Below are 72,089 nucleotides of genomic sequence, written 5' to 3' on the forward strand. Positions count from 1 at the left end.
TGTAGCAATAAGAGGCCTCCACAGTGCACGTTTTTTATTCCTCAAGCTAATGATAATTCTCCCCTCAAAACTAAGGGTTTTGACTTTAAAAGTTAAGGGGGCTTTCCCACGGCCATCCGGCCTCTTACAAGGGTGTAGACTTAGAAAAGTAGAGAGGGTATTGTCTAATTACATCACGGTTACAACTCATCCTAGGCTGAATTACATGGCTTTCTTAAAAAAAATAGAGTGTTTACAGGGTTTGATGTGCATATGCTTGTATATGCCTGTATCCACCAAACATTCCCCCCTTCCTATTCATTGCACGTCCTCATGCAAGCTGTCTTTGAACGAGTCTATTGCCTTCTTTTGAGCGTTGCAGTGAGATTTCTAAATTTCTGAGCTCTTGCTTCAATCTCGACTTTGGTGGCCAGCTCTCTGAAGGGATTATTACTGAGGGTACTTTGGTAGGCAATGTGGCGGGCTGGCAGATCTTTTGTCATTGGATTGAATATGGAAGAGTCCACTTCGAAGAAGCCTGTCATGAAAGCCTCTTCAAAGGTCTGCATGTAATGAGAGGGCAGAAACACGACTCTTGCATACAATCCCGTGATAACATTCCTGCTTGGGATTTTTGTCTCCATATTCCAGCAAATGCCCCACGTACCTTCGACAAAAACTTGCCAGGGGTGCTTTGCTGCCTCGATATCACAGAAAGTTGTAATGCATGTGAAAGTTGTAATGCATGTGATGAGCGTTTTGGAAATCGTTACAAGCATCTGACATGCAAGATCTGGGATCTCCTTCATCATGTTTATTACTCCTTTTAGAGTTTGAACCATGTACTGCTCGGATGGTGGATTGTTATTGAGAGGTTTTGTAATTACCGGGTAGTTTAGCATTGCTGCTCTTTTGCTTTGCCAAATATAAAAACTATCCCAAGATTGTCATCTATTCATGAAACAGTAAGTGGGGTCGATCCTGAGATACTAGGGAGCGTTCCTGTAATAGGTTTCATCGGTTGGTCGCTGATCAAACCATTTTTTACGCCAGAGGGGTTGATTGTTTATGATGGTCTAAATCTGAAGGGCCGTAACAGGAACCTCTTTGTAGTCCCTGCTGCTGTTTGGTACAAGTTTGGAGAGCATCTTTTGCTGCCATAATTGAACTTCTTGCCGCATCAATGGTAGTGCGATTATCTCGTGCCCATGATTCTTTAATACCTCATTTGGAGTGATCATGAGAAGGGTAGCCGATTCTAGCACCTTAAGTTCATATTGCATATAAGCTTTGTGTGAAGGGTTCTTAACGTCTATGATCCAATGCTGGATTTCATCCCTCGTCGACTCCGAAGTGGATGTCGTGGCCGGATCTGTAGATTCCTGTGCTCCTTTTCCAGTGCTAGTAGTGGGCACCTCTGTTTGATGAGCTTCAAACATTGATTGTTTGAATCCTCCTCCTTGCTCAAAGTCCCTTGGGGCCTGCTAATATTTTGTCTGATCTACTCTCAGAGTTGCTAAATCCCCTCTTGCCTCAACCAATTGCCTTTTTAAATCTTTGATTTCTTCATCTTTGGCCTGTTGTAGGGCCCTATGACCAGCCATCATGATATGTCTGTCATATTTCTCTTTATTCAGGGCTTCTTTCAACTCTTTGATTTCTTGACTCAAAGAGGTAGATCTTGCAATCGTCGTTGAGGAGGAGGGGGTCTCTTGTATGGCCAACAGCTGAGCCAGAGATCTGCTAACTACCACATACGAGCCTTATAGCTTCTCATTTTTTTCTCTTTCTCTGGTTAGCTTCTCCTCAAGACGTTGCTGCTTGACCTGCAATGTGGAGTTTTCCTTGTTGAATTGTTGCACTTCCTTGTAATAGTAGGCTACATTCTCCTTTTCTCTTTGCAACTACGATTGTGCCTGGCGTTGTGCCTTCTCTAGTGCTTCTATTTGTTGCTTTAGTTGGAAGGACTCTGCTGCTGTTTTAGATGCTTCCTTCTTGGTATCTTCTAACTCCAGCTCTCGAAGATTGTAAAGAGCCCTTTGACATTGAAATTGTAGCTTTATCTGCTCTAAGTGAGCGTCAATGTCAAAGGATTAGACTATCTCCACTCCTTCCTCCATGGCCGCTTGTGAGCATGGCGATCTTGGCCTACGCTGACCTTTTTGGCCCTAATCCGATTGTTCAGCTGCCTCAGCTTGCTTTTCTCTTTGTTTCGAATTTTTTAGAGCAGCAAAGGTTGTGGAGGGCTTTGTTTGTGTGGACTCCATTTCTTGATTCATTTTGTGTTCCGTCTGCTTTTCCTCCGCTCCTTGTTCTGGCAAGCCTGCAATTTTTCCTTCCTCTCTTTCCGAAGTCTCTGGAAGTGTCTCAGCGTCCTTGGGAGAACCAAGGTCTTGACCTTGTTGGTCGTGTGTATCGTGTTGTTCCTCTCGTTCCGAATGACTTTCCTCTTTTTTGCTTCGATTAGATTCGTCAGATGATTTGAGATCATCGACGCGTGGCTTCTTTAATTCTTCTTTTTGCCTTTGCTCCATCTTTCGCTTGAGTTCATTGTGAATGCGCTGCCACATGGCGCTGGCAATCTCCCATTTTTCTTCAGCTTCCTACCTCTTCTGTTGCTTGATCCTTTCTAAAGTTGATGTTTGCCTGCGTAGCAACGGAATATTTTCAGCTTCATCCTCTTCTTTCTCATCATCCACTTCTATTTCTTGGGTTCGTTTCTGATCTTGCTTTTGTGGGTGGAGCCTTTCCCTCAATGCCTGAGCTTCTTCCATTGTTCTCCTTGCATGTGTAATAGGAATAGCCTCTGCCACATGCACAGCTTTCTTTCGCAAGCGTGTATATCCAAGTGTGTATGGGCTATCCTGCTCCTCCTCCGAAGACTGGTACTTTGAAGGAGTGTCTCTTGGGTGGGACCCTTCTTCCTGGCTACTCCGAGCATCTGACTCGGTCTTTTTGCTGTTAGAATCCTTTAACGGTGCGCTTTGCCTCGTCTGTTTGACTTCTGGTTTTGGCCTTGTAGAAGGTCCTGCCACTATTCTTACAGCTCTTTTAGATCTGTGGATTAGATCTATTTGCGCTTCTGCAGGTGGTAGATCCTCGATCATCCCCAGTGCTGCCTAATAGGCTATACATGTGAGCATTGGTCCCCCGTTCATGTAAGATTTAATTCTTTGACTCCCCTTCAGATTTGCTTCCACAATAGTGTCAAGAAGATAGTTGCCAAAGTAGCAACTGACCACCCTACCTTCAGCCAAGCCCATTGCCATTACCACGGACATGTGCAACAAAGGTTCGATATATCTAGGCGGCTTCTGCACCTTGAAATGTTGCGATATAAGGTGCAATGATAGTTCATTTTCTGAGTAGATAAGTCTTGATACGTCAGCTTGTGGCCTCGTTGCTTCAAAAAGGCTTTATCATTGTCTATTGCCTTCGTCTTTTGCAACAAATTGTGCGTCCCTTGCGGTAGGTGGAGGGCTTCATTGATAATTTTTGTTGTGATCTTTACCTTGACGACTGCCCCATCCTTGTCTGTCAAATTTGCTTCCCCATTGTACTGGATTGAACTTATGAGCTCGTGAGCTCATCTAAAGTCCGTACCCCAAGGAGGCAGTCGTAAGAAGTTGTCTAGCTGTAGGCACCTGCCCCCTGCTTGCACTTCTGGCTTTTGGTGCAAAATCCGCATTTCCTGTGGAAAGATTGTGGCCTTTACAATTTCTCCTTCATCTGCTTGAAACCTTCCAATGAAGATGTTCACCGGTATTTGATGTGAGCTTTCTCATTGGATGAGATATCGGTTATCTCAGAGGGTGCCGCATTCCACTCCCTGTGTGCTTTCCTTCGAGGCATCCTATTGTTAATTATACCATTGAAAATAGGTTTTAGCCAATGATCAGAACTGTCAGAAAGTGCAAACTTGACCATAAAATGAAAAATGAGCATAACTTTGTCAAAACTACTCCAAATTTGACCAGTGCATCTAGGATTACTATATGCACAAGAATGTAATGTAGCAGATGAATTTTGGTAAAAAGGAACATGGATCATGATCCATGTTGGGATGCATTTTGAAATTCTAACTTTGGGAAGTTATTCCTGGGCATATGGGGATGCTACTAAGCAATTTTCTCTAGATTTAGGGTTGAAGGTACATGGATCGTGATCCATGTTGGGCAACATTTTGGAAATCTGATGATACCATCTGGTAGGGTTCACATAGATTATGCCTTGGTCCAAATTTTTTGGGATTTGGATCAATGGTTTGACACTTGGGATAAATTTTAGAAACCTTTTGCAGACTTAGAGGTTTTTGGCATTTTGAAGTGGATTTTGGGATTCAAATGGCTTGAAACTCCATGGCTTGGCTTTCTTGAACATATTGAATCATATGACATGGTTTTTACTTATATTGGGCAAAAAGGTACATGGATCGCGATCCATGTTGGACAAAATTTTGATATAGTTCTTATGCATAGTTGTTCCTATAGGTTTTCCTAGTACACTGATGAAATATTTTCAACTTTGGACATGTTTTTCCTTAGTTTTCCTCCTTTTCCAGTTTATGGCCATGTTTTTTCCTTTTTGACCATATTTGTTTTTGGCAACCATTTTTGGACTCATGTTTTGCCTAAGATCTATCATTGTTTTGATTTTTGATGATTTCGGTCTGTAGTTTATAGTTTTGCCTGGCTCCTTAGCAAATTCTACCAGACATTGAATCCTTTTGAGAAGGCACATTGAATCCTGCAATTTTCACCATTTTGCAAGTAAACCTTTTCTTAGTTTTGATTCTACCACCATCCTTAGGTTACATTTGCTTGTTGATAGACTGCGAGGAGAGTGTGAAGTCTCCAATTGACTTTAGCATTAATTTGAAAACTTGTCAGTACTTTGTCTTTAGCCTTTCTTTATGGGTCTTGCTGGCATCCCAACATTTGACCCATGAGTTTTTCTTTGGGATCCCACCTTTTTTTCCTGTGAAAATGACCAAAAGCCCATTTGCAGACTGAAAGTAGCAATCCTAGAGGATTTGATGATCTTAAGAGCACTTCTTGTGATCATTTTGCAACAATAGTACTATTTGTACATTGTCCAGCTAGTGAGCCACTTTTACCTTGATTTTGGCAAAAAGGAACATGAATCGCGATCCATGTTGGGGTGCATTTGAAAAACCAGTCATAGGATTTTGTTCCTTCCCAACTGTGGGTTCTCCTGAACAATTTTCTTTGATTTTAGGGTTTGGGGAACATGGATCGCGATCCATGTTCCACCACTTTTCTTTGCTGTTTCTACCCTGTCTGATTTTGTCAGCTAATTCGGGTCTACTAGTGAAATATTTTTGGTTTTTGATGGGTTTTGGACTTCCTCAATGGCCTTGTTAGTTTGCAGATTTTGTGAATTTGTCTAGCTCTGATCTGTTGTTTTGGCATTGTTGATGTAGTATGGGACATATGCACATGCTCTTACAAGGTTAACGATCATACATGTCAAATCTGGTGTAGTAAGATCCACCGAGGTGGTCGCAGCGGGTAGAAACAACTTTGAAAACTCTATGCTCCTCTCTCTCTCTCTCTCTCTCTCTCTCTCTCTCTCTCTCTCTCTCTCTCTCTCTCTCTCTGATCTTATGTTGCCCAGAATGCCCCATTTGTACTTACCTTCATTGATCATATCTTGTTGTTTATATCACCTGCGGTTCGAACCGTTCGTCATTCTGACACTCGGTTTACAAATGGCATTCGATCTGTAGTTTTGATACTTCAGAAGTTGGCTCAAAATTCATCTTGTGTAAAATCTTTCCATATTTGCCATGTTCAAAGTCCTTGCTTTGAAGTTTTGGTGTTTGCTTTCAAAAGTCAATTCCGACTTTCTGGCATACTCTTATTTTGGTATTAGATGAAAGAAAGTTTTGAAAACACCAAAACAGCAGAAGCAAACACCAAAACCTCCTGTCTATACATACTCTTATTTTGGTATTAGATGGTGACGGTATGGCTTATGATTATGCCAACTCGAGTTTGTCAAGCTCTGAAAAACTTGTTTTTTAAAGAAAAAGAAAGGAAAGGAAACAAAAAGAAGTAAGTTGATAATAATAATATATACAAATGATAATCTTGCCGCATTTTCCCCCCTTCCTAGAGTGAGTCGTCCCCGATGTGTCAGAGTGCTTGGGAACAAAGTGCGTGTCTATGCATAGCCGTATAGTGTGGCTCTATGACGCTGATGGAGGATATGTATGGGGAAACAAAATGATGTGCAAGAGAGAGGTGTATAACAATATGTTCAGTGGCTGTTGGTGGCGAGGGTGCCTTGAAGCTGCGTGGGCCAAACAATAGTAATTGGAGAAGACGCGCGCTGTGTTTGACTGTGACCTGCAAAAGTTTTGATACCGATGGTTGGGTTGCTTTTTGGCTTTGTTTTGGTCGCCACTGAAATTGCTTGGGTTTGGAGTTGCTAGAAGTGCATGGTGCTGGCGAGTTTGTTTTTGTTGCCATACCCACTTGACAGTGTTTTGTTGTTGAAGATAGTGGTCCATTGGCTTAGATCCTGTGACAACAGCGGTGGGCAATTTGTAGAGGTTTAATTTCTGTGTAGGCAATGTAAGTTGATGTGTATTGGTTTGTGGTTTTGATATTCACAATTGCCTAGGCTTGGTTTCCATGATTGATTTTTTAACCCATATTGTCTTGACCATGGTTGTGGAGTATCGCTGAGCCGGTGCATGTGGCGATGGTAGAGGTTCCCATATATGGTCCGTTTGTACGAATGGCGTGGCAAAAGATTGGCCCTCGTGTTCGAGGAGTAAGGTATTGTCTTGCCAGTTTGACATGGCTTGACAAGTGCGCATGCAAGGCACTCCTAGAATAACTGCTTCGTTAAGATGTTGATCTTAGACCACATGAAATTGATGCGGATAAACTGTTCCAGCACTGGTGATGGTAAATTTATATGGCCCAGATTGTCCATAGTGCCTTTGTTTGCTACTTTGAACCCCATTATGTTGGGCATTAGAGGTTCCCGCGTGATTTTTCTGAAAGTGGAGTAGTTAACCACATTAGCTCTGGCCCCTGTGTCCACTAAGGCTCTTTCGGTGGTGCCGTCTGCAAGTTGTAAATGAATGCGTAGATCCATTCCTCCTACCCATGTAGCTGTCGTTTATATGGATGCTATCGGAGCAGTCTCAATAGCAACATTCTGTTGTACTTTCCTCTGGAAGTTTGCTTGCTCTTTGCGCTTTAATATTTTGAGTTTGGCTTCCTGTTGTGCTTATTCCCGAATGTCCTGTCCTCGACATCGGCGCAGAGCTGGTGCATGTAGTGTTGTAAGTTCTTTTGGTGTTAGCAGAAAAAGATATTTCTTTAATCTGCAGCCACTCGTCCAATTAGGCATCTCCTCTCATGCTAATGTTGCAAGCTTGATGGCGCCACTTTGCGATATATCATGTATTACAACAGGCCCCATTCCTCGTTTTTTGAGTTTTTGGAGTGTTGTTTGAGGGTATACATGAGAACGTAATCCCCTTTTTGGAACTCCTTTCCAATCACGTGTTGATCATGAAAAGCTTTCATTTGTTTTTTCTGAGCATATATCCCAGCTATCGCTCTAAGTCTGGTTTCATCTAATTGTTCCACGGTGTCTAATTTTTCTGATAGCTCATGGTTCGTCCATCCTAATTGCGTTTCCACTCTTAGGGTTTTGATTAGGAATTCCAGTGGTAGGATCGCATTAATCCCAAATACCAGGTTAAAGGGAGTCGTTCCAATGGAAGTTTTAAAAGCTACTCTGTAAGCCCATAAGGCTGTGTGTAGGTTTTGATCCAATCATTTCTTGAGTTGCTGACTATTTTGGTGAGTACGGTGCATAAGATTTTGTTTGTACTCTCTGCCTGCCCATTAGCTTGCGGATGATAGAGTGCCGATTTGTGATGGACCACCATGAATTCGTCAAGGAGCCTTTCAATAACGTCATTTAAAAAGCGTGTTCCCCTATCACTCACTATTTTGATTGGTAGTCCATATCTTGTAAATACGTTTTTGAAAAGGAACTGAGTTGTAGTTCTTGCATCGTTTTTTGGGGTTGCTTTTGCTTCCGCCCATTTCGTCATGTAGTATGTTGCTACGATGATGTATTGTGCGTGAGTCCTGTATCCTGGAGGTATGATGGGACCAATGAAGTGAATGCCCCATTTGGCAAAAGCACGAATGCCCATCATGGGCCTCAGTGGCATTTCATCTCTCCTTTGGGGTGGTTTTGTGCGTTGACATTCATCACAGCGTTGGACATATGTCTCTGCATCCATAAACAGGGTTGGCCACCATATGCCTGAGTGTAGCACGAGCCTTGCCCTTTTATCAGCCAAGAAATGGCCCCCTCGCTGTCCTGAGTGTGCTTGATCTAGGATAACGTAATATTCACTTTTTATAGCACACAGCCGTAGTTGTTTGTCCTTTCCCTGCTTATATAGTTGGTTGGCAATGAGCAGATATTGTTTGGCCTCTTCTGCTATAGTTTTCATTCTTGCTTTGCCCCATTCCTCTGGAAAGGTCTCGTTTTTTAAGTACTCAACTAACTGAGCACTCCATTAGGTGCTTGTACTACTCGAAACAGGGTGGCATGTTCCACTGGTGGTTGTTTTGTACAACTACCGTAGGATTTTACATATATATGGACATTGTGTTCCATGTTTGGCCAGTAGATGCCCAATCTCTATAGCCGTTGGCCTGTCTGTGTTTCAATCCCGTATTTTGTATATGAGCCTGTTTGAGGTAGTAGGTGGTATCTTCAGGCTGTACACATAGTCGCAATATCTCATCCTTACCGTGTCTGTACAGTCATCCTCCTAAAATCTGGAGATTTCGTGTTTGATGGATAATTGACGGTTGTCTTTCTATCTACAATGAGCCAATTGTGAATAGAGGAATGACCTCTTTGCTCCATCTCGGCACCATTTCGATGTTAAATAGATATGAATCAGGAAGGTCATCATCGACACCCTCAGGTGCTTCTCCATGAAATAGTCGTGAAAGATGATCTGCTCTTTGGTGTGTGGTCCCCTTTTTTACGACCATCGTGAAGTCAAACTCAAGCAGTAGTATAAACCAATGAACAATTCTTCCAGTGTTGCAAAGTTTGTTTACTAGATATAGTAGTGCTTGATGATCCACGAAGAAGACAAACTCGTTTACTAATTTCTTGACAACATAGATCATTGCCATACCTTCTCTTTCCGTAGTGATATAATTTCTCTCTGTGTTGTTTAGTTTTAGTTGCCGACTAGAGTAGCAAATGGAAAAATCCATTTTCTTCTCTCTTGGCTGGGCTAATATGCACCCGATGGCATAGGCTGATGCATCCACATGGACATGAAAGATTTTTCTTCAGTCAGGGGCTTGTAAAATTGGAGCTGAAATTAATTGCTGCTTCAATTTTTGGAAAGCCAGCTCACATTCCTCCGTCCATTTGAACTTAGCAATGAGGGCATACAATGGCTTAGCTATTATCGCGTACATATATATGAAACGCCTGTAGTACCCGCAATGCCCCATAAATGCTTGTACTTATTTCATCTTCGTTGCTCTCGGAAGTGCAGCAATTATTTGTACTTTTTCTTGATCAGTTGAAATGTCGTTTTTGGACACAATGTGGCCCAAATTCTACCTTGTCTTACCATGAAGACGCATTTTTCGGGTTTAAGCAAATACGATACGTTCTGCATTTTTCAAAGACTTTCCCCATATGAGTGATGTGGTCACTTCGTTGATGAGAATGAACACAAAGATCATCCATGTAGATCTCCAGAAATTGTCTGAGATATTCTTTGAATGCATGGCTCATTATTCTTTGAAATGTAGTCGGGGCATTGGTCAAGCCAAAAAGGTATTCCCCCGTAGGCAAATATACCCCACTCTGTTGCAAAAGGTGTCTTATGTTGATCATCTGCTTTAATCGTAAACTGGTTGTAGCCTGAGAATCCATCCAAGCAACTATAGGCCTCTTTCCCTGCTACCCTCTCAATAACATGATTTGTTATTGGCAGTGGATAGTTATCCCTGATGGTGGCTCCATTTACCTATTTGAGGTTTACATACAGACACAGTTTTTCGTTCTTTTTGGGTACCACCACAATTGGGGACACCCAATTGGTGTGTTCAATCTCGTAGATAAATTCGGTGTCCTTCAGTTTGTCTATCTCCTCCTTAATTTTCTTGGCAAAAGTTTCATTGTACGTGTAAGGACGTTGTCTGCGTGGTCTGGCATCACTCTTAAGGGGAATCATGTGCTTACAGATCTCAGGATCTATCCCCTTTAGATCTTTATATGACCATGCAAAGACATCTTTATACCGTCTGAGCGTATCGGCTAGAAGTTGCTCTTTCTCGTTAGTAAGGTCTGTGGCAATGTATGCCGGTTTAAGCTCCTCACCTAGTTTTGCTAAGTCGATGCATTTTACATTTCAGGCCTATCATATGAAATTCCTGGTTTCTTTGGGATCTCGTTTGCGTTTTTGCACCACGATTTCCTATCCTGGATGGTATACTTCTTATAGTGGGAAGGTGCATCGAATTTATCATCATTTGATTCCTCATCAGTTTCCATTTTTGTTGTCCAAACTTCCTTCAAGGCTCGCTTCAATTCATTGTATTTGTTTTTGCGCTCCATTTTGGACAACTGAATCGATTTTTTGGTATTGCTCCCTTTTCTGGTTTTTGTGTGTCAGGTTTCATGTATTTGTTTGATATCCTATCCTTGAGGCAATCAACCGCTTCTACTAATGTTAAGTACTACGTTTTGTTAGTTAGTAGAGGTACTGAGTCCTCGTTGTGCTTGTCTCGGTTGTTTCTGCGTTTATCTCGATATCTGCATTGTCTTTGAGGATTTTGGTTTGGGAAATCGCAGTAGATCACCCGTCAATCCTTCCGTTTGATGCTCTGACTCGAGCTACTAGACAGCTCGTCATCCACATTATCCTCTAGCATCTTATCAGTAGAGTCTTGGAAATCGTCTTTCTCCGTTTGGTCAAGATCTCTTACAGAGATTTCATCCACTATGCATCGACACTTGGCAACCCCGTCCCTATCAGGAACTTCCCCCTCTGACTTAGGAGTTAGGCTGACACCCATCATCTCGAATGGAATGATATCATACCCTTCCTCATCATAGATTTTGGTGAGGGTCACCTCGTTTACACAAACATCGAGAGTGGCTAGTATTTGTTGTCATCCAAAAGGTTCGAACATCTCTTCTGGGAAAGGCTTTGGTATATATGCCTCGTCTTGAGTAGTCCTATCAAGAGTGCAATTTTCCTTTTTTAGACTTCCACCTTCTGAAACTTCTTCTACCCACTGGTGAGCTATATTTTGTAGCCAAGCTGGTATTCGTCCTTCTTGGCCAATTGTGGAGTGCAAGTCTTCTCCTGGGGTTCTTTCTACGTCTCTATAGCTATGATCCGTGACACTAATTTTCATAGTGTGTTGACAGGGTACTTATTTCGCTGAAGTAATGCTCAGTCGGATTATCGGATGTTGATTGAAAATTGGATCTGAATCGGATTTTGCTCTGATCGGATATTCGAATTTGCTAAGTCGGATGTTCATGTTAGTTAGAGCAGTTATAACTGGTTGGGCATATAGAAGTAGTTGCGGGTAGAAAGGAAAGCAGATGTATGAGGATGTATGAAGTTTGAGAAGGGAAATATTTCTAATGTCTAAATCTTGTTTGATTTCCTGTTCTTGTAAAGTCTGAAATGTTGTTTCTGATCATGAATTTGGTGTTCTTCTATCTGTGTGCTAGTATGTGTGAGAATGAAATCTTTGTGTTGTTGAACCCCAACACATTTGGTGATCCTAATGTATCTGATTCTGTTTGAGATGGCATTTGGGGTCGTTTGTGATCTTCTTGAATGATGATGTACGTCGGAGGGACATAGATGGACATCTCAAGTGTATTACACAAGGGCGCGGGCTCAAGTATGCAATATTGATCCTTTTCAATATGGCCCAATCATAGAAGAAACGGGTGAAATAGATGAGTCTGAATTATAGCCAGAAAACCAGGTAGGAGAGAGTTCAGGAGCACCAGAGGGCAAGTAGGTGGGGCAATTTGTTGGAGCTTTACTCTTGACAGCAAGATCTGCAAGAAGTAGAAGAAGACTTCACTTTGACCCATTACAGGTATCTACCAGGCAAAGACCAAGGAGAGTACCTGAGCCCCCTCCCATGGCTCAACCACCTCCTAACCCCAAGGTTAAGGCAGCAAAGTTCATAAGAAAGTCTAGTGAGGATGCTGATTGTCATGTGGCCCAATTTGAGACCAAGTGGCAAGCAAGTGGACATCAGGCTGTCTATGGACATGATATAAAGCTGCAACAATTTGCAGCAACACTCGAAGGCAAGGCCATGAGTTAGTTTAGCCAATATGGTTTGTACACTTTGCAACCTATGCTGCCCTCAGAGTCTCATTCTTGCAAAGATTCCGAAAGGAGAAAACTCTGACTGATATTTTAAAGAAAATCAGAGATAGCAAACAAGGGAATATGTTGGTAGAAGATTATGCTTAGAAATTCAGAATTTTGGTGGACAGATTACAGGGCAATGAAAGACCCACATATGAAATGTTGGCAGGTTATTTCTTGAACGGTATAAGAAAGGGATTAAAGAATGTTGTGGCCAGCATTGACATTGTCGGTGGTTTTGATAATTTGGTCACAGCTGCAGCCAGAGTTGAAAAACGACTTGGTATGACCAAGACAAAAAACAGGAGCAGGGCTAGTTCTGAATCTGAGAGTGAGTCTAATTCTGAGTCTGAAGTTAATTCAAAGAGTGATTCTGAGGAGTCATCAGAAGGTGAGACTGAAAGTAGCAAAGTAAAACATAAGAAGAAGAAGTAGGGCAGTAAGTAGAAAAAGGAAAAGAAGGAGAAAGGGGAGGAGTTGATCAATCAGTTGAAGAAAATTGGGTATTCCATTGTGGCCCCCAAGGAGAAGAAATATTGTGAGATTTGTGAAAGAGAAGGACATAAAACAACTCAGTGTTGGTATAATCCCCACAATAGAGGTAGACCTACTTCTAATCCAAGAAGAGGGAGAAATGATTCTAAAACCAATCAAGTTGCTCCTTTCAGGGGGAGACCACCATTTCAAAGACCTTCTCGCCCTCCACGACCACCTTGGAGAAATCGGGACAATAACCAAAGAAGACCACCAGGTATTATGCCACCAGGTATATTGTGGTGCACCAGACCATTGGGTTGGTCTGAATTGTGCTTTATGGGTGAAACATAGAGAGGAGAGGGGAATACTAGTGGTACTTTATAATTAGAATAATCAGCAAGTTAACCCACGGTCTCAACAGCAAAATCAACCACCCACTCAAGCCAATGTCATTATCATTGATATTGCTGAACAACAACCAGCAAATTAAAGAGCATTGTGATGAATGGGCTAGTGATTGTACTCAAGCTGGGGAACATCAGGAGATAGATGTTATGGCGGTTACTAGGTCAAAGGGCAAAGGTCCTATTATCTGCAAGAAGCAAAATGGAATCCGGGATCAAGTTCAGAAACAGGTTCATAGGGACCAGCAGCATTAGAAGGTGGATGCTTTATGGGTGAAACATAGAGAGGAGAGGGGAATACTAGTGGTACTTTATAATCAGAATAATCAGCAAGTTAACCCACAGTCTCAACAGCAAAATCAACCACCCACTCAAGCCAATGTCATTATCATTGATATTGCTGAACAACAACCAGCAAATTCAAGAGCATTGTGATGAATGGGCTGGTGATTGTACTCAAGCTAGGGAACATCAGGAGATAGATGCTATGGCAGTTACTAGGTCAAAGGGCAAGGGTCCTATTATCTGCAAGGAGCAAAATGGAATCCGGGATCAAGTTCAGAAACAGGTTCATAGGGACCAACAGCATCAGAAGGTGAAGAGGATATACTGCAACAGCATTATGAGAAACCTTCAATATCCAAGGATGATACGGATTGGTTTGAGGTATTAATAAACTCTCCCTTACAACTTTCTTTGGATCAGTTATTGTGTTTGATTCCAGCTTTCAAAGACAAGTTGTTGAATGGATTGTTAGGCAAAGAATCTTCATATCCAACAAAACATATACTAGGGACTTTTGTCAATAATGTTGATCCAGTAGATGTGGATTTTGTGGTTCCAATGATTAAGGTGGTATTTCGGAGTATTTTGTTTGAAGAAGTATTGCTAGATGGAGGATCTAGAGTCAACATATTGGCTGAGTCTATTTATCATAAGATGAAGTTAGGTAAACTGGAGCCACCACCCTTTCAAGTAAAGATGGCAGATCAGAGGAGAGTTCAACCCTTGGGGATTCTAAGGCAGCAAGTTATTTACATTGCAGGAATTAAATTTTAGGTGAACTTTGTTGTGTTGAAGATGGAGAAGGGTAATACCTCCTATGATATGTTATTGGGAAGGCCTTGGTTCAGATTGGCTAAAGTTAAGCAGGATTGGGGAGAGAATGAAGTTGTTATCAAAAAGCGAAAGCATGCAATTTTAATCCCTATGTTGGGAATAAAGAATATTCCTTTCAAGGAACGCCCATTGTATGCTCAGTCAATCAACTTGGCAGAAGAAGTGGCAGATGATGAAGAAGAAGCATTCTTAAGAGCCAATCCAACCATTGTACCAGTCTTTGAAGTTGATGTTGATGGTATCTTATAGAAAGAAGAAGAGGAAGAGTTAGTAGATTCTGATTCAGTACCTGGATAGACAATTCAGGGATCCGACTTGGTGCAGTTGGTGCTGTAGAAGGAAGCAAGGGATTTGGCTGAGAAGATTTATTATAAAAGACTTGGAGCATCAGCTAGAGTTAAGCAAGATGAATTGAAGGACCTTAATTTGGGTACTGAAGAGGATCCTAAGATTGTCAAGGTCAGTATTCATGTGGATGGACAGTTTTTTTCATGAGTTGTTCCAGCTATTAAAGGAGTATAAAGAAGTTTTTGCCTGGGATTATTCTGAAGTGAAAGGTATAGATCCTGGTTTGTATCAACATCATATTAATCTGAAGGAGGATGCAATTCCGATTTTGCACAAAGGTACAAAATGAACCCAAATTTTGCAGCACAGGTTAAACAGGAGATTGATAAGTTGTTAGTTGTTGGCTTCATTAAACCCATTCATGAGGTTACATAGTTGTCACCAATCATTGTGGTTCCCAAGAAGAATGGAAAAATTTGAGTTTGTGTTGATTACAGAAAGTTGAATGCAGCCACTATTACTGATCCTTTCCCAATGCCATTTTGTGATGCTATATTGGATGGTGTAGCAGGGAAAGAAATGTATAGCTTTTTGGATGGATTCTCAGGGTATAATCAGATTAAGGTGGCTGAAGAGGATCATCACAAAACAACCTTTATAATCGAGTGGGGTGCTTTTGCATCTACAGTGATGAATTTTGGCCTCAAAAATGGACCACCATCATTCAACTTTACAACATATAAAACATTTGAACCATATTTGCAGGATTTCATGAGAATCTTTGTGGATGACTTTTTTGTCTTTGGAAAGAAAGACCTTCATTTGCAACATATGAAGTTGTGTTTTGAAAGGTGTCGACAATTTAGAATGTGTCTTAACCCTTTCAAAAGTGTTATTGCTGTTCAGAGTGGAGTACTTTTAGGTCATGTGGTTTCTTATGAAGGGATGTCTATTGATGAGAAGAAGATTGAAGTGATCAAAGCAGCAAAAGCTCCAGCGAATGTTAAAGGAAGTTAGCAGGTTTGTTGGTCAGGTGAAATGGCATGCTAGATATGTCAGATATTTAGCCAATGTTTGCATGCCTCTTACTCATTTGACAAAGAAGAATGTACCTTTTGTGTGGGTTGAACCTCAAGAGAATTCATTCCACATGTTAAAGAAGATGCTTTCTGTAGCACCAATATTACAACCTCCAGATTGGTCATTACCTTTTCATGTTTTTGTTGATGCATCAGATATGGTCATCGGTGTTGTCCTTATGCAAGAAAAAGTTAGGGGATGGTTCCGACCTGTTTATTATGCTAATCGGGTGTTAACATCAGTCGAGAGAAACTATGCTGTGACAGAAAGGGAAGCTCTTGGTATGGTCTATGCTTTAAATTAATTATGACATTACTTGTTGAGCAACAGAGTTATTTTTCATGTGGACCATCAAGCATTTCTTTACTTGATTAAGAAGCCATTTCTAAAAGACAGATTAGCAAGATGGATGTTGTTGTTGCAGGAGTTTGATTTTGTCATTGTGCACACTCCTGGCAAAGAGCATGCCATAGCTGATTATTTAAGTAGAATTGATATAGGAGAGGAACCAACAGGGGTTTCCAATGATTTACCAGATGTTGATCTATTTGATGTTTCCAGTTTTTGAATCATGGTATGATCAACTGCTCATAGTTTTTACAGATGGTACAATGCCAATCAGATTTTCAGGAGATCAGAGAAGGAAGTTTACTTTAAAGAGTCAACCATTTTTGGTAATAGCAGGAGCATTGTATAGAAAAGGGATTGATCAGTAAATCCGAAGGTACATTCCAGACTTTGAAAAAAGAGCCGTTTTACAGGAGGCTCATTCAGGAACAGTTGGAGGACATTTTTCTAGTGATATTACAGGCAAAAAAGTTTTGCACTCTGGATTATGGTGGCCCATTATGTTAAAAGATGCTCATGAGTATGTTAAAAGCTGTGTGATTTGTCAGAAGTTGGGTCAACCAGATGCCAGAGATAGAATGACTGATCATTCTATTTTACCTCTGCAACCTTTTCAAAAGTGGGGTATGGACTTTGTGGGACCTGTAAAGCCTACCACCAGCAGGGGATGTAGGTACATTTTTGTAGCTATTGATTATTGCACTAAGTGGGTTGAAGCAGTGGCTCTGAAAGATAATAAAGCTGATAGTGTTGCTAGGTTTCTCTATCACAACATTATGACTTGATTTGGATGTCCTATGGAGTTGGTCAGTGACAGAGGCAGCCATTTTCTAAATGAGGTGATCGCTGAGTTAACCAAAACTCACATGATAATGCACAAGAAGTCCACAGCTTATCATCCTCAAGCTAATGGACAGGCTGAAAGTACAAACAAGACCCTGGTGAGGATATTGAAGAAAATTGTTCAGGACAATAAGAAGGATTGGGATCAAAAGCCTGATTCAGTATTATGGTCTTTTAGGACAACTTTCAAGGTCACAACAGGAATGACTCCTTTTAAATTGGTTTATGGGTTGGAAGCTGTGATTCCTATGGAATTTGTAGTTCCAAGTCTTCGAATCAGTGCTAAGAAAATGAGTCCTAAGTTGCCAGTCAAGTATAGGAGCAAGTATTTGATGCAACTAGAAGAAGACAGATTGATTAGTTCATATATCTCTGAGGTGATTCAGAGAAGGAGAAAGGCTTGGGTAAGCATGAATGTTAAGTTTAAAGCTTTTCAGGTGGGAGACTGGGTTATGTTGTATAACTCCAGATTGGGACCACATCCAGGCAAGCTCACTTTAAGATATATTGGTCCTTATAAAATTGTTCAGGATATGGGCCAGGGAACATTTATAGCTGCTGACGTTTTTGGCACAAGAGTTGAAAAACGTGTTAATGGGTTCAAATTGAAAAAATTCAAGGGAAACCACCTCATTTGGATTGGCCTTTAGCAGGATTGATTCTACCTAAACAGTTTTCAGACTACAGTGTAGATAAATGGTATGGGACTTCTCAAAATTTTCCAAAGAATGTGCTCCTGAAGAATGTTGATTCTCACTATGTCATCCAAAGTGGTGCACCAACAGGTTACAAGAGTCAGACTATAAGGTTCCACAGTTGGTTGAGTGCAACATCTATAGTCGGACTTTCTCACATCAGGATGTGCTTGCCAGATCGGATTTTTTTGGATCGGAGTTTTTTGTGTCGGAATTTTTCAAATCAGATGTTCCTGGATCGGAGTTTTGAAGGAGGGTAATTTGAAAAAGGATTTTGAATTGAGGGATGATTTCACCTTAAGCGAATCCCTTGTGCAGTGGGTATTCTTAGTGGAGGGTGCGCTAATCGAAGGCACCATCAATCACTTCTGTCACTCTCATACTTACCTTATGTGGACGCCTGATTTTTTCAAGTACACACCACCTCTACGTTCACCTGCAGCAATGGTACACGGGAAGCAAAGTAGCACCATGCAACCCGAGTTGGATCAGGATGAGCCACCACGGCGTTTGCGACGCAAGGGGCAAGTTGTGACTGTGGATGTAAGCAGCCCGGAGGAAGAAGAAGTTTCTGGAGATGAGGATACACCCGTGGGTACTCCTCGCAGTGCAACCCAGCTCTAGCGATCTCTGATGGAGCCTTTCACGGATTTTAAGGTGTGTTTGGATTTGACAGTTGAAGCAAACCTTGCATGGTTGTGCAGACCATCAGATTGTAGGACTTTGCTATGCTACCATGGGATGATTGGAAAATAACTACTGTGCCAAGGCTCAACTTGACATCATCAGGAAAACAAAGGGTATGATTTCCAGTATTGTCTCTCTTACCCTTGATTTGGTAGCTCAAGTGTTTTAAGTTACCCTCTAAAGGGAGTACCACCATCCCTAAGTGTTCTGAAATTTTGTTGAAAAAAGAGTTTGGTCCCACTGAAGGTAACAGAAAATACTACATGCTTATATCAGAAGGGAGAAGTTAAAGTGGTACCTTGAAAGGTTGTGCTTTTTGATTAAGTTTGACTACATGTCAAAAGAGAATTATGGACCACTGTGCTTTGCAGAACATGGGGGCAAAGTTAATTGGGCTAATTGGCTGTTTGATAAGATTTTTGTTGAGGTGTATATGTGAGACAAAAGGAGAGCCCAGGACTGTACTAGACTTTCTGTATTTTTGGCAGCAATGTTTAGTTTTCCTTACAAAGTCCCTAGTGCAATCAGGGATGCAGGTGATGAGTATTTTACTAGTGACTTGGGCATAATGTCGGATATGCAGGAAAATCAGACTGTAGGTCTGAAGTTGGATTTGCCGACAGATATGTTGGAGAACAAGCAGCAGATGGATTCGTTTAAGTTCCTAGTCAAAGCTGGATATTCAAAGGAGGAGGCTCTAAAAGCGGTGCAGAATTCAGATATGGTTACTTCTATCCCAGATTTGGATAGGCCTATCATGAGTACTAAGGATAAAGTGTAGACAACCACTAAGTTGGGAAAGTTGTTCACTTTCTCAAAGAAAAGGAAAGTGGACAATCACATGCTCAAGGCAGTTAGGTAGTTAGATTTTGATCCTGGCTATGATGTTAAGGCTAAGGAAGTGGGGGACATTGATGATGTTGACATGGCTGTGCAGATGTTGGCATAGGTTAAGAAGTTTGTTCAAAAACAACAATTACAGGTGGATAATCAAGTACAGGCAATGACCAAAACAGGGGCAGCTTAGGTGTTATTACAGGAGTAGGTTGATATGGTCAAAAATTTGACTATACAGCTGGACAATTTGAAGAGTCATCATAAAGAGGAAATGAAGACTGTCGTGGGGAAACATCAAGATGAATTGGCCAAGGTAACTATCCTCGGGGTTGTTCAAAGAGTGGACCATGACTCTGGAAGGTAAAGTCAGTGAGGAATTAGAGCAGTTGGCTAATACAAACGTGGAATTGCAGGTTCAGAATTTAGTGCTTGAACAAAGACTTCAGCCTGTGTTCGACTTAGAGAAACAAGTGTTGTCTCGTGAGGATTTAGATGTTACTGGAGTGTTGATGTCAGAGGGAGATGTGCAGGTTCTTAGGCAGCAGCTCAAGCACACAATGGAGGAAGGCTGGCAATCCATGAGAGCTAGATTGAATAATGTTGTGAAGCATCCATATGAAGTGGTGAGACAGGCTCTGTTAGTGGACATGAAGCAAATTTGTTGGTGGAGGTAGCTCAACTGAAAAAGGAGAGAGAGTTTTGGATTAAGCAAGTACAAGAGCTTAAAGTAAAGCACAAGGAGAAGCTAGTCATTGAAGAGCAGTTGCAGGGTGCAGAGCAGGCTGAGTGTTCAGATAGACCAGGTCATAACATGGAATCAGAACTGGAATAGAAGCCAAATGTTGAGCCAGAATTGCAGATTGATGAAGATATTTTAGCAGAATTTACAGTTCCAGCTGGGGAGACTTCTGACCTAGTAGAAGTTTCAATTCTGAAGCTGAAGCTGTTAATGTTTCTGAGACTATGGAGAAATGATGCAGCATTTAGTCTTTTTAGGCTGAATAGTAATTGTAGTTATTGAACTTTATATTTGTCATGATGTTTTGATAAAGGGATATGTGGATCCGAGTCGGATTTCTACGAAATCCACCACTACAGCGTGCCATGTGTTGACAGGGTACTTATTTAGTTGAAGTAATGCTCAGTCGGATTATCGGATGTTGACTAAAAATCGGATCTGAATTGGATTTTGGTCTGATAGGATATTCGGACTTGCTAAGTCAAATGTTCATGTTAGTTAGAGCAATTATAACTGGTTGGGGATATAGAAGTAGTCGCGGGTAGAAAGGAAAGCAGATGTATGAAGTTTGAGAAGGGAAAGATTTCTGATGTCTGAATCTTGTTTGATTTCCTATGCTTGTTAAGTCTAAAATGTTGTTTCTGATCATGAATTTGGTGTTCTTCTATCTATGTGCTAGTATGTGTGAGAATGAAATCTTTGTGTTGTTGAACCCCAACATAGTGACATCCTTGTTCCTTGGATAGGTATAGTCTTAACCCCAATCTTGCACCATTTTGAGCTGACGCATGAATGGACTGCCCAATATGATGTCAAAATTGTTGCTTTCATCAAAATTCATAATAGCAAAAGTGTGTTCATATGCAATGCCACAAGAGGTTACCACAATCTGCTCCAAGATGTAAATGGGTCTTTCTAGATACCCATCTGTCAATTGAAGTTTCATTCTCGTCTTTCGGAGAGCAGGTTTTCCCCATTTTTCCACATTGCTTTGGTAGCTATGGCTATTCCCGCACCACTATCCAAATATTGCTATCGACTTGACCTCTTTGTACTCCACTGACAGGGTAGTATTTCCTTCTTCACCTTCACAATAATCCCCTACTTTGTTTACTGGTACTGGCTCATGTTTAGTTTGTTTCGAAGGTTGTGTCTTTAGTGTGTTTGGAGAAGCCTCGGGTGAAGGAATTACCAGCGCCATTTTTTCCAAATTTTTCCCGACCTCATCTCAAAGATGCGGTCTGATATGTAGTAACTCTGACAGTGTACAACGGATAGGGGATGACATCAGCTCGTGAAGAGCTTTAGTATCCATCATCTTAGGATTGGCTTTCCATTGAGACGGTACTTTCCTTACCTCCGACCAAGTCTCATGATTACCAATAAATGAAGGCAAAGTCTTCAACGACTGCGGTTTACTGTTTTTTGATATCGTTGTACCTGCATCGCCATATAGTGATCTAATGTCGTTTGGATAGAGCTCATGTTCCAGGTGGATTTCTGGGATAGGAGCTGACACAAGTGTGGCACTTCCATCTTATCTATTCTTGATCTGTTTCCATAGCTCTTGAGGCCATTGTTCTTCTACCTCCGGAATTGGCGGTGGTACTTGAGAATATGTTCAATCTGTTGTATTGGCTACCACCCTCGTATCCAATGGTGTTTCGTTATAGGATTTAGTAGGTTATTCTTTTCAATTCCTTGCCCCTCTAACTCCTGAATCTTTTCTCGGATTAGTACCTCAGCTTTTGGAGCCATAGGAACCGATGGTTCCATAAGCGCTTAAATGGCTTGGATGAGCTCCTTGCACATCTTTAGCCTCTCTTTCTCATAGCCTGGATGAGGGTACGTTAACCACCTATCCTCTTGGATTTGGTTAGGCTTTAGCCTTGCCTCGTAAGCTTTCAGAATTGCGTCCAAAGGTTCGAACACCTTGTCTACCAAGACCGACCCTCCTAATGGTAGATTCGATGGTTTTTTTATTTCGTTGTTGCCCTTGAGGTCTCTTTCCCTTTGAAGTTGTTTCTCTGTTTTTGGTAATTTGGTTTCCAATTCCGTTTTTTCCTTTTCTCTTTTGGCTTTCATCTTGTCTCGTTTTGCCTTCCAGGATTTCCTAGGGGTTCGGGCAGACAAGTTTTCTATGTCTGTTTGGCTGGCTGGGACGTTCCTTGCTGCTCATGTGCTTGAGCTCTAGTGATCGCGTTTATCGGAATGTTCGATTCTGTTTCTGATCCACTTGAGCTTGGCACAATCCCCATTTTGTTCATGGTTGCTTTTCCTTTGTTTTCAGGACAGTGTAAAATGAGAGTTGTGCATCCGTCACAGAATCCAAAAAGTTTCACCCGTTCTCCTTTGTTTGGACAAACTCTAGCCCAATAATCACCACCACATTCATATCATGGTCCTATAGGTGGCGGAGAAGCCTGTGGAGCCCCCATCGGTTGTCCTGTTCTAGAAGGATAGCCCCTAGGTTTGTGGCCCTGATTTGCCATGAACATTAGCATATTCTCATCGACCAAGTAATGGTTTTAGTTGGCTGTGCTATGTATGAGGGCTCGGACATAAGTATTGTCTGAATCTTCCCAGTATAAGACTACTTCGACCATACTTTGATCAGAAGGTGGTTCTATGGGTTGAGAAATCCTTACCATAGCCCTATTTTCCTGGGGTAAGGGAGGTTGATGTCCCAACATAGGTTGAGCTTTTTCCTCCCCCAAGATTGCGTTATTTGGCCCTACTTGGTACCTTGGAGGGGACAGAAGTTGTTGTCCTCCATGTGGTCCATATTGTCTCTCTCTAACATAGTTCCGACTATAGAAACATTCATGAGTTTCATGGTTTGTCCATTTTTGTTTTGTAGCACACCATTTCAATATTCGTTGTGAGTTTACTCCTGGCCTTTGTTGAAGGTTGCACCACTGGGTTGGATGATCTCCTCCACACGTATCACATTTTTGGGTGGGCGATTGTCGTGGGTTTCGGTTCGTCCTGTTTCCTTGGTTTATCCTCCTGATCACTTCCTCGATCATTTGATCAACGTCCGACATAGTTGGGTTTTGCCCTCCCAATTTTGTCGTGGACTCACTAATGGTCGAAGAGGTGCTACTCGTCCCCTCATCTGTGTCTTCAGCCACCTGCCCATATGCCTTGCAGTTATCTACAAGATACAATGCCTCTCTTGTGACTTGCTCAAAAGTTACACATGCCTTCAAGTGCAAGTCCTTTTTGAGCGTGTCATTTCATAATCCTTCTATGAAAAGGGCTGATAGTCTTTCATCCTAAGGTAGTTCTCCAGCAGGGCATCTTTCTATGTACTACTTGAAACGAAGTGATGCTTCCTTCACTTTCTCCTTTTCCTTTTGCCTAAATGCATAGATCTGGGAGACAGTGTTATGCTTGATCTCCCTTTTTGAGAATTCCTCAGCGAATTCTCGGAGAAGTTACTCAATACTTGGGAATTCCAAGTTGTTTAATGGTTGGAACCAAGTCAAGGCAGTACCTTCCAATGTCAACCCAAAACCTTCATATTGAGTGTGGAAATCAGTTACCTGTTCTGCTCTCAACACTTGTTTGAAGATTGACACATGGGCATACAGATCTCCAGATCCATTATACTTTTTGGGTACGCATTTTGCCACCTGAGATGGTTGCATACATCTGGTTACTGCAACCATTCTAACAACTCCTGGTCCGCCTAGTGTGACTTCTCTAGGTTCATAATCTCCTCTTGGTACTAATAGTGGTATCCTATCCGCTATACGTTCATCAAGTCGATCTTGTGTAATAGTTGGAGAGATTCCAGTGGTGTAAGTGATGTTAAGAATAGTACTGCCCCTATGTGTGTTCATGGAAGCCCTAGACGCCATCGATCCTAATGGTTCTGTTTTGGGGACTCATTCATGTTCATAAGAATCCTCCACCTTGGTTCTCAAGGGGCTCACGGGTACAGTCTCAGGTCTAGTGTGAGTAGTCGTGGTTTTTACCTCTTTCGAATTTACATAGTATTGGTGGAGTGGTCCTCCAAAATATGTATATCTCTCTAATTCCTTACGATCCATTGGAGAGTACTTTCGGCCATACTTGTCCATTATGACTACATGAATACTTCTGCCCTCCGTGTACGTGTAAACATACAAGTTTTTTCGGTCTGTCAATTCTTTGATGCGGGGCGCGCCACATCTGTGATAGAGTGTTTGTTCTCCATTCTTGAACTTATAAAGCCCCACATATGTTTTGTCTGTGTTAAGGCGCTCTGTCTCATTGGTGCGTCTGAGTACCGCGTTTTGTTTCTCCATTTTGGGTGGTTCATCGGCCAGATCATTATCTACCTTGTCCTTGGTGTCAGTCATTCCCCATTTATCACAATAAAAGGGTTATGAACCACCAGGTACATTATTCCCTCTCGATCAAAATATCTATCCCCGTCATAATCAACATCTACAAGGTCTCTGAACTCACTCGACTTATTTTCCAACTTAACACAGTAGCGGTCCATTCCATCATTATAAATTTTGGTCTTAAGCACATTTTCAATTTGAAACTTCAAATACAACAATTTTACATCAGATGCAGACTGAGAAGGACTTGCACCCATCGAAGTTGTTCCCTTATGGTTTGACTTGTTAGAATCTTCAGTCATGAGGTTGTATGATCTCTCAGACGAAGTGTCAGAGAAACTCTCCTCTAAAATGGGTTCCAAAGGTGGCAGTGGTCTTTGATTCACACTTTCTTCCGTCGAGTGATTACTCCCTTGATCAAAGATGTTGGGATTCCTATTCTGGTACAATCTTCCTGATCGCAAATTCATGAAGAATTGGTAATACATAATCCAAACCGAGTTACCTCATTAAATAGTTTGTATCTCTCGTTTGATCTTGCTTGCCGGGTAGTATCCTCTAGTACCTGCAACCTGTCAAGAGGAGAAAGTTGACGAGAGAGTTCGAAGAGACATAGGGAAGGCTAGCTCACGTGGAAGGGAGAGATTATAATGGATATGATCCCTTTGCTAACCAATTAATCGGCCCCCAGATTCTAAATGTATCTGAGATCTCTGAAAATTTGCTATCCCTATCGCCATCGTTGGCTCAGTAGATGCCCCCTTTCCCCCTCGCCATCGCTCCCTTGTATGGACACAGTAGTCCTCTTTGCCTTCCCACTTCCCTCCACTCATATGTGTGCCATGCCTTGCAAAGGGAGCACGTACATGGATACTAGCACATGGTAATGGCATGGTGACAAGCAAGAGGACGAGAGTAGCACAATCGACAGGGCCTAGTATGGCATTGTGAGGGGCAACGTTAAAGAAGGAGCACAAGAGCATCACGAGACATGGCTACAGTTGATCACATCAGATATACACAAATCTCTCTCTCTCTCTCTCCCCCCCACAAGACATGACATCATCTCTTAATGGAGTTTCCCACCCCTACAAGACATGACATCATCTCTTAATGGAGTTTCAAAGGTTCATGGAGAGAGAGAGAGAGAGAGAGAGAGAGAGAGAGAGAGAGGCGGCATCCTCTTGGATATAATTAGTGGAAGGAGAGCATCATGCAATGGGGCAAAGCAGGTGATAGGCGTCAAAGAGTCGTGAAGGATGGGGCAAGGCCACTGCAAGGTAGGATGTGGTGGTTGGTTTTGCAGTAGAGTGACGGAAGGGGATGAGGGCCTGTGGGTGCTTTAGAGCAAAGCCTTAGGGCGTAGATTGGGCACTTGGTGCAGCTAGGCAGGGAGTTGGCTTCCCATGTTCGGTACGCCACCACCTGGGCATCAAAGTCGGTGCTGCCCACTATCATCCTAGCGACCACCATTGTTTTGAGCCACTAGCTGCTGTCCTCGCCTCGACCTCCTCCACAAACCCTTGCTAGGTTTCACACCACGAACCCGATGCCGACCACTATCATCCTGGCGACCACCATCGTTTTGAGCCACTAACTACTGTCGCCACCTCGACCTTCTCCACAAACCTTCACTAGGTTTCACACGAGTGACCAGCAATAAATGCACGTGTTATTGGTAACTTACATTATACTCCCCTATGATGTTAAAGCTAGTAACCAACTCTATCCTCGGTCTGTATGCTCCCTCCTTGAGCATGTCAATGTAGCTTTTTATCTCTTTCTAATATAATCACCGCCTTATATTGAAATAAATACATTATACACCTATACTTGTCTACTTTTGCTCTGGATTCTGAAGTATTTTTTTAATGCTCATTGCGACGTTATTTTCTCGTTGTAGTTGTCTCTTTAAGGTAACTTTCTCGAGGTGAAGAGCTATTACACTCACACACCCAACTTGTATAACTCAATTCTAAACTAATACATATAACTCAGTTCTGAACTTATACAGCCTTGCCCTTATTACTTGGTGCATCTCATCATCATCAGCAGACCTTGTGATATTAACACTTGTATTTTGATAGGCACAAATCATTTCCATTGCGGGCCTCGTGATTTTATCACTTGTTTTCCTCACCTGCTTAAGCGGATCTTTACTAATTCCCCTCACTTGGGAAAAAATCAAAATCGTTCACACATTTCGAGGTTTTTAAAGCTAAATTCCTTCAAAGTTCACACCTCTTAATTTAGAGTTGAAGTTCAAATTTTGTAGAGGGGATTACACTAAACCTAGGTTTCTTTCGAGCACTGTCCTGAGTACTGCGTGGTAATGGCAAGAAGAGTGGAATCGGCCATGGAGGAGGACCAAGCTATGGGAGAACAGGCGTATGTGGCTGCAGAGAACCAAGGATACATGATGCCAACCTCCGAAACTGCAGACGATGGATCCGGGGCGGGGGGGGCGGTTCTCCCTTCTGAAGTAACCATGACGACAGACGTGCCTGTTGCTGCCGCTGAGGAAGCACCTTCCGTGGTAGAAGCTACCGTCCTTTCTGAGCCGCAGCTTGATGGTAACAGCTCTGCAGCTGTAGAGAATCCTTCCGATGTACAGCCACAGCTCGAAGAGCCTGCAGGTTGTTCCCTTGCCGCATATTGTGAAAAATTGTCGAGTCTTATGCTGTATTATCTGTTTTCTGCTGATACTTTCCGAAGAATTAAGGAACATTATCTTCTTACACGAAGAATTAACTTTGTGTGTGCTGACTTCGCCTTTTGCCAGTAGCGATCTATTTGATAGCTTTGTCTCTGGTAATTTAAGAAGTCAGTTTACTCTGTTGTATTAAGTTGTATCGAGATGGTAAACTTTCACAATGCCATATAGCCTCTATTTAAGTTTTTCATTGTCTTTATATTTGCCTAAATGACGTTCATTTCTTTTTCAATGTAGTTCTCACAGAGGAGGATCGACTATGGAATATTGTGAAGGCAAATCCGGCAGATTTTGCAGCCTGGACTTCTCTCATTCAAGAAGTAGACAAGCTGGTAAGACCTGAGAATATGTTGTGCAATTTATTCCTATCAATATTGAGAGCTTGTGTCTCTTCTTTTTCGAGTTTGTGAGTTGGTATGTTAGTTATCTTGTCTCTCCAAGTCTTGGGGTGGTGGGGTGGAGTGGGCTTTGTGTTTCTGGATATGGGTTCTGGATGCAATTGTGTTCAAGCGCACGTGTCAATGGGTGTAGCTATTATGTATGTTCATGTTTTTGCTTGTTGGTGGTTATGTGTGTAAGTGTTCTTCATGCTCTACGCATGTCGCAGAATGTCCTTCCTTGTGCCCCTCTTGCAATGGAGCACTCTTTGCAGCCTCCCTTCGTAGCTTCAAGTGGTCAGCCTGTCCAAAAGCGTTGCTGTGGGTGTCTTTATCCCCCACCCCCTCCCCGCCCATCTTTCCCCCTCCCTTTTTGCATTCCACTTTTTTTTGGATTTCTTTTTTCCTTTGAGCCTGGGGTAGCTTCTCTCCCTCAGGTTTCCTTGAGGTGGCATGCTTTGGGCGGAGACCTTTTTTCAGCAAAAACATTGTCCGTTTGAGTTAGTCACATGACTGACACAGATGCCAGCCAGCCTCTTTGAAGCGAAAAAACGCACGATTACTGGCTTGCTACCAATCAGCATGCGAAGAGCTTCCATGGGGGGGTTTGCCCGGCCTGGGGGGCTGCCCACATATCAGATCATCTTGGTCATGAATGGCAGCCCGCTTAGATTGTGAGGCTTCGTCCGGGCGCTTCATGTGACTAAATGAGAGCAGCGCCTCCTCCTTTGGGGCCACATCGAAGCAGGTAGCTATCCTCTGCCTGCGTTGGACATAGGGGTTTGGTTTGTTCACGGTGGTTTCTTCCCGAATCTCTCCCATCCTCGTCCTCAATTGTATAGCTTGGTTACTCTTGGTGCTCCTATATATGCTCATTGGTCGGAGTTGGTGGTGCTAAATTTCTCGGAGTTCTCCCTCTTTTTTTTCCTTACTAGTTTGTTACACCCTTTAGGAGATGCATTTTTTCCTCTTCTAGTTTTACCACTTTTTGAGTCTTTGGCCTCTAGTGTTCTTGTCACGTGCACATAGCTTTGCATGCCAGTGGACATGCTTCATCGACTTCCAGAGCTAGTTTTCCGTTTCTTCCTAGATAGGGATGTCTAGAATCCTAGGAAAATTAGTACCGGCAATTTTGTGAGCTTGTTCGCAAGGCCTGTATGTCCGGACGAGTCCATTAGATTAGGTTTTGCAGCTTTGGAACCCTCTTGCAAAAATGGTTTCTATATGTGTTTTGACAGATGTTATTACACTATGGTGTGCATTTGTCATGATGTGCATGTAGTTCTAGGTTAGAGGAATCCAACGAGCCATTCCTCATCGTATGTCGTGTCCCAACCACCTTCAAGGGCCTCCTTACTCTGTTGTTAGAATAAGTACTTGCTTTAATTACTTGCACAAATAGGTGGAAAACGTCGATCTTGTGCAAAAATGCTGGGGCTGAATCTGATGCAAAACGCTAGGGCTGATTTGATGCTGCAGGCTAATAACATTGGTGCTGAATTGCTAGTGCTGAGGGTATTGATGATGATGAAGGTGTCGACGATGGAAATGTTGGCGGGTACTTGTTTTGATGTCTTTAAATTGAAGGCCAAGTGACTCGTTAATAGGTCATTTTGCCATTTGCCCTACCTACTTTTAATAAATGTCATGTCAAAGTCACTTCTTAATAAATGACTTAAGTGACCGTTCATATGTCTATATGCTTAAGTGATTGTTTAGTGCAAGTGAGGGTATACATCTATGACCTGCTTGATCATGCATGCACGTCATAGCTACCCGGAATGCGGAATGGGAACGGCGATCGGTTCCCCGCGAAACTGGGGAACGCCCGAGGGGTTAGGAACGGCAACGGGAACGACAATTTTTAGCTCTATGTCTAAATATAAGTAGTATGAGGCCATGGATTATGTGAGAAAGAGGGGGAGAGGAGAGCTTGAGCCTTGAGCCTCATAGACTTGAAAGTTGAGACGACTCGGGAGATTCTCGAATCTTCAATGGCAAATGTGTTTCATGTAGGCTTGACTCCTTAAGAGCTTGAGAGAGAAGACAGGTAGGAAGAGAGGGGGAGAGAGAGAGCTTGAGAGACTCCGAGAGAAAGATACATACGAGCTTGAGACTTGAGAGAGAGAGCTTGAGATAGTAAATACATAATGGCAAGCTTGTGCATTGTCACTTGTGAAGGTAAGGGATGGGTGTTGGGGGTGGGGGGGGAGGGGGGGGGGGGGAGGGAGGGTGCATTTTACAGTGGGGAGTTGAAAATTCTGCCCCAAATTTTGGCCACATTCTATTGCTGCCCAATCGTTCCGAGTCTTTCCGGCATCCCCTTTCTGGTTTGGCCATGTTGTCCGGAACGGCCAACCGTTCCGAGCCGTTCCATGTGATCCTTGACCCTCGGAGCGCCGTTCCGGTGTTCCACAGCCCTAGAAGTCCGTTCCCTGGTAACTATGATGCATGTCCTTCTGGAGGCTCACAAAATTACCAGGCTAGATCTTAAGCTAACTAAGATCGATGTTAACTTGTAGCAGTAGCTTGTCCACGTGGCTCAAGGTCAATGCGGACATGACATCCCCGTGTTAAAGGTGAGACACAATTGCCGAACTTCTTGTGGATGCTTTCTCTACTTCTCATGCAAAATGCATTTGATGCTTGTGGATGCATAAACTGAAGACGACAACTCCAAACTTACAGATACTGTGGACGTGGGTATTGCTGCGATGTAAACATCAACCAACCGAGTTACGAGGTAGCCTTACTACTGTCGCAGAATATCAGCCTTGGTGATGACTCTGCAAGTCCTACCACCCGAATAGTCGTGTCGTGAAAACATTGCAGGTGAAGATGGGGGTAAGGGTGCTCGGAGGTATTTCCAATGGTTCCATGTCGACGAAAGTGGATGCACTTAAATGCAAATGCAAAAGAGGGCTAGGGATCGTGTCTTCAACTCCTTCCACATCCTCATACGAGGCGAGCAGATCTTGGCACTCAAGATTTGGATCTTTGTGTATTTGCGTTCAAAGACATAGCGACCAAGACGGGAGCGTGCACGTTGCGTGATGGACTAAGGGTGGGAGTGGCTAATAAGTCCGAGGCAAGGATGCAATGTCACAAAGTGATGATGTGGCGGACAGTAGAAACCCTAATTTTTGCCAGAAACCCTAAAATTCTTGCAAACCCTAATTTTCGAAAATCGCGGAGGTTGAAATTAATTTTTTTTTTGTAGAAAATGATGAGCGACGCAAATTTCGCTTTTTCTCTACTTAAATGAGAAAGAGAGAGAGAATGCTTTTGCTTTCATGTTTTGACTCTCTGTGAGAGAGAGAGAGAGCAATTGCTTTTGATTTGAAGCTTTTGGGGCTCTGCTTTTGGGCATCCCTTGTAACCTTTAAATTAGTGGTGAGGGCCTCACTTCTCAGGGCATCTGGACGCAGAGTCTGAGAGTGAAACCCTAACCGTTCTTTTGTACTTTGATGATTGATTAATATAAAAAGAAATACCGAAAGGGGCGCCAGTCTCTGGGGCCAATATCTCTAGGCACGGAACTCCGTCGGGCCAGTGCAAATCTATTGTGATCTGTGAATTGTTTTGAAGTGGTTATTTGGTGCTGTCGCGGTTGATTCTTGACTTGGAGTGTCCAAGTCTGTTACAGTGGTATCAGAGCACGGTCGATTTCTCTTCTACGGGAAATCTGATCCCCAAATTTTTTTTCCGCGGCACCTATGGCTTCAGGCAATGATCAGTCGACTCCCTCTACATTTGGAGATGCGGGCTGGGATCACAACGAAGATTCAGGCAGAGTATGGCCTGCCTTGGCCTACTTAGGCGGAGCGGCGAGAGATAGAGCGTCGCCAGTTGATCGGCGATGCAACAAAGATGACGCTCAATTTTGCGAAGGACCCGAAGATGGCAAAATATATGAACCAGACCTCTTTGGAAGAGGTACAGACGGAGTGGCAGAGAACCACAACACCACTCCCGAAACCTGCTCTCAAGAAACCTTCTACCTCCAAGAAATATACGGAGAAGGAACTGGAGAACGTGGTTGATGCACGGATTGCTCAGCTTTTTGACACGCAAAAGAAAGCCAAAAAGCACGGCAAAAAGCAGAAGAAAGGCACTGACTTCCCGGCATATTTGGGTCGTCGGTTGACATTTGACAAGGCAAAGAAACGGAAGAAGCGTGTTCGATTTGAAGGAGTACCCAGTTCTTCTTCTTCTTCTTCTGATAGTTCTTCTAGCTCCTCGGATTAGAGCGAAGAAGACGGAAAAAGCAAAAAGCGAAGCAAGACACAAAGCTTCGGAAAGGGCAAGAAAAAGGCAAAGAAGGCTACATCTCGCCCAGAGAGTGACAGTTCTACTGAGGACTCGTCTACAGACAGCTCAGATTCCGATGACGGAAAGTTTTATGCGAACAAGAAGAATTTTTACAAAGCCAACCAGTATGACTTTCTCGAAGATAAAAGCAAGAAAGTCCGAGAGTTTAAGGAAGGTGGCCACTCGATCAAGTTTGATACTTTTTCAGGATACTCGGATGCTTCGAAGGCTGTGTCTTTTTTCATCGCTTTTGTGGGAGGACGCTATTCAGAGCACTCCAAGATTCAGAGAGCTGCCTCTTACTCTAAGAGGAATGCTCGTACTTGGTGGTCCACGCTTCTTTTAAATAAGACTGCGCCAGTTAAATGGCTGAAATTTAAGAAGCTTTTTATTTCTTCTTGGTTGACGCAAGAATATGAACGAGATGTACGAGCTGCTTGGAACCATCTCCGGATGACCAAGAGCGATACAGTGAATTCTTATTGTGAAAGATTTTGGAGCTCTTTTCTACCCGCCTCTTCATTCAAGAAGATCTCGTTCAGAGAACAGATTGAGCGGTTTACCTTGGGTCTACCTACAGAGATCCGAAATCACTGCTTGGAACAGAAGTCAGCTTCTGTTCAGGAGTTTATGAGTCATGCGAAGTGGGGCTTTGCCATTCACTCTGGCAGTCTGACCTACCCCACAGATGAGGCCATGACACAACGAGCCGAACAGACTTCTGGGAATGAAAGTAGAATGAAAAAGAGCAACCTAGAGAAAAAAAAGGATGCACGACCCAAGCTTACTCCTGAGGAGAGAGCTCGCTTCATCAGAGAGGGGAAGTGCTTTGGATGCGGGGAACACGGACATATTTCCGCAAAGTGCCCTAATAAAGCACAGAAAGAACAGAATGATAAAGACGACGACAGGTCTGAGAGTTCGAGAGCAGCTGAGGAATGTGGCAGAAAAGGCAGATAGAAAAGCAGAACTGGTACCACATGGCGTGGGACTTGCACCGAATCTAATGAATGAAAGTACAAACTTTGCCGCTTTCGGGGCAAAGTGAAGGATCAGGAAGCTCTTTTGAAGGAGCCAAGGCCAACTTCTTTTCACTTGGAATTGGCGGCTCGATTTGGAACTACGCCCGATAGACTGACGCCACAGGCGGAGGTAGTTCGACTGGCACCCGGATGGGATGTTGCCATTACACCGAGCATTGGCAAACTTCGTTTGCAATGACAGGGGTGTTCAGGGCACGCGAGTGACGTTCTACTCGAGATCCCTTGGTACCACAAGAACTACGCCGTGGTTGACTACCGGGCCGAGAAAGCGACTTTGATAAATGAAGGGCTTAGAGATTGTACTTGATGAACTTCAGTTTTCTTACTCATTCTTTTGGGAGAACTGAACGATGGATAAAAGTTGAATATGTTTTGACCTGAAGAAAAGAACGCCAAGATTTTTTTCTCCACGCTCATGTCGATTGCTTTTGAGAGGGCCTGAAGATCATACCATTGATCTGATATCTGGAAGCACGCCACTGAATCGGCCACCTTATCGTGTGAGCCGAGCACAAAATGAAAAGATTATGAACTCAGTGAAAGACCTCTTGGAAAAGGGTCTTGTCCAGCCTAGTACTTCACCGTATTGCTCTCCAGTGTTGTTGGTTTTGAAGAAAGACGGATCTTGGAGAATGTGCATCGATTATAGCACTCTCAACAAAATCACCATTAAGAACAGATTTCCGATTCCTAGGATCGATGATATACTCGACAGGTTACAGGGATCCTCGTGCTTTAGCAGGATTGACTTGAAGAGTGGATATCATCAGATCAGGATAGCGCCAGGAGATGTCTACAAGACAGCTTTTCGGACGACTTTTGGGTTATTTGAGTTTTTGGTGATGCCTTTTGGCTTAACCAATGCTCTTGCGACATTTAACCGGATGATGGATAGGATTTTTCGAGAGTATAGGCTATTTGTTGGCACTTTCTTTGACGACATCATTGTTTTCTCCTAGAATGAGGCAGAACACAGAGATCATCTGCTTCAAGTCTTTCAGGCATTACGAGATCACACATTAGTGATTAATGCTAAAAAAAGTGAATTTTTCCTACCAGAGATACATTTTTTGGGACACATTGTGTCAACAGCAGGAGTGCAAATAAACCCGGCCAAGATAGAGACTATCCGTGATTGGCCCGATTTGAGGAATGTCCATGAAGTTAGAAGCTTCTTGGGACTGTGTTCGTACTACAGGCGGTTCATACGAAAGTTTGCAGAGGTTGCTTCCCCTTTGCATACCTTGACACAGAAAGGAGTACCTTTTTCGTGGGGACTCACAGAGGTGACTGCCTTTCAGACACTGAAAGAGAAATTCACTACAGGGCCAGATTTGACTTTGTCGGACTTGCAGAAGTCATTTGAAGTATTTTGTGATGCTTGTGGTCGTAGTCTGGGTACGGTCTTGATGCAAGAAGGCCATGTCATAGCTTACGAGAGCCGTTTGTTCTCTAGGCCGGAGATGACAGCACAGATCTATGGGAAAGAGCTTTCGGCGGTTATCCACGCGCTTACTCAATGGCGGCATTACCTACTCGGAGCGGATTTTACTGTCTTTACAGACCATCAGAGTTTGCGCTACTTCTTGTCACAGAAGCAGCTTTCGGAAAAGCAGATGCGGTGGGTGAACATCTTGTCACAGTTCCACTTCTAGATTGTCCATGTGCAGGGACAAAAGAATGTGGCAGATGCTTTGTCTCGAAAACCGTTGGTTCTGGCTATTTCCGCGATACATCATAGGAGCTTCGAGGATATGGTCGATCAGTGTGCCACAGATACAGATTTTGCAGATATTTTCACACGAATACGGGATGGGGAGACAGTAGCTGGATACTCCCTTCGGGAAGGCTACTTGATGAAAAAGACTATGTTGTGCGTTACACAGCGGTTGAGAGAAAAGGTTATGACTGATTGCCACTGTCCACCTTTTACGGGTCACCGTGGCATTGCTACCACCATGAAAGGGGTAGAGAGAGATTTCTTTTGGCGGAGACTGAAGAAGGATGTGGAAGAGTTTGTGCGCAGTTGCTTGGTATGCCAGAAGGTCAAGTTTGACAGGCATAAGGCACAGGGATTGTTACAGCCTTTACCCATACCCACCCGCCCCTGGGAAAATATTGAAATGGATTTCATTTTTTTTGATCTCCCGAGAATACAGAATGATCACGATGATTTTCCGATTACATGGCACGCCTGAGACGATTGTCTCCGACAGAGACCCCAGATTTATGAGTTTGTTTTGGAAGGCAATTTGGGAGAACATTGGCACGCGGTTGCAGTTCTCGTCATCGTTCCACTTGCAGACTGACGGGCAATCTGAGATTGCCAATTCAGTGATTTTAGATTTATTGAAGTCTTGTATCTCACATCAGAAGACTCAATGGGAAAAGAACTTACCTTTGGTGGAATTTACCTACAATAACACGATACACTCTTCGATGGGGAAGACGCCATGTGAGATTGTTGAAACTGCTGCGAAGGTTCCATCCTTCCCGAGCACGAAAGATTAGAAATTTGAAGCGGATGAATATTCGCGAGATTTGGATACGGCTTTTGCCAAGGTTCGCGAGACTTTGCAGGAGTCTCAAGAACGACAGAAAAAGGCAGCGGATCGCCATCGTCGCGACTGGAAACTGAAGGAGGATGATTGGGTGCTCTTACTTTTGAGAAGGTACGCCTAAGAAAGAAAAAGGGAAAGGAGAGGCTTTTTCCAAAGCTTAGTATGTGATACTACGGACCTTTCCAGATTATTGACAAGATAAATGATGTCTCCTTCCGATTGAAACTGCCAGATACTTGGAGGATTCACAATGCATTGCATGTGAGTCTCTTGAAACCTGTCAAGGGTGATGTGTCTGATGATGGGGAGCCTGATGAGCAACCCAAAGTGGAAGAAAACGAGGAGATCCTTGTTTCTGAACAGATTTTGGCACATAATGATACGAAGAAAGGTAAAGTCCGAAGGCGGTCCTTGGTTAAGTTCAAGAACTTTCCTGCATTTGATGCGAAGTGGATGGAGGAGGAGGACCTAGCAGATACTCCTCGGATTGTGAAACTTTACCTCGATGTTTTGGTTTAGCATAGTCTACTCCAAACGGAACCCAAAATTCAGCTTGGCCGGAGATCTGGTGCAGTGGGATGCACAAGAGGGGAGTCACTCCACTCCTTTGTCAACAGATGCCTCGATTTTGATACTAAAGTCACCGATGTCTCTTTGAGCTTCAGGGATACTGAGAGCTGACAATATTCTGCTGGATGACTTTATGAAATGGAATTCCTGATTATGATATTGATTTGTTCTTGACTTCTTGTGAGTGCAGGAACTGATAGACGAAATGACTGCAGCATTTTGGTCTACTTGATCTCGAATAGACATGGTTGCAATAGGGGTTAGTCAATCGGACATCGATGAGGTCCCGATTGGACCTAGATGTGATTGCTAGCTACATTGCCGATAAATCATGGTCTAAGATCCGAATGAATGTTGAATGTCATGTGATGTCGTGTGATGTCCTGTGATGTCGTGTGATGTGACTGTCGATTTTGTACATGTGCTAGATGTGTGTTCCTAGTACATAGGTACTAACAGTCAGTGTCTGCTAAGACGGTTTATGGCTTTTATCGGTTTTGCAGGCGTAATCGCGGTCGATTATAATGCTTTCAAGAGGGGGGTATGTCACAAAGTGACGACGTGGCGGACAGCAGAAACCCTAATTTCTGCCAAAAACCCTAAAATTCTTGCAAACCCTAATTTTTGCCAGAAACCCTAATTTCCGGAAATCGCGGAGGCTGAAAATATTTTTTTTTTGTGGAAAATGATGAGCGACGCAAATTTCGCTTTTTCTCTACTTAAATGAGAAAGAGAGAGAGAATGCTTTTGCTTTTATGTTTTGACTCTCTGTGAGAGAGAGAGAGCAATTGCTTTTGATTTGAAGCTTTTGGGGCTCTGCTTTTGGGCATCCCTTGTAACCTTTAAATTAGTGGTGAGGGCCTCACTTCTCAGGGCATCTGGACGCAGAGTCTGAGAGTGAAACCCTAACCGCTCTTTTGTACTTTGATGATTGATTAATATAAAAAGAAATACCGAAAGGGGCGCTAGTCTTTGGGGCCAATATCTCTAGGCACGGAACTCCGCCGGGCCAGTGCAAACCTATTGTGATCTGTGAATTGTTTTGAAGTGGTTATTTGGTGCTGTTGCGGTTGATTCTTGACTTGGAGTGTCCAAGTCTGTTACATGCAAAGCTTCTTTGAGAACAAAACTGAGAGAGGCTCTTTGGGTTTTGGGTTCTTTCTTGGAGTTCGTGAAGCCGAAGAACGTTTAGTTGAAGGTTCTAAGGATTTTGACTCAGATCTAGTACTTCGCACAAACACAAGGTTACTTTACTTGACCTGAGAGAACTAAACTAAACACAATGAAAGAGAGTGGCATAGAGGAAAAAGAGAGACGACACTGCATGTCCGGTCCCAACCACCCTCGAGGGCCCCTTTGCTCAGTTGCCAGAGCAAGTACTTGCTTTAGTTACTTGCACAAATGCTTCATGCTTCATGTTAATGCTTCATTCAAAAATGCTAGGATGGATCTGATGTTGATGTTGAGGATATGAAAACGCTAGGGCTGATTTGATGCTATAGGCTGAAAACGTTGATCTGGTGCAAAATCACTGGGGCTGAATCTGATGCAAAAGCGTTGGCTGATCTATTGTAAAAACGTTGGGGTTGAAATTGATGCAAAATGCTAGGGATGATTTGATGCTGCAGGCTAAAAACGCTAGTGCTGAACTGCTGGTGTTGAGGATACCGACGACAAAGGTGCTGGCGATAAAAATGTTGGTGGGTGCTTGTGCTGTTGGTACTTGTAGTGCGGTCTTTAAACTGAAGGCTAAGTGACTCTTTTATACGTATTAAATGTCATGTAAAAGTCACTTATTAATAATAAACGACTTTAAGTGACTGTTCATATATGCTTAAGTGATTGTGTAAGCGAGGCAATACAACTATGGCTTGCTTGATCATGCATGTCTTTCTAGAGGCTCACAAATTTGCTTGGCTAGATCTTAAGCTAACTAAGATCAGTGCTGACCTGTAGCAGTAGCTTGTCCACGTGGTTCAAGTGCAATGCGCACGTGACGGTACAAATGGTGTTCAAAGGTGAGGTTTGCCAAATGTCTATTTTTTTTGATAATGTAATTTTGCCTTCGTGTTTGGCACAATCCAAACATGCACGTAAGACAACATTAGGGATACATCTCCAAACCATGAGAGTGTAACTCGCTCATCCCCAAGCTTGGAAGCTTGGAGCTACTCTAGCCTCATGCTAGACCTCAAGTATTAGCATCCCATACCATTTGACACCCTAGGAAGAGTTCTTGGGTGTCATTGCCTAGGGTCTATAGCGTAGCCATTGGGAATTCTTCTAAACTCCGTCTTTTTCTTTTTCTTGTATGTATTCTCGTTCTAGTTTTTGTTTCCATTTTCCATTCTACCTCCTTGTTCCCTATTTACTGAAGATCTAAATTTTTGCCGCTTTTGTATCTGTTTAGACAAGCAATGAAGTCTATTAGCCTTTCACCTTGTTTGCGGTGGCTCCAAACTCTTCCAAGAATTGGTGTGACGGGGTGAGGGCTATCTTGTGGTTGTGTGACGGGTTTTAGCATTAAGGCTTTTGTATTTAAGTATGAGGTGCAATTGGCTTTATCCTAGTAAGACGCCCTTTGCTAATATTTGAGTCATAGCAATAATCCTCCTAACCGCAAACTCTCTCTCTAGGTTCTCTCCTGCCTCTTAGAGGCCTGACACTTCTCTTTAAACCTGAATTTTCTAGTTTACTCTCTTTAGAAGTCGAGAACTGTTTTCTCTCATGGGAGGGCTTTAGAATTTGCTGTTTCTCTCTCTAGAAATTTTGGCAGATTTCCTATCTCTAGACAGAGCAAATTCTCTCTACATGCTCTCTCTGTATTTTAAGATTGCAAATAGGGTGGACTGATTTTTTTTTCCGCTACCAATTTTCTCTCTTCTTGCTTTGCCATTTGTGCGTTGCTATGGATGTACATGCTTATGGGGTAGGACAACCTTTTAGTATTTCATTTGACATCTATATGAGAATTTGGGGAATATGTCTCAACCACTACTCCAAAGTGAATACATTGCACCTGTCCATGAGCGAGGTTTGTATCACTTTCCCAGCTTCTTGTATTATGTATTTCCCTCCAACAAAAGGAAATAAATATAACAATAGCGAACAAATAAAGGATTGCTCAATAAACTTCAAAGATAACCCATTCATCTCCGGTACTTACCTAAAAAGTTTAATACGCCTTAGATGTCCCAACAAAAGGAAATAAATATAACAATAGCGAACAAGTAAAGGATTGCTCAATAAACTTCAAAGATAACCCATTCACCTCCGGTACTTACCTAAAAAGTTTAATACGCCTTAGATGTCCCAACAAAAGGAAATAAATATAACAATAGCGAACAAGTAAAGGATTGCTCAATAAACTTCAAAGATAACCCATTCACCTCCGGTACTTACCTAAAAAGTTTAATACGCCTTAGATGTCCCATCAAAACCAACCTACCATGTTGTGCATGATCTGAGTAGTCTCTCAAGTGAGTCCCCTTCGCGTCTTGGCTCTGTGTATTTGACATTGGCATAACGATCTGTGGTGAAATGGCACATCTTTTTCTTGATACGCTTATAAGCCTAGACCTACTTCATCTTATGATAAATCTGTTTTTGTGAGTTTCTGTTCAATAATTTTCCATGGCACATATTACCAGGATTCCGATGGCTTTGCATTTGGTGTGCAGGAAATATTAGAAAGAATCCATCGAGTTTACGATACATTCTTGGCAGAGTTTCCTCTATGCTATGGATACTGGAAGAAGTATGCTGACCACGAAATTCGCGGGGGAACTCATGAAAGTACCATTGCCGTGTACGAACGAGCAGTACAAGCAGTAACTTATTCAGTTGATATTTGGATGCACTATTGCTCATATTTAATCAGCAAACAAGAAGACCCAGATGAAGTTCGCAGGTATCTTCCTCTAGAAAACTTTTCTTTCTGATTATGGTCGGTCTTCTTTTTATCTCTGGCAGGCGGACGTTCATATGTCTTCCGTTTTGGAAGACATGGGAAATCCTTGTGTTGCTTGATAGCCTGCCTTTTCTTCTAACAAATGGTTGGTATTGCTGCAGCTTATGGTGCCTCCTATTTTGGCTACCCGGCAGAACGGTTTGGCCAATTTGGTTGTTCTAGATCATCCTATTGATTTCCTTTCATAGAGCTTGTTCTCTGCTTGTATTTCATACAGTCATGTGCAGTTACTATGTGAATGGCATATTCTAGGGTAGGTTGGTACCTGTTTTGTGTCATTGTTTTGTTTAACTCAATTGAGGGTTATATTGGGCACACATCTGAATCATGCTGCTGTGGAAGATCGAATACAATGATTCCAATGAGGGCAAAAGAGGGCCTGTGAGCGCCATTCCATGTTGCGGAGATAGTATTTTTATGCAGGAAGGTAAATGCAGAGCATTTGTGACCATGTTTGGCAGTATCAAACTGATCTTGCAGTGTAATTTTTGCTCTAATCCAAGTTTTAGAATGAATCTTTGGTGGGTGGAAACTATTTTGTAACCATACCGAGTAAAGTGTGTAGCCATGTCTAACCATATTGCATTCTGGCATCGGTTACAGACTCTTTGAACGAGGCCTTTCTTATGTTGGAAGTGACTACATGTCTCACATTCTCTGGGACAAATATCTGGAGTTTGAGGTGGGTTTGAATGAAATTAACAAAATCTCCCAGTTGTACACAAGGATCATACAGCTCCCAATTCAGAAGTTGGATCACTATTACCACAGGTAATCTTGTTGTTTTTTGCCGAAAGAAATCTGATAATGCTCTTTTAACAGGTTGTTTAAATGTGTGCATTGCGAAATTTGATGTATCGTTTTTGTTTGCAGCTATAAGCAGTTCATTGCTTTACATACACTCAATGAACTCCAAAGTGACGAGGAGAGGGCTGCAAGCTCTGCTGCTGCTTTAGCCACTACTACAATTGAAACAACTTCTAATACGGAGGCAGGGCCTGCGGAGGGTGCAGGTGCAGAAGAAGGCAATTCAACTTCAGCTTCAAAAGTTGATGGGTCTGTGAAACCTGACCAAGGATTAGAATGGTCGGAGGAAAGTGAGCTTAGTAAGTTCAACTATCTGAGAGATGAGTTATATAAGGCAGCAAAGGAGCAAGACGCAAGAATCGCCGAGTATGAGACAGCCATACGCAGGCCATACTTCCACGTGAAGCCGCTTGATGATGCACAGCTTGCAAATTGGCATCGTTATCTTGACTTTATGGAGAAAGATGGGGATTTTGCCAAGGTGAAAGCTTGGTATTTCGATTATATGGGTTTCAAGTGCTTAGTTATGTCTTCTTGGCTTATCATCATAACCATGTTCATGCGTTCTTTGCAATAGGTTGTCAAATTATATGAACGCTGCTTGATTGCTTGCGCCAATTATCCAGAATATTGGATTAGATATGTGCTGCATATGGATTTACAAGGAAGTATGGAATATGCAGTCGATGCTTTGACACGAGCATCCCAAATATTCGTAAAGGTAAATCTTTTATTTTGAATTGCAACCTGAGTGTTTGCCTGTGAGCTGATAAGACTTAGTGGTCTAATAACGCATGTCTATGGTTATCTGTTGAGTTATTTTGCGAGCCCAGGATTAACGATTTTATGTGTGCTGGTGCATCTCTAACAGAGACGTCCAGAGATCCATCTGTTCTCTGCAAGGTTCAAGGAGGAGCATGGAGACATTGAGGGTGCACGCTATGAATACCAGATATTGAATTCAAGCTTGGCACCAGGTCTTCTTGAGAGTATTGTAAGGACAGCCAATTTTGAACATCGCCAGGTATTGTGTTTTTGAAAATAAATATTAGTTGATAATGACAATATCAGGTCAGCTTAAGCTTAATGTTTGACTTATATAGGGAAATACCGAAGGAGCATGTGCAGTGTTCACGTCTGCAATTGAGTATGAGAAATCTAAGGAGGAGTCCCGTTCGCTTCCATTCTTATTCATTCAATATGCTCGTTTTCTGGATCAGGTATACACTGCAGGTGTCCAAAGGAGGTTTCTTTTGGTTCCAGTCCTCAATTTGCACTTTGTCCCTACGGGCTTTTAGGACCTTTGAGTTTTTTGCTAGTTGCTGCCTGAAAAATGAATGTGATTGTTTCGTCACGAGCAACCCTCAATTCAGGGAGGGAGGGAGCGCTTTTTTTTCTCTGGTTTAGCAGTTGATGCCCTGGGCAGCTGATACGGGCTCTGTAATAGAATTCTATCTAAGGGTTTAGTTAAGATGATTCATTTTGGTGGCACTTTATGATGAGAGATATCATCACCAGTTGTACTACTTGTTTGGGACTCATGGGCCATTTTGGCTTTTATGAGGTGTTGCTCTATCTTTCTTTCTTTCTTGGTTTCGGATAGGAATGATTGTGGGACTACTTGCTGTTATGAAACTGGTCAGGTTCTAGTATGAACCAACTTTACGTCAGGCAACAATTCACTACATGCCCCCCTTTAGAAGTTATCAAAATACATTTATTTTACTATTTATTAGTGTTCTCTTTGCATGTTTCCTTTCTCTATAGTCAACCTTGACATAGTAGAGGAAAACATCTCCACCAACCTGCTCCGTATATATCTTATATTTGACAAGGATTGACTGCTCTTTTATTCCCTTGTATGTCTTGTTGTGAAATTCATCTGTTTGCGCCGTGTCTGCTGTTTGTGTGTGTGTTTTTGTGTGGTGTCTTAATCTTACCTCCTCTTCAATTTAACTCATTTTTATTCCGCACCTTCTTCCCCTACATTATGACACGTATTTCTGCAAGAAATGTGCAAACTAGGATCTTTGAATGTGAAGTTTGTGAATGAGGTCTTTAGTGTTGAATCCAGCTGGACGCCATCTTGCATTTGGTTGTGGTTATGCAGAACCGAGGTGCATATTTTTAAACGTGTTTTTTTTTTTGTTTGCCTTAAATGCCGGAACATGAAGGCCTATACTATAATAAAGTAGCATTGTAGTTTTTTGCTCTGATCCCTTGTAGCAGTTAGGAGTGCACATGCTAATGATTTTACATACCAAGCTTATAACAAGAAAGTAGTTTCTGTCCTAAAAGCCATAAGAATTCAGGCTTTGCAGTTCATTTTGTTTCACTTTCGCTCATTATGATTTGCTCTCTTGTTGCCAGGTGGCTGAAAACACAGAAAAAGCAAGAGAAGTGTATGCTGATGCCCTTGCCTTTCTTCCGTTGTCAAAGACATTGTGGGAGGTATGAAGCAGTTGTTAGAGGGCTTGATTAATGTTGTCTTTGGAATAGCAAAACATGATGAACAGGCATACATTACAAAAACAACACTTGCAAATTATGCTCAGCACTTTCAGTTCATATCTTGTCTAGGGTGGCTGCTGGATCCTTTCTTAGAAGTTAGAAGAAGTATAGACAGTGTTGGCTCATATATGGACGTAGGTTGGCTTATCTATGGTTAACTAAGCTAAGCGATTGGCAAAGATAGTCCACTGTAGGAAAAAATTGCGAACTGTGCAATGGAATGTCATAGAGTGCTTATTATGAATTACTGTCTGTTTCAGGCATTGATTCACTTTGAGGCTTACCGATCGGGCCCGAAAGACATGGACAGGCTGGAATCGCTTATTGAGGAAGCAACTGCTGCTCCCAAGCCAGATGTTCCTGGGTTAAGTGCTATTGACAAAGAAGAGATATCCAGCATTTATTTGGAGGTGAATATTTATGCTTATTATGGGTTTTAGTAAGTTTATGATTATGATGGGTTTTAGGTAGAGCTCCATTTGCTAATAAGCTGGTACTCTTCACCGTACAGTTTGTTGACCTTTTTGGAGATCTGCAAAGACTCAGGAAAGCTGAAGCACGCCATAGGCAACTATTTCCCTTGCGCAAGAACTCTGAGTCTAGAAAGAGGCCATCACCTGATGGGAGTGGTTCTGATAGAGCTAAAATGTTGAAAGTACATGGCTCATCTACGCTTTCTCCTGCTCAAGCGGCTGCTCCTGCTTACGCAAATGGGCAGACTCAATGGGGTGCAGGTTATGGTCAGCAAGGATACGCACAACCTCCCCAGACTTGGCAGCAGCCTCCTGCTCAGCAGGCTCAAGTTCAGCAACAGCAATGGACTCCAGCCTACTCCTCTCAACCGGTAGGCAATTAGGCTTCATTCCTTCTGTGAGAGTGCTAGTATTTTGTAGTAGTTTGTGACCGTTCATTCAATGCTGTGTTTCTGCAGGCTGGCTACAATGCCTATGGTAATTATGGAGCGTATGGTGCCACACAGCAGCAGGCTGTGCCACCACCTCAGCAGCAGCCAGCTGCATACAGCAGTTATGCTCAGGGCTATACTCCACAGGTGTGGCGCATGCTCGATATTGCTGTCTGTTTGTGCTTTGTGATTTTAGAGTTGTTTTTGAGGTTTGAATGTTTTTGTTCCAGGCTTTTCCGCAGCAGCCAGGTTATGCACAGCAACCAGCATATACCCAGCAGCAAGCCCCTGTACAACAAGGCTATTATCCTGCATATTACTGAGGATGACCATGAGCGGCAATGCCTAAAAAGATCTCAGTGATAATTTGTTATGAAGATCACTTGTTATGTGTGTCTTTCTAGCTTGTTACAATTGCCGCAAGGTACATGTGCTGTAAACATCAGATTTGGATATCACTATGTAGAAGCTCTCCTTGTCGAGTTTTTGAAGGTTGGTTCATGTGTAAAAAATATTGTTGTTTCAGTTTTGGCAGGAGATTGCTGGAGGTTATCCTGTGAGGTGGGTGGTCTGGGTTGCCTTTCCAATCATGGTCTCTATTGGCTAGAAGTCATTGTCACATGACAACCAGTGTTTTCCAGCTATCCTGGGGCTTCATGTTAGTGAAGGGCTCTCGTGTGAATCGGATTAAGATCTAAGACATGCTTAAGGACGTCCGGAGGAGTAAGCATGGTAGGCCTTTTCTCTTGTGAACGTCTTGGAGAAGTGACTACGAGTGCAGCCACTGGTTGGTTATTGCCGAGAATTTTGTTACAATGGGCCTAGGACAGTAACTTGCAGAGTTCTCTTTGTATAGGGACTTTCTTGTTCTGTTACGTGTTATGCTTATTAGGTTTGCAGTCCATTTAGCAGGTGGAGCCTCTTGTATAAAATACAGAGCAGGAATTTCTCTGTAGAGTTGAGTAGGAATTTCTCTGTAGAGTTGTGCAGTGTTTCTCTCGGATTATATTGGAGCATACAAGTGTCCGTGAGCCACTCGAAAATGTTCAGAGAAAATTTAGGAGCCCTGGTGCAATTGTTAATTTTTGAAATCTATGAGCCTCTAAATGAAATCTTTTTCGAGAATTTTGTGATATGAAAGTTTAGATTGACTTTTGTGCACATTGTTCAAGAAGTTTGTTCAATTTTACAGTCTCTCATCACTAGCCTATATCTAGGACTAGAACAAATCATTGTCATATGCACAGGGAATGTTCAGGGCTGCATTAGATTGAATCTCACCAGTAAAGATCGAATTTGAGTTTTGGATCATTTTTGCTGTTATAAATGGTGGCTGAGATGATGTAACTGAGATGAGCTTCCATTAAATCTTTTATTTATGCTGCTGGATGAGAATGCTAGTATATTACTTCCACCATGGTTTAAATACACAGCTGTTTTCTCTCAAAGAGCTTTGATTGTGGGGAGGGTGATCCTTAAGAGGATCCGAGTGCCTAGGATTAGTTATAATCTGCGTAGTGTGCACCTGCCCATGACTCCCAGCATGCTCATCCATACACTTACCCACCTGTGCGTGCACTTACATTTGCTTGACATACTGATAATGGCAATTAATCTCTTGATCAGAATTGTATTGTGGAGGAGATGCAGTGGGTTGTCTAGTTAGCTGGCAGAGGTAGATGACTGTAGGGTATGGTATGCCACACATTTCCATCTTTGGAAGTGAAAGGAACAAGAGTGAGATGGGAGCTTATAGCGTGACATAATTAAGGACTTGGGTGGCACTGGCACTAAGATGGCCTTTTCCAAAGATCAGCTTCCTTCCCATACATGATAGCTCTGCTCATAGTTCATTGTGCATGGATTTAATTTCATTACATATTATGAGAGTCCTGAAGAGTGGAAGTGTTTGTCTATAAGTCCCATATTGACGTTGGAGGGTGTTTCAAGGTTGCAAAACAAGAACCTAGACAAACTCTTGGAGAGTTGTTGTCCATAGTGTGGGCAAACTTCTGAACGCTCTTTATGTGATGCTGAATGTGTGTGAAGAGTTGCCCAAGGAAACGACGGTAGTGTCTAACTGTCTTAGAAAGTTATGTGAGCATCATAGATCTAAAATAGAATCTGTGTATACAAGGACAATTATAACACAATTGGAACTACAATTATAAAACACAATTCTTGCTTGCTTCCGACGCTACAATGTTAATCTTTGGAGTGGAAGAAAACTTACAATCTTGGAGAGATGGCCTTCAAGAAATGGTTGCTCTTGCAAATAAGAATATATAGGATGATGTGAATCTCCTATTGTCTGTACAATCCGCATAATTTGCATCCAAACAATAGATGCATTGTTAATGTCGAAGCATGAACACTTGCTTGATACTGGAGTATATGTTTCATTGCTATCCAATGGTGCTTGCACGAATTAGCTAGAAACTGACTACCCACTTTCATTGCAAATGCAATGTTTGGGCTTATAGTTACTATAGCATATATGATATTGCTTACAATTGAAATTTTTGTTCTCTTAGTATTTGACTTGAGAGAATCTTCTTTGCTTGGTTTCAAATATGATGGTAGTGGGTATTCAATGCTTTCCCCCTTTGCATGTTAAAACACTACAAGACTTTGTGGATATAAGATTCTCGAGGCAACTCAAGAATATCCTTTTTTATGTCTCCGTTGATACGCATACCAAGGACATGATTTGCTTATCTCAAATCCTTCATAGCAAAGTTTTTGCTCAACGTTTGCTTCAATATGGTAATTTCTTTAGTAGACTTCCTTGCAAAATGAGTATATCTTCTACATAAAAAATGAGAATGACCAATCAACAGTATTTGTGTTTTTGTGTATAAAAAAGGGATGCTCTTGATTCCTTCTAAACCCATGGGACCGCATAAAAACATCAAATTGTTGATACCATTGCTTTGAACGTTGTTTTAAGCTATGAAGCGATTTCTTGAGTTTGCATACAAGCTCTTCTTTACTAGACTACTCAAAACCTTCAGGTTGCTTCATGTAAATATTCTCCTCAAAATCTCCATGAGCAAAGGCTATCTTCGCATCCCTTTGAACAAGCTAAATGTCCCCAATGGCTACTAAGCCAAGCATTGTATGCAGTGTGGTCACCTTGACCAAGGACGAGAAGATTTCATCAAAATAAACTCTCTTTTGTTGCTTGTATCCTTTAACAACCAACTTAGCTTTGTACTTAGGTTTAAGATGATTAGATGTAACCTTTTTTTTTTGTAAACCCATTTGCAAAGTAACCTTCTGGCAATTTAACCGAGTCCCATGTCTCATGGTTGACAATTGAGTTATACTATTATTGCATGGTTTGCTTCCACTTGACCTTGTCGTCTATTTGTATGGCTTCTTTGTAACAAGATGGCTCACTGCAGTCAATCAACTTGACATAGTTCAACCTTGGCTGAAGCTGCTTAAGTGGATGCAAGAATTTACTAAATCGTCTCAACGATTGACTATTGCTCTTGGCTTTGTCGATTGGAGCATTGCTGGTAAAAGGTGCATCAATAGTCTTCTGCATTTTCAATGAATATGAGGCGACGTCTATGAATGTGACTTTTCTACTCTCAATCTCTTTTATAGATTTCTTGTGCATTTTCTACTCGTTGAAGATAATGTGTGAATTATGAATGACTTTTATTTCTTTATCTGCATCATAAACAAGAAAAGTACACGTGTAACTTCGGATCTAGTCTTTTTTAAAACTTGGCCACATGTGCATATGATTTCACATTCAAAGACACCCAAAATATCACAGTGTGATTTCTTTCCAGACCACAACTCTTTTGAAATCTGGTAATTCAATGGCATACTAAGTGATCAATTACTACCTCTATCCAAAACCCTTGAGTTAAATTGGCCATAGAAAGCATAGCTATGATTCTCTCTTGAATCATTCGATTCATTCTTTTTGCAACTCCATTCTGATTAAGTATGTAAAATTCTAATCAAACTTGACATCTTTGAAACAAGAGCATCTGGGCTAAGATTTTTTGTAATGACTAAAATATCTAAAGAAGGTAGGACCCCAAGCACATATGTAGTCTTAGGAGACTCTTATCATATTGATCTTCTCAGTCTTAGCTTTTCCCTCTCCATCATTGTTAGACGCCTTGTTAGTTTGAGACTTTCTCTTGTTTATTTGCTACATATGACACTGTCTCTCTTTAAATGCCCTTTTTTGTGGCAATGATAGGACTCTAGATTTGCTACAATATTTCCTGTGATCCTTGCTTTTGAAACGATTATGAGTGCGACTCCTCTACTCTTTGCCACTAGCAACATACACATCACCTTGCTTAGAAGGCTCCATAGACTTTCTGTAAATTTCTTCACCAAGCAGACTAACAACTACTTGTCTGTAGATCAATTTTTCTTTAGGCACAAAGTTGCTTATGGGTGTGTAAAAAATCTCTCATGAAGAGGATAGAGAGCAAAACAAGAAGATAGACCGCACCTTGTTGTCAAAATTGAGTCCTTGTGATGTCAATTGATTGAAAAGTATGTTAAATCCAGTTAAGTGTTTTTTTTTTGAAAAAAAAACCTTCTTTCATGCAAAGCTCAAATAGCTTCTTCATTAAGTAAAATTTGTTACTTGCGCTTTTGCTCTTGTACATATTGCACAACTTGTCCCATAAAGCTGTAGAATAGCCTTATCCACGATAGAAAAGTAAAAGACTCTATGAGGTGTAGCCAATTAGTGGACTCAGCTTTGATATTAAGCATTTTTCACAGGGCTACTGTGTATAGTCATCGCCCTCTGAGTGTTTAAAGAGTGCCTCCAGTTGACCTTTTTAAATTAATTCGTTCTAAATTTTCTCTTTCCACATGGTAAAGTTCGTGCCCTCAATTTTCTTAATGTTGTAAATGTCTTTCTCAAAAGAAGAAGCTATAACTATAAGACTTGAACACTATGGCAAGAAAACCAAGAAACTATGGCAACAATGGTGTAAAAATGTTAAGAGAATCTCCTCTATAACATGAGCAAAAATCAACTTAGTGCCCAAAGTGCAAAAAACACATAAATTAGATGCACAAAAAAATTGACAATCTCCTCTGTATAGAGAACAAAAACTCAACACAAAATGTGCATAGAATCGACCATAAATTGACGAGAAGGTAAATTGTGCATAAATTGAGTCAAAAGTTACCAAATAGAACGTCAACACAATGTCAAATGCACCTATCTCTCTCTCTTTATAACCTATGGTGAGGCCGCATAAAAAGGGGATCTCCAATTACTTGTATCACTTAAGGTATTTTGACAACAAAAGTTACCCGACCCAACCTCAAAGAAGATCTCACCAACGACCCTCCAAAAAGCTCAACAATCACAACACTTTTGAACCGAGTCTCATAAATTGTTAGAGATAATTATCAAAAAATAAGCCAAAAAATGACTCCACAACGGTGTACAATACAGTGTCCGCAACTCAACGTACATGAGTGAACCGCACACAAACAAGTTCTAGATGAGATGCAAGCAATAAACTGTAATCCCTATGAGAATATAGATTTCAAAAGAGCTAACTAGCACTCCAAGTGCTCACAAAAACACATTTGACAATGCGTAACATCCCACACTGATAGGCTTGTTGCAAACTTACTACCTGGGAAAGTCCCTGCACCCGTCTCTAAAGAGAAAAATGTAACCTATGCTTATAACTAAGCCATATGCATGAGAATCGGAGACCAAAATCTCAAAAAAGTTAATCGTAGATATCAAATTTGTCAACCTCATAGAAAAACAATGCATAAAAGCTCCACATGTATTTTTGTCTTCGAAAAACTTTACTGAGAAGTTTATGGCGTGAAAGCCATTTGTGTGAATCATAATCCCAGATGTCTTCCCAAGTTCTGACGCCCTTGTCATGAATTCTTCTTGCTGTCCTTTGCTGAGTAACAGGCAATGGGGGTATGGGAGGCCTGGGCCACCAGATAGATTCTGCATTCCTGGCTGTATTGGATGAGGATCTCCGTCTGTTCCAGGCTTGCCATATAGATTTTAACAGAGGAGACCCAACAAGGGTGATCTCCTCTGGTCCAAAGAAAATGGTTAATTCCAAGGTAACTCGTTCCAGTGCCTATTCCCATGAATGTGAAATAGCTTTAGATCCCTGAACAGTAACGTTGCCCATTCTAATTCTAGTTGCTCCAAAGCCCTTAGCACCACTTTTATGGCTAGCTTATCTGCCCACTAACCCAGGTTTATTAACCCTAGCCCTCCCATGGACTTGGGAAAAGTACAAACTTCCCATATGACCTCGGCAACTCCTTTTTTGAAGGGGTCTCCTGACCATTAAAAAATACTGTAGATTTTGGAAGATTCATTAAGATGAGACTCTAGAGGTCTCCAACAACAACTGAGAAAGAAGAGGAGGTAGGCCGTGAAACCCAACCATCTATTGAGCTTCCCTTTGAATTTATCTAACACCCAGTCCCACCTTTGTCTCATAGACCTAAAGCCTGAAGATCTGTCCCTCTGGAATGATTTGACACCCTTGGGTCTTCATCCAATCAGGGACAGGAGATATGCTCTCACTCCAGTCTTGGAATGACTGATTTTGGATCCATAAGTTGAGAAAAAAATGGTTAGTGCTTTCCATAAGTTCCTGAGTGACCTGTCTTCATTTTTTAGGAGGCAATTGGTGTCATCTGCAAACTGTGACAGACATTGTTGTCTATTTGTTCCTGGTAGGGAGATGCCTTGAATAAGCTTCATCTCCATCCATCCTTTAATAAGGCAATTGAGGCCATCTCTTGCAATGGAAACAACAGAGGGGCTAATGGGCAACCTTGCCTCATTGATCTGTTAAGCTCAAAAGCAACTGCCAACATAGCATTAAGAGATATTTTAGCATGTGCATTCCCAAACAGTGTTCTTACAAAGCCAGCTAGATTTTTTCCAAAGCCCATGTGGATGAGGCTTTTCAAAAATAAGGACCACTCTAGCATGTCATAAGCTTTATCATAGTCCACTTTTATGAACACAAAGTCTTGATTTGTCTCTTTTGCATACTCAACCCCTTCCCATAGTGAAATGACAGCCTCAAGGATTCTCCTTCCTTTGAGGAACCCTTTCCGCTCCTCATTAATCCACTTAGATAAGTGTACTGAAATTCTATTGGCCACCGCTATGGAAAACACTTTGTAAGCAGTAGTAAGCATGGTTGGGGGCCTTCCGTTTCCTAGCTCTTCCTTAGGTCCTCTTTTGTGTAGAAGTTTAATTACTCCTGTGTTAATTAGGTTTGGTAAGGCATTGTATTTGATAGATTCTTCCCAAACCAAAAAAAGACCCGGGGTGAGGGCATCTTTATACACTTGAAATAATTCAGAAGGTAGTCAATCCAATCCTGGGGTTTCATTGGGTTTTAGGTCTTCTATGGCTTTGTGAATATCAACTTGACAGGTGGGAGAGTCTATTAAAGGCACATCTTCAGCTGGGATGACTCTTTTCCTAAACTCCCAAATAGTGTCCCTGCTGACTGAAATTTCTTCTGTAAAAAGGGCTTCAAAGTGATTCTTAACATACATCACGTTGCTCTGATTAGAGTCAGCAGGACCAGTTCTCTAGCATTCTTCCTTCTCAAGCTCCTAAACATTTCTTTTGATGGTCTGTCTGCCTTACCTGCCCACCATTCTTTGAAAAATAGAGTTGTATGTTGCAAGGCCATGTCTTCTTTGGCTGTGAGCTGACATCTAAGGGTATATATTTTGTTTTGGGTACCAATGTCTACCTGAGAGGCGACTTCTAGGATATAGAGCTTAGCCTACATATGGTATTTCTTTTCCTTCTTGGCCTTTGTCACTGCTTTCCTTGTTTTTATGAGGAATGTTTATGACTACTTCACTGCTGTGTTCCATCCTTTACCAGGGGACAGTTCCTCAAAAAAAGCATTAGTCCAGATGCAAGTAATACCCTCTATTACCTCATGCCTGGTGAACAATGCTATCCTATTAAACAGGTTGGCTACCTGAACTGCATATAGCATCTATCAAGTCTGGCCTTTTTGGCCAAGTCTGCTATAATTCTGCCATGTGAACTCTCCTTCAGTTCCTGCATCCCATAGGTCATGAGTCTCCTTATAGTTATCCCAACTAGTCTTATCAAGACCTTGGACCACCATCCCAAGTCTTACGAATCTATCCTCCAGAGATTTAACCATATTGAAGTCCCCAACCATGATAACAAGTCTTGGTATGGTAGTAATTTCATCCCATACTTGGGCTTTGTTGTTAGCATTACCTCTTGCATATACTGAAATAAACATATAGTTAAAAGGAATGAGGCAGAGGTATAGCACACCAATACTGAGACTTGAGAGAGGACCCTTCTTTTGAGGAAAGTCCCCGCTGATCCCCTGTCATGAGAAGAGACAACCCACATGAAATCATCATTTATTTCATTGAGCCTCCTAGTCAAATCTTCTCTGACAACTTTGATCTCCTGAATAGTACGTATGTCAACTGGATTTCCCTTTAACCAGTGACTTATCTTTTTAGCTTTTGTGGGATCAGAAATCCCCTTCACATTCCATGACACTATCTTCATCTATTGGGTTTTTTCTTTCCTTTCTCTTGTTAGGACCTTGTGGGAGTTCTGGTCACTGTCGCATGGGATCTTTTGTTGTCTTTGGATATTTCCATGGGCTTTGGGGGCAAGTTGGAGTTGACTTCTTGTAAGGGTGCCTGAGAGGTTTGATTGAGATCTAACAATTTGTCTCTGACCTCCACTTGCATGTTGTTTAATATCTCTCTCTCTTCTGATAGCTTTTCCACAGGAGTGGCTGCAATCTCTTCACCATATGCTTCCGAGGAAAATTCAAAGACATCCGAGTCACCCACTCAAGGATGTCTCCAAGCAGAGCCTACCTATTTTAATTCTTGTGTTTGTACCTGTTGTTCTCCTTCCTAGTAGAACCTGTATTTTTGTTTGGGATAGTGGTGGAAGGGGAAGAGCCTATTTCTGCTTTCTGGTTCTTGTCTTTTGGAATTTCCTTCTTGTCAGAGGAGGAAGCATGATTCTAAGGAAGTAGAGGAGGGGGGAATTTAATTGGACAATTCCTTACAAAGTGCCCCGCAGCCCCACAATGGAAACATACATTGTGTAGATATTTGTAGGAAATAGGTTGTTCCATGGATTCACCATCATCAATGGCTATTATGATGGACTCTGGCAAGGTTTTTGAGAGATCTAGTTCAATTATTATCTGTGGGTGTAGGATGGCTTGTAATCCCTCAGTGGCCTAAGGTGATGGTGAAAGTGAAGTGGCAAGTTAGGAAGCTCCACCCAAACAGGATAGTTCTTTGTGGCGGTTTTCTCTAGGCTAAAAGATTTAATCCATTTGAATAGGCAAAGGGGGGAGGCTCTTATGACCTAGTGTCCTGTGCTAAGGATTTCAAAGGCCATCTCAGAGGTCTTGAACATGAATACAAAATGATTCTTTGGCAGTGCTTGGATAGTCTCCACCTCACATCCTCTACTACCCCATTGATTCCTAACCCAAGCTCTTGGGGGCCTGCAATAAGACCTATGAGGGCCTGAACTGTAAGTCTTTCTCAAAATTTTTAATTTGAGATGCAAGAAGAATGACTATAGGCTTACCTGTATTGTTTGATCCCGGATTGTCTTCATCCACTCTCTGGCTGTGCCTACTGAAAAGGCCCGGGGTGCCATCCGGGGAGGTCCAAGAGGGGCCCTCCTGAGTAGTGCCCGGATGCAGGCTTTGTGTCTGAGAGAGAGCAACCGTTGGAGAGGCATCTCTTTCCTGTTTGAGTGCCTCCTGTAGCTGAAAGGGGACCTCTTGCGGCAGGTGCTGAAACAGCTACTGGGTGAAAAGGTTTGACGGGTCCACTTGGAAAGCAGAGGAGAGCTTTTGGCTAAGTAGGGGTCTGTGTGGGAGAAGATTGGAAGTGCACCATATGTTCTCATGATGGGAAGAAGTGGGGTGGGGTCTAGGTGCCACCCCCTGTACCAGAGGGGGTGATAGACATGACTATTAGCTTACCATCACTAACCCTAGCTTAGCTTGGCCTAGGGCACGAGTTCTCGAGCTCTTGCTTTTGTCGACTAGTGCATTTGTGTCCGAACTTTGAAGAGAGTGAACTTCGAAGTGTGTATAACTCAATGCAGATGCAAAGCTGAGGGCACAATCCAAAAGAGGAAATTGTGTATATGCAAGAGCCGTATGCTTTCTACCTTTGTATGTGGAAAATGGATGCCTGTATGCATGTCAAAAGAGATGTACGATGTCTCTCCTCTCACTCTCTCTCTATACGCGTATGCACGAGAGTATGAGTGTGCACTGTCCACTTGTGTGTACTCTGGAGAGTCTCTCAATTCAATGCCGGGGGACCAATCCTCCAGCTACTAAGAAACTTTGCACACATTGGAGAGTCTCTCTCTCTCTCTCTCTCTCTCTCTCTCTCTCGCGTATATGTGCGTGTGTGGTACGCACACTCCCTTCTTCTTTTCCAAAAGGTTTTTAGTTGCGCTACCTTCAAGGCTTCAGCTTGCGTTGATTTCTTGCTTACAACCAACGCCACTTTCCACCAAGGCTCTGTTGCCATTGTCTTATGTGTTGAACCTTACCTCCGTATTGCGGGAGGACCATGTGTGAGGGGAGGGGCTAACCATTGACACCACCTTCAAGCTTTGATACTTGTTCTAATGCATCGTGCGCTGTGATGTTTGCGTGTGCAGAGCAGGAAGGGAGAGAGGAGACAACACATGAGTCGGGGAACCACACACTCATAAGTGAGTGTGTGAGAGGTTCCTTTTATTATGTACAAATGAGAATAAGTAAATGTTAGTGAGAGAGTTAGTGTAAGGTTAGTCAACAGGATGACCATTGGCACTTTACCCAAACACTAAGTTCTTTGTCGTGGAGAGTAGCGGGACTCTTGGAGGCATTCCAATTTTGCCGCCTCTAAATAGGCTCCTCTACTCTAGAGGGTTAGTTGACAAGACAACAAACTGGCTCCTCTACCTTCGAGGCAGTGTTAGGATTTGAAGGGCAACCTATTCTTTCAAAAGATGGGTTGTAGAAAAATGCACCCTTCCCTATAGAAGAGTCTATTTTCAGTTTGCCCTTCCAATGAGAAAATTTCGCATAATTTACAAGGCAAGATACTATATTCTGTCAATGAGTATAACCAATATACATATAGATATTGTAAATGAGAATTAATATATATAAAATGTTTTTTAATTAGCCCTTCCATTGACATGTATTCTATTTTTTCACCCTTCTCTATAGAAGGATATTTTTTGAACAAGCCCTTCCAATGACAAACTCAAAAAAACTTTGGCCTTCATACGACCAGCAAAATGCCTTAAGAAGGGCAGATGGGCGTCAAATCCTATCACTGCCTCGAGGGTTAGTTGACAAGACAACAAGCTCTTCTAAACATAAGTGACTCAAGTGCAATGTTCTAGACCAAACGCCACAAAAACTTGAAGGTCTTACCACTCAAGATATTTTTTGGCTTTCTAAAAGAAGCCTTGGAGGAGAGTTGAGTTAGCATATTTCCAATGGTTTCAGTGATGATTCATACTTACCTTAAGTGTTATTTTGGTTTTAAAATATTAAATGGATTTTTTTAGTTTCATCTTTCATTTCACATCCTCCGATTCATACTTACCTTAAATGTTATTTTTGGTTTTAAATCATTAATAAATGGATTTTTTTAATTTCATCTTTCATTTCACATCCTCAAATGGCTTGACTTCTCTTTGATTCTATTCTTTTAGAATGCTAAAGTAAAGCTTTACCTTGCATAATTCTGATAATTCTATACATACATACATATAGCGACATGCGCGCGCACACACACACACACACACACACACATATATAGCGACATGCACACACACACACACACATAGCGACATGCATAAACATATATATATATACACACACACACACACACACACACACACACACACACACACACTTACACACACCCCTAAGAACTCATTAATACATATCTATATAAGTGTGTATATATAGATATAAATAAATAAATAAATATTAATGAGCAAACCATGGTAAAGGGACAAAAACCATGGTGAAGGAAAAAAAAAGGTGAAATATGTGAGACCTTAGTTCAAAATTCCTACAAATTTCAAAAATTATGCTAGTATTCTCAATTTGCTTCTTTGAAGGAAACTGGATCGCTTAAAAAAAGAGACATTCTCGAACAATGCTTCGCCTTATATAATTCTAGTTAAATGCAACCTTATAATTTTATCACTTTCTTATTGTTTTAGAAAGCCACCGTGGCACTTTCACTTGTTTTGACGGCAATGTCTAATCCCTTCACATTTGCTAGGATATGACAACAACGATGACAATAACATATGAAGAGATTACCCATATAATTGACATGTCATTTTTGTTGTGGAAAGGTTGGTGGAGGAGGTAGTCGCATGACAAGGTGCCACATTGTACATTGACTAAATTAGGAAAGTTACACACCATATGTAGGTGCACATGCCAAAGGCCATATAACCAACAACCCTCCCCTTGGACTTTGGACAAGTGAATAGATTGCAGAGAGACCTATGCCACAAAGGCTACCAAAGTCACTACCACGCAGGCTACAAAAGTGTCTCACTAGATCATGGTATCACACAAACTAAAGATCTCTCCCCTCAAGCTCACAATTGATGTATGTGAATTGGGTAATGATGCTCATTAGTCTATTGCTGAAACTAGATACATCCTCCCCTTGAAGCATGAACAATTTTACAAGCTTTTCTTCAAGCTAATTCTACTTTGCTTTGTCTTTGCACCAAAATTCTCTTCTAAAGTGTTCAATACTTGAATTGCAGCGGTGAAAGTGTCAATGAAGTGCACATAATTATCATGCACTGCAGTGATAATTATTCCTAAAGCTTGCTTGTCCTTGGCTTGAGTTCCCTCGCTAGTGGATGGTTCATTGGAAGACCTAGGCTTGACAATGTACCCTTGAGCACAGTTCGGAGCACTCATCTTGAGCAAGATCAACAATCACTTCTGCTGCACCTTACATTGGTATCAGAGCTTTGGCAGTGTTCTGTATCACTCAAGGAAAGGACCACAATAATTTTTTTGCTTATTGCGGTTGCACATAACCCAAGTCTATTTGGGCGTGTCGATTTCTAATCGTGTTGTTGAACCAACCACCTTTGATAGACACCTTGGCAAGGCATATTGGCCTAGCAACCCTCTTGAAGCATACACATCCGTTGTCCTTTGCCTGCCGTTGACCTTTAGATTTGCTTGACCACCTTGGCATGCCCTTGTGAGCACACATAACCCTGCATTGCACTCCTCATAGCATCAACCATGTTTAGGTGCATTATCATTGCCCAACCCCCTTGTTAAACATTCATGTTCAACTAAAAACATGTTTATTGAAATTCAAAAACTACAAAACTAGCAAACACTATGAGCTAAGCAAAAAATCACTACTGTATGTAGAAGATATCATTCCAGATGTATATGACTCTTGTTTAGGTTGGTTACCTAGTCCCTTCTATCAACACTTGATGCACAACATGCACCAACTCCCTTTTGAAATAGAGCTTGAGATGCACAACATTCACCATGTGTTTGAGAAATTGATTGTTCATCCTCATCTAGTGGTAGCTACCATTGGGAAAAGCTTGATGTACCTTGTATGGCCCTGTTCACTTATTCTTGAACTTATTATGGAAGGTGAAGTTGAGGTAGCTCTCATATTTTATACTGTGGATGATAAGAAGCAGAAAATCTATGCTGAATGCCCAACTTCTCCACAAGTGTATGCATCAATTTGCTCCAAAATCCTTGACCATGATAAAAAATTAGCATCCAAGGCACTCCAAATCGGCAACAAATGCAATAAAAAACAAACTGAGCAACCGTGTGAGCATTTACCTCTTCTATTGCTTTAGCTTCAACCCACCTGGTAAGATAATCAATGGCCACCACTATGTACTTCTTACCGTTGCTAACTTGGGTAATGGACCAATAGCATCCAAACCCCACTTCTCAAATGGATTCTGAGCTATGATAGCCCCTTGTGGCTTGACTACTAGTTGTTTTTCATGCATGGTTTGACATTCATGGCATGTCTTGCACCAATAGTGCACATCTCATACAATAGAAGGCCAATAGAAACCAGCTCTACGCACACAAAAAAGTACTAGGTCTTTGTCCTAATGTTTGCTCTCCTCATGAAACTGCTCTAAAACCATTCCAATTTCCTCTTTGTAGAGGACGACCCTCTGTAGTAGCACCCTGCCCCAACCATATGTCATCGAATCTTTGCAAACCAAAGTGAAGTTGTGAGCCTTTTGAACAATCCTATTCTTTTGCAATTTAGACAAGCCTTTTGAACACTGACCCATGCTCAAAAAATCATCAATCTTTTTCAAGATTTCTCTACATGCATACGTGGCATGTGCCACATATAAACGTGCTACTTGAGCCTGCACACAATTGCTAGCCATCTGATTTGCTTCTTAATTTTCTCCCTTATAACATTCTTAAACTGCACTGCTTCAAAAAACTTCAGTAGCTTCTTTAGGGAAAAAACCCAGTCTTTGAGAGAATCCCTCTTAACCTCTCCCTGACCCAAAAGCTGCTTGATGACTAAGAGTGCATCATCCTTAACCACAATCCTGGAAATCCTAAACTCCATGCATTGCTTTAGACTTGAGTGGAGTGTCAAGTACTCCACTTCATTGCTAGTGTGAACACCCTCTAAGTCATAAGCTTTGGAAAGAATCACCTTACCTTGCGGGTCCTATATGATCACACCTCCTCTTGCCTTCGGCACTACCCTTCTATAAGCTCCATCAAGCCACAAAGTGGAATCCTCTTCAAAATCACGTTCTTCTTCAAGCCCTTCATTCACCACCCTTGGGTACACCGGAAGATTGGCTTCTTTGTTAACTAGATTGTTTGCCAGATGTGATCTACTCGTGTGGTCAACCTTGAACTCAAATTCGAACTCTTGCAACTCAAGCACCCACTTTCATATACGCCTCCCTGGATTTAGATGAAGCACCACTTTAGGCAACAAATTGTTAGACATACGCACATAAAACTTCTAAATGATCAAATGAACTTTGAAATTGCAATAAGCAGAAACCAAAGTCATCACCCACTGCTTAGCCTTCGTGTATGACATCTTCCCTCGACTAATAACATGACTATCAAAATAGATTGGTTTATAACATCTGCCCACATTCTACGTCAACACAACACCAATAGCCACTATACCTACCATCATGGCAACATAAATGTCATCCTCATTGTTAAGAGGATAAACTATCGGCAAATGGCATAAAAGTTCCTTCACTTTGTCAAAGGCCACATGTGCATCCTCGATCCATTAGAAACCATGAACCTGTTGGGTTAACTTTTTAATAGGGTACACATACCTACTAAAGCATCCAAAAAAACTTGGAAAAATATTTAAGATTGTGTACAAACATAGCCAAACCTATCACATTGGTTGGGAGTTCCATTAGCTTTCACCTTTTTTTGGATCTACTTCTATTCCATTCTGTGAGACTACATGACCCAACAAATGAGCTCGTGGTTGAGCTAACTTGCACTTCTTGGGATTCAATGTCCACCCCCTTCATCTAGCCTTTGAAAACATAGCCTTAACTTTGACAAATGCTCAGCCTTTGAATTGTAACACCCAATATCATCCATGAAAATTGAGTTGAACTTACCCAAGCATGGCCCGAACACCTTATTCATCCGATCTTGAAATGTTGCATAAGCATTCACCAATTCAAAAGGCACCCTACAGTAGGCAAATCACTCACCTCAACAAATGAGGTTGCTTTATATACCTAGGGTAAAAATATGCAATGTTCGGGCACCCAAGGCCTTTAGGACTCCACAACTTATTGAATCTGCAACCTAGGCACACTAATTGACCTATTCTTTATAGCTTGGAACTCCCATTGAGCCCGTAACCCATTACACATATTACAATGGTTGGAAATAAATCAAGCAATTACAATATATGGACATTTTCAAAAATGTGAAAAATTTGTAGCCCAATATTTATTGCTTCTTTGTATTTGTCTTTCATGTGCATTAGCAAGGCTTGGGCCTTTAATAGCTTTTGTTAACTGATGTTGGCTCAGTTTTAACATTCCCCCCTTTTGATTTTAGTGCCTGTCCTCGGGCACTATTGACAAGTGTCCGTGGAAGATTTTTGATCGGTTGTTGATGGGCTGCCTTCATTTGTCATTGGATTTGTTGATGAAGTTCATTCTGCTATAATATCTTCATTGGTCTGAATTTGTCTCTGATGTGAGAGATAATGTTGCATTTGTCTGTTTTAGTAGCATATGGTGAGACCGTAAGAGTATGTACAAAAGAAGTAGAATGGTGAGGATTAAATTAGGGTCTAACACTCGGATGATTAAAGGAAAAAAACCCAGTGGAAAAAAGTACCTTTGGGATATGCCCATTATTGGAGTACTTATTAGCATGGAAAATATTAATAAAGTACTAATGGATTATTTGCTAATGGATATGGAAATAAAAGGTTAGCAATTATTTGAAGATAGCAATATAAAAAGTTGTTTTACCTGTTGTAGTTCACTCAAGGTGCATAGGTGGAAGCAAAAAGGAGTGTCTCATGTATATGTCTAATGATGGGACATCATGTATATGAATACACATAAATGCATGGGAAACAATATGCCGTGCAAGAAATATTTTTGAGGGGCTCTTTAAAAATAAGGTGTAGCTATAAAAGAATATGACGTGGCTTTACAAGTTGGCCCCTTTAAGAATGGTTTTTGCTATTGAGGATATGTGCTCTCATCTTACTGTGCTTTGTGCGTGAGTGTTGGATTCTACGTCACTCCACCATGATTAAGTTAATAGACTTTGAGTCCTTTACTCATCTCATCCAACATGAGTGACACAACTTAGATATGCTCATCTCTTCGAGCTTGAGCATAAGCCTAATAACTATGACTCTTAGCACAAAGTTTATTAGGACTTGAAGCTTTAGGACGAATGCTTTTCTCATATAGTGACTCAACAGTTTAAATATACCAAAGAGTGCTTTTTGCACACTGACAACTTGAAATTTTACATTCTTGAGCTTAATCTTCAGGTAAAATTAAGCCGAGTCCTCAAAAAGAGGATTATTGAAGGAAAAAGTTGGCACTGAAGGTTTCTTTTGCCATACCCGTTTTTCATCTTTGAATCTGCAGCTGTGTTGGTTGGGTTGTCCTTTGACTGTGAAGACTCCATTGTTCCTTTGATTTTCCACTTAGGCCTATTGAAAGAAGCCTTTGATGTTGATGTAGGACTTTGTTGACTGTCCATATTTGTCCTTTGACTCAAAGCATTAAAAGAATTAGGAATCCAAATCTCTTTATAACCTTTGTGGCTTCCTTCATGACTTTTTTTTGGCATAAGGTCGTGTTGAACTCTTGAGATCTTCATGTAGCTTTATTGAAATTGTAGTTGGTCTGTGGTTGACTGGTAGACAAATTTGTGGTTGGCCTGTATAGAACCTTTGTCCAAGAAGAAGATTCTTTGAAATCCGTCTCTGTTCTGTATCTTCTTGAGGGTTGTGGTAGACTTGGGTAGCATTTGATGTTGTTCTATTGTTGAATCGCTTTTTAGGTATCTTGGGATGATGTTGAGGTTGATACCTAGTGGGCCTTCTTTCTTGGGAGGGCCTCAATTGCACTTCATATGCCATGACTTGCAGTTTTGGTACCCATATCTGTCTGTTACTTCTAAAGTACTCTTGTTCTTTTAAACTCCATTGTGATGCTATCGATCCCATTGTGTTTGTCTTTTTGTGTTGATATTTTGTCTTCAATCCACATTGGATCACTGACTTTTACTAAATTTCTCTGCACAAATACATGATTTATTTTCTTTTGTTTTCTTGAGTACTTGGGCTGATATACCTTTGTTTTTTTGGGTGTCTTTTGGGTCATCAATTGACTTGGAGTTTCTAAAGCCTGATTTGCTTGAAGAAGCTGATCAACGAGGATTCTTTTGATGTAGAGGCATATGTTGTCACTCCTTTTGTGCTAGTAGGCAGAATTTTCCTTTGTCTGCAAATGTATCCTTAATTCTTGTGACATTAGCAACTATGAATCTAGCATCAATGGTACCTATAATTTCTTCTTGCTATCTCTTGGAAAAGAGAGTATCAACATTGTATCTTCTTTGTTGGCCTTGTGTTGGTCTAACCACTAATGCTCAAGGATGACATCTGCAAGTATCTCCTTTGAAGGATTTACTTGAAACTTTACCTGCTCTTCATGCTTCTAAATGCTAAGGGTAGCAACCATTTCTTCTTGACTTGTAGCCATACCTAGCATTGCTTTAATGGCCAATTTGCATGATGTGATCTTGAGTATTATTTGGATACTGTCTGAAACCATGTTTCACTTTTCTTCTTTATCCAATAGAGCATTGCATCTAGCACTTGCTCCATTTGCATTGTTGAGGACTATAGCTATTCTCATTGGTGACCCTCTTGAAGATATCTGTCCTTCTTTTTCCATATCTCATCCAGATCTAGCTTGGTCTTTATGGAAGGTGACTTGAGACTATGGGTTCCACTTGGACTTCTATCTATTAACTCTATTGAAAAGGAGTGATCAGTCTTTTCCTGTCCTATTGCTTCCTAGTTGTCTACAACCTCAATCTTCTTAACTTTTGACTTTGATGGCATTCTCTATTCAATATCTTTTGTGGTTGTTGTTTGCTCTATTTGATTTGCACTTGTTGTTGCTTGATCTACTTTAAATTTTTTTGAGGTTTTGTTGAGTGGAAATGAATCATCTTCAATAAGCTTTGCTTTGGCATCATTCTCCATTTGAATTGTATTTGTGATGTCTACTGTCAATGACCAGTCCTGGTCCTCATTCTTTGTTGTCTGTGAAGATTGCATCTTGTTTGAACTATGTATCTCTAAAACCTTTTGGGCTAGTGGAATTCCCAATATGATGTTATGTGTTATATCTTTTGCTGTGATCACATAGAATTGAGCTATGGTGGTATGTGAACCTACTTGAATGATAGTGGAAATGAATCCCCAACATTCTGCTTGTTTGTTTCTTGACATGCTAATGAATTTAGGAGCATCTTCCAGCTGCGGTTGGCCACATTTTTTCCAAGTGCAAAAAGATGAGGTTTTTGTATAGCTGAAAATCCAGCTTTACTTTACTTGAGAGCTTTTCTTCATGTTCACCAATAATGTTGCACTTGACCTTCTCAGGATCCTTTCTATGTTGACTCATTTTGCTGTAATGTCCTTGGATTGAATTTTTGATGCATCTTCTTTGCTTTGTTCACCTTCTTCAGTCAATGTCAGCTCACTTGGCTATGATGCCACACCTCTTTCTTGCATTGTGTTGTCTACCTGCATCTGAGTAAATTTTGATCTTAAAAGATCCATTGTACTATTTGACATAATTTGTCTCTTCGGAGGAGATTTCAGTGGTCACCTCTATGTAGTTTTTTAAATTTTAGCTTTCATTGATTTTGACCAATTCGTCACCTATTCTGACATCTCGAGGCTTTGCATCATCTTGAGATAATCTTTGACTTTAGTCTTGCTATCCATAGGGGTTTGTACAAGGTCATGAACGTGCTGATATTTGTTGCCATCTGCATCTTGATATGCGTATGTGAGTTTGGTCACATGTAAATGGTGGCACTTGTCATCAGATTCTAAGGGAATCTGGGTCAACTGGAAACTTCCAACATCCATATGAAGAGGTATGGCTAGAAGTTCTAGGGCTACTAACTGATGTTTCATTTCCTGGTACAAAAGCTAAGTTTGATTTATGTGTAGCTTCCCCCTTCCTAGGGTGATCACTATAGCTTTCTTTATGAGTTGGGCTCAAGACTGTTTTGATCTCACCTTTTGGGATTGTGAAGACATTTTGTGTGTAGAGCTGTTGATGTTTCGTATCTGTAAATCTTATGCATAGTTTTCTATGTATCTTCATGAAATACAAAAAATGTTTTTCCAAGTCAAGCTGTAAATGAAATCATCTTCACCCTAATATTTTCTATCCAGTGGGCCTCCTATGATATGAGATTCTGTGGTTTTAGGACCCAAGGCATCATCAATCGTAGACTCTCATTTATGTCTACATTGATTTTGGTCAAAGTATATGCTGGTCTAGTCACAACATCAAAGCTTGACTTTAGATGGATTAGAGTTTGGCTCTAAAGAGATTTCTGGGTTTACTCGAGTATTATCATTCAACTCTAGAGAGGATGGACTATAATAAATTCTTTCCAGTTGAAATGAACCATCCTTCATGATCTATCATTGTTCACAATTTTATGAGTTGGTATGTGGGCCTTTCAAACATTGGTATGTTGGTATGTGGGCCTTCTCGGTCGAAATAATGTGCATATGAATTATGGATGCCGTACAATGCTAACACTTCTTTGATGTGTCCCTTAGACTTGTAAATGATTGCACACTAGTGTGGATGCAAATTCACTTGCAAACCTAACACTCGTTTTGACCTTTGGTACTAATTAGATGCTCTGGCTAAATTCACGTAAGAATTTGTTGTTGAATGGTTCCAATTTAATCTTTTCAATTTCTTGTGCATCTTCATACTGATTTTGAACTTGCAATGATTTTATAGGTGCTTCTAATGGTAATGTAGGAACATCTGATTGCACAAAAAACGTGAGTTAGATGCACTTACATTTGAAATTTTCTTTCCCAATTTGCTCCATGTTTTTCTTTGTAGTTGTTGTGTTCCTATTGTCTAGATTTCTTGGACAATCTTCTAGGAAATGTCCACCTTTTTTTCCATAATCTGAGCAATACACCAATCTTGAACTTTATATTGCCTTTGATCTAGTTCTTTGATCAGACTTGCTTCTATTGGCTGACCTGTTGGATCATCCAATTCTGGTTCTCAACTGTAAATTCAACCACCATAGTCCATGTACAACGATCCCGATTGCATATGTACCAATTGTATGGTTTACTGACTTGTGCAAATGTTTGGATGGCCACTTGGGTCAATTTTTTTCACCTATCTACACTTCATCTTTGAGCTTGCAATACCTTGCTCCACTAAAATTTGTGAACATCTAGGAGTTCTCTAGATCTAGCTTTACTCTAATCAATAAGATATTGGCTCATGTGCTGCTCTTGTTGCTCATTATGTACCTATGGCATTTTGAATCTGCATACAAAACTTTATCTCCATTGTAGCCATAGAGCTATAGAATCTGCTCTACTGCATTTGTGCATGTGCTACCAATGCTACTGTTGACTAGTTCTAGTTCATTTGAATTCTCAGCTTGATTCGTATCCATGTTGTGCTTGATCTATAAAGTTACTCTTTAGCAGATTCTGATGTTGCTCAATAAAATTTCTCTTGATCGAGTTGACAATACTACTTTTGCCAAAGCTATCTTGGCAGTTGATTGCTCTTCAAACTCACAAGAGTTGATTAACTCTAGCTCGAATGTGTTCGAATGAAAATTTAGGCACTTAATAGCCTAATATGCAATCCAATGTGAATTGTGCCCTTGGTTGTCTAATTCTAAGCCTGATCTACAATGCAATTGCTTGCACTCGCAAATTTCTTGTTGGTACAATCACTTCTAGATGCTGACGTTCCTTGCCTGAACTGCGGTACCACTTTCCAAAACTGGGCTAGACCCGTGATGTTCTTGGTTGAAACAATTTAGTCCCAGTTCCCAAGGGTTTTCCTTGATTCTACGTCAAATTTAAACTCGAGAGAGCTTTACAACTCGATTTTCTAGTTCTTTTTTCCAAAATAAGGTCAAAGCTTGCCCCCGACTAGCAATTTGGCCCATGAACAATGTCCTAACAACCAAATTTTACTCAAAATTCAATTTCGAATTGAGTTTTTTGAGTGCTTTTTCTCGATTAGTCAATCGGGTTGGACTAGGTTTTGTTTTTTGACCTTTTTTGATAAATTTTTGAAATTTTCTGAGGCTCACTTCAATTTCGATATTTTCCTCGCTTTTTATATCTCTTCTGGCCTTTCTTGCTCGACTTGTTTGCTTTGTCTCAATTTCTTGCGTTGTGAGTTTTTTGACAACTTGTTTTTATATTTTTTGCCTTTTTGGCACCTCTCCTCCTTTTTATTATTAATTTTTGTGAATTTTTGTTTTGTTTTTATGGAAATTTTAGATTTTAATAATTTTTTTGTAAAGTTCTTGATTTTTTAACGAAATATTATAGTTTTTTGTAATTTTTAATGATTTTTTGATGACTTTTAGGATTTTTTTTTGTGAAAGGTTTTGATTTTTTGGGATTTTGTGTGACTTTTTTATTTATAAAGAAATTTTTATAGACTTTTATTGTTTTTTTGGGTTTTTCAAAATTTTTCTTTTTTTTATTTGGTGTTATTTTGTGTGAACTATTTCTGGTTTTTTTTTAATTTTTTGGGGTTTTGTGTAATTTTCTATTTTTTGTGATTATTTTCTACCTCTTTTTGATTTTTTTTGAGTATTTTCATTGGAATTTTTGAGTTTTTAATTGATTTACACTAATCAATGCTTAATTCTCCTTCACTATGCCTCTCTCATACTCTCTTTTGATTGCTAATGATACTTGATTAGCTAGATCGTAACTAATTAGTGGTTAATCTTGCTCTAATATTGTGTGATTGCCCTCTATTCTTTGTGTGTGCATGCACATGTGATTCGTGTGCTGATGCTCAATAGATCTATGTGTGTGTACTTGTGATTAGTGTGTTGCATGATAGGATTAATGGTGTGTGCACCTTTGCAATCTTTAGTGTGTGTGATGGGGTTGATTTGAGGTGAAGAGAAGTGGATGTGGAGATTGCTAGACATCGTGGCTTAGCTCCTCCATAGGCTGATAAGCTCACCTCATAGAGTCACCATTCATGTTGCCATGATTAGCTCAGATCGATGAGTGTTTCCGTGCCCTAGTTGGGTAGCTCATCTCTTCGGATTTACAATTAGTGATGGTCATTGGAGCTATGCCACGATGGTACCCCCAACATTTGGTGCCGTTGTAGGGGAGCGATGGCCTACGCTAGTGTAATTATGGAATAATCGGATAGGTTTCCTCACTAATTTTCCTTGTGTGTTCATGGTTTTGTGGATTTTGGATATGTGTACATAAGGCATTGTGTTCAATTTCCCTTAAGTTGATACCATATCTTGCTAATTGTGTGCCTACACACTCTAATCCCACACTAATCCCTTGCTAATTTCACTAATTTTTTGCTAGCTTACACACAAATTTTCTACTCATTGCACTAACATTTTGTGCTTATGCTTTGATATTTGCCCAAATAGAGGCTTGGATTGCATTCTAACAATGCCGGTTTGTGCTAATCACTTAATAATTTGTTGATTTTGGAATGCAAGATTAGGGCTTTGGAGCATTGACAAAATCAGCTTACACATTGCTCTTGTACGGTATGCTTAGCCATTGTCTACATTGTGATTTGAGCTTTTTATTTTGTGCATTTGCATTCCGTCATAATGCCAAAATTTTCTTGGAATAAATTGCACATAAATTGATGGTTTCATGTGCTAATAAGCATTGTTAATTTGCTAATTGCATGCTTGGATGGTCAATTGCATTTGTGTGCATCAAAATCAATTATGTGTGCACTCTAATTGAGTGATGTGCACTATTTTGTCATTGTGTGTGCACCTAAAAATCAATGTGTGCATAATGATTTTGCAATTGTGATGATTGATTTGTGTTATGGTCATGGCCAATCAAACCTTTGTGTGATCAATTTGCAATTTGGACATGATTAACACTTGTTAATTATTAGTGGATGTGTGTGTGTGTGTCAGCTTAAAAAGTCTTAACGTGCATAATTAATTGGATAATTGATTGCAAATTTGATATGTGTAATGGTTAATTGCTGCATTTTTTTTAGCTCAAAACATGGATTTTCACACTCCGATTGTGTCAATTTTTGACCTAAAATTGCCGGTTTAATTGCGTAGTTTTGATTTTTATTGGCAAAATGAATTGGTAATTAAATTGATGTGATTATTGAGTTTTGATTGGCTGCACCATATATCTATGTGTGGAGAATCGTTTTTTTTAAAATCAGTATTTTGTGTACAATTTCGGCAAATTTTTTTCTAATTTTTGCATTAATTTTTAATTAATTCATTAAAAATTTGACATTTTGTGATCTTTATGAGTTGTTTTGCGTGCATAACTATGCCATGATTTTGAGTGCTTTTGTGCCCTCATTGGCTAAGTTTTGTGCATTTCGCTATGTCCAAGGGTCGGGTTGTTGATCTTGTCGTAATTGGTGATTTTCGTAAAAACTACTATTTTTGGTGTACTTGTGCATTTTGAAAATGTTTTAATGTGATTGCCGATGATTTTCTGAGGTTTATAAAAATTTCTGAGATTTTTTTGGGATTTCTGGCAATGTTTTGGATTTTTGGATGATTTTTAGCGTTTTTGGCTAATTTTGGCATTTTCGAGCATTCAAATTTTTTTTTTTGAGAAAAATTTGCTTCGACATGAGTGGCGACAAATTTTGCAAGATTTTGGTGTGCAATTTGGCAAGGTATTGGCATTTGTGGCGAGTTCGGCAGTAAAATTCCAAGATTTGGGCTCTCTCTCTCTCTCTCTCTCTCCTCCCACTTTCTCTCTACTCTACCTCTCCCTCGCCTTTTGTCTCCCCCATGAATATCCCCCTCTCACTAAACCCTTCTTTCTCTCTCTTCTTTTGGGAATAAAACCACGATTAATAGCCTAGTCACTATTCACTAATGGCTCTACTTTTACTTTCCATTACATAGAATCTTCCCAAGATGCTTTAGCATCTCCAATTAGCATCTCCATTCAACTCAGAGTTTAAAATCAATGCTAATGGTGGGTAGGATCTCCATTCAACTCACAATTTAAAATCAATGCTAATGGTGGGTAGGATTTGACCTCAGCACTTAGGAGAACAAAGGCTCAACCTTAACCACTAGGCTACAAGCCTACGGTACCCTTGGAGGTGCCCTTAAGCACTAAAAACAAACAATAACCCCCCCCCCCCCCCCCCCCAACCCTACCCCACCCTTCCCTTTTCCTTTCTTTTCCCCCCCTAAACTACTTAATGGTTTCTCAAAAATTCGTTTCGGGGACCTATTCACTCTCTCATTCTGTCAAATTGCCTTTTCGATGCTTGTGAGAAGTCATCCTCTTTCTCTCTCTTCATTAATGTGACCCCACACACACACACACTCTCGCTGCACGATGTGCCCCACCTGCCCCTTGATTTGGCTCTCTCTCACTCTCTCTCTTGCTGCTCATCATCCCGTCGTCGTCCACACTCACTCTCTCTCCTGCTCCTCGTCATCATCGTGCCACCATCCTCTCTCTCTCTCTCTCTCTCTCTCTCTCTCTCTCTCTCTCTCTCTCTCTCTCTCTCTCTCTGTGCGGCGCGCTGCCAGGGGCCATTGTTTTCCTATGCTTGCCTACTCTCTTTGCACCCCTGGAAGCATTCGTCACTAGTGCAAAACTCCATCGATGCTGCCCAAACAACCATCTCTCCCACGTGTTGCTCCTAAGCGCCAGATGCACTCCCCAGTTCTCTCTCCTCGTCACTTCCTGCACGCCATCTGCACCGACTACCCGCCTGCACCCCTGCGCCCTGCCCCGCCATATCCGTCCTTGATAGTGGAGTAGATAAGGAGGTAAGCCTTAGTTTAAAACTTAATTTAGGTTAGTGATTTGGTAAATTTTATTTTTAATAGCTTTATTTAATAAAACACCCCTAAAAAAAAGAATAATTCAAAACTTCAATAAAAAAATAAATAAAAAAAGCAATTTTTTTAAAAAAAAGAAAAATTCCTAAAAATCCAAAAAATAAAAAATAGGTAGGAAAAAAATAGAAAAAAGAAATTTATAAAAAAATCTCCCACAAAATTTTAATTAACCAACCATAAAAAAAAATCACGTAAAAATTAGAAAAATTCACAAAAAAAAAGAAAAATCATTGGAAATAAAAAAAAACACAAAAAGCTTCAAAAATTTATAAAAAGATCAAAAGCTTCACAAGAAATTTATTAAAAAAATTAAAAAATTATAAAACTCTCAAAAATCTATAAAAATTAAAAAAGTCACAAAAAATAAAAAGTTTCTTTAAAAATCATAAAAATTTACAAAAATTCAAATAAAAATAAAAATGAAAAAAATCACAAAATATAATAAAAAGGGAGGAGGTGCATATTAAAACCAAAAAAAAAAGAGAGCAAATAAGGCAAAAAACCACAGAGTCGAAGAGAAGCCTGAAAAGAAAGAAAAAGCGAGAAAACAGTCGAATTGAGCCAAGATAGTCGAAAAAATTCAAAACGAGCAGAATGCAGAATCGCTTAGAATAGAGAATCTAGAAAGCTCAAACCCAACTAATCGATCAAGAAAAATCACACAAAACACTCAATTTGAAATTAAATTTTGAGTAGAATCCAACTGTTAAGGCAATGTTTATGAGCCAAATTTATGAATCGGGGCTAAGATTAGCAGGTTTTGGTAAAAGCTTGCAAAATTTGAGTCATATGTCTCGCCAAAGCCTAGAATTTAACCTAGAATCAGGGAAAACCCTTGGGAGCTGGGAACTAATCATTTTGACCAAGAATATCACTATTCAAGCACAATTTTGGAAAGTGTTATTGAAGGTTAGGTACATGCCAGAGGCCAGAAGTCATTGTATAAGCTAGAAATTGGCAAGTGCAAGCAATTGCACTGCAAATTGGTCTTAACATTGGACGAACATAACCACCACTCACATTAGATTGCATATTAGGCTATTAGCATAGACTGTCATCGTTCAAAAGCTACAGCCAAGTCTGACCAATTGAGCTAGAGTTAACCAGCGCTTGTGAGTCTAGAGAGCGGTCAACTGCAAATTGCCTTGGCACAAGTAGTATTGTCCACCCGAGCTGGAGAAATTCTACTGAGTAACATCAAAATATGCTAGGAGACATCCCTGCAGACTAACACAGCATGGACTCAAGTGGAGCCAAGTATTCAAGTGAACCAAAGCTAGTCAGTAGCAGTAGCAAAGGCAAGAGGACAATAGGGTAAATTTTATAGCTTTATGGCTACAATGGAGATAAGGTTTTATATGTAGACTCACAAGCTCATAGGTATCTTATGAGCATCAAAAGCATCACAGGAGCCAAGATCCTATTGATCAGAGTAAAGCCAAATCTAGAGAACTCCCATATAGTTATAGATTTCATTGGAGTGAGGTATTGCAAGCTCAAAAATGAAGTGCAGATAGAAGTTCAAAAAATTGATCCAATTGTTTATCCAAAAATCCGTATAAGCGAGTAAACTATACATGTGGTGTATATGCAATCAAGGTTTTGTACATGGATTACAATGGTCGGATCTCTAGTCGAGAGCCACAAATGGAAGATCCAATTGATCAATCAATAGAAGCCAATCTAATCGGAGAACAAGGTCAAAGGTAGTACAAAGGTCAAGACGAAGTAGTTTATAGCTTGATGCTCAGTGTTCTAAAGGAAGAGGCTGACAACTTGGAGAACACAAAAGAAAAAACTTCTCAGCAAGAGTTTGAGATGGACAAACCAATTGACATACCACCAGTCATGGCGTAATGCTTAGATTGTGGAAGAAAAGGTGGACATTTTCTAGAGGATTGTTCAAGGAATCCAGACACTCATTTCAAAGTGCTCCACACGACCATTAGCATCTTGGGATTTTCCACATAATTTTGTTGCCCCTACTTTAGGGTTTGGTGGTGGTAATTGAGCCACTAGTGGTAGTTGAGGAGGTAATAGGATTAAATGTTAGTGGTGGTAATGGGAATGGTAATGGTAATGGAGGTGGTTGAAACTACAATTGTCTTCATGCCCTCTAGAATTGGTGGACTACCTAAACCTCAAGCAGCTGGTAGATAACCTTTTAGGAGATTTTGGGGTTCCTCCCTGCTCTTCTAGATTAGGTGAAGAAATATCCCCTCTTTCTTGTTCTGGGTTCCCT

At 41.0% G+C, this 72,089-nt stretch overlaps 2 protein-coding genes across 2 annotated transcripts; one reads left to right on the forward strand and one right to left on the reverse strand.

Moving 5' to 3' along the window:
- Positions 1–26,543: 26,543 nt before the first annotated feature.
- Positions 26,544–45,206, forward strand: PRP39 (Tetratricopeptide repeat (TPR)-like superfamily protein). The gene is made up of 14 exons (XM_086526499.1): positions 26,544–26,920; positions 27,235–27,329; positions 39,540–39,769; positions 40,433–40,600; positions 40,703–41,117; positions 41,214–41,357; positions 41,508–41,660; positions 41,740–41,856; positions 43,007–43,087; positions 43,408–43,557; positions 43,659–43,991; positions 44,079–44,198; positions 44,282–44,475; positions 44,578–45,206. The coding sequence occupies exons 1-13, from the start codon at positions 26,617–26,619 to the stop codon at positions 44,372–44,374; spliced, it is 2,403 nt and encodes an 800-aa protein (XP_086382625.1). The 5' UTR covers positions 26,544–26,616; the 3' UTR covers positions 44,375–44,475; positions 44,578–45,206.
- A 4,189-nt stretch (positions 45,207–49,395) lies between these two features.
- LOC147443694 (uncharacterized) lies at positions 49,396–54,477 on the reverse strand. The gene is made up of 2 exons (XM_086527711.1): positions 53,689–54,477; positions 49,396–53,614 (listed from the first exon to the last, which is right to left on the reverse strand). The coding sequence occupies exons 1-2, from the start codon at positions 54,013–54,015 to the stop codon at positions 53,582–53,584; spliced, it is 360 nt and encodes a 119-aa protein (XP_086383837.1). The 5' UTR covers positions 54,016–54,477; the 3' UTR covers positions 49,396–53,581.
- Positions 54,478–72,089: the final 17,612 nt, after the last annotated feature.

The sequence above is a fragment of the Adiantum capillus-veneris genome, chromosome 13 (assembly GCF_014529385.1).
Source record: "Adiantum capillus-veneris isolate H3 chromosome 13, ASM1452938v2, whole genome shotgun sequence".
Classification (NCBI taxonomy): Eukaryota; Viridiplantae; Streptophyta; class Polypodiopsida; order Polypodiales; family Pteridaceae; genus Adiantum; species Adiantum capillus-veneris.

What these genes read in the sequence shown, in the direction of transcription:
- PRP39 (XM_086526499.1), top strand. Translation starts at nt 26,617, where the DNA reads ATGGCAAGAAGAGTGGAATCGGCCATGGAGGAGGACCAAGCTATGGGA. An exon ending in GACCCAGATGAAGTTCGCAG is followed by an intron (nt 39,770 to 40,432) that starts GTATCTTCCTCT and finishes CATCGGTTACAG; the next exon opens with ACTCTTTGAACGAGGCCTTT. An exon ending in TTGGATCACTATTACCACAG is followed by an intron (nt 40,601 to 40,702) that starts GTAATCTTGTTG and finishes TTTTGTTTGCAG; the next exon opens with CTATAAGCAGTTCATTGCTT.
- LOC147443694 (XM_086527711.1), bottom strand. Translation starts at nt 54,015, where the DNA reads ATGAGAACATATGGTGCACTTCCAATCTTCTCCCACACAGACCCCTAC. An exon ending in TCCGGGATCAAACAATACAG is followed by an intron (nt 53,615 to 53,688) that starts GTAAGCCTATAG and finishes AGGCCCTCATAG; the next exon opens with GTCTTATTGCAGGCCCCCAA.